At 39.8% G+C, this 72,089-nt stretch overlaps 1 protein-coding gene and 1 long non-coding RNA gene across 2 annotated transcripts; both read left to right on the forward strand.

The window, feature by feature from the left end:
- Nucleotides 1–9,041: 9,041 nt before the first annotated feature.
- LOC129298167 (uncharacterized) lies at nucleotides 9,042–16,794 on the forward strand. Its single transcript, XR_008590314.1, has 5 exons — nucleotides 9,042–9,485; nucleotides 9,791–9,966; nucleotides 11,236–11,330; nucleotides 13,723–13,826; nucleotides 16,742–16,794. It is a non-coding gene; the product is annotated as an uncharacterized LOC129298167 (long non-coding RNA).
- A 2,158-nt stretch (nucleotides 16,795–18,952) lies between these two features.
- On the forward strand, nucleotides 18,953–49,374 carry LOC129302709 (uncharacterized). The gene is made up of 5 exons (XM_054941604.1): nucleotides 18,953–18,986; nucleotides 19,043–19,378; nucleotides 42,229–42,340; nucleotides 42,625–42,692; nucleotides 48,180–49,374. The coding sequence occupies exons 1-4, from the start codon at nucleotides 18,953–18,955 to the stop codon at nucleotides 42,647–42,649; spliced, it is 507 nt and encodes a 168-aa protein (XP_054797579.1). The 3' UTR covers nucleotides 42,650–42,692; nucleotides 48,180–49,374.
- The last annotated feature ends 22,715 nt before the right edge of the window (nucleotides 49,375–72,089 follow it).

A 72,089-nucleotide genomic window follows, 5' to 3' on the forward strand; every position in this document is an offset into this window, starting at 1 on the left:
CTAGAGAAAAAATGAAAAGACTCAAAAAATATGCAAAACCTTTTTCAAACATATGTAAAGGATAATATTGTTCAATAAAATCTATTCCTAATATTACATCACAAGAATTATCATTATATTGATTTAATTTCTTTATTCTTAATTCATATTCTCCTATTTGTATCATAATTTCTCTTGCTTCTAATTCAATACAATTAATTTCTTGTCCTACTCCTTGCATTCTTAATATTTTATTTTTCTTTTTCCATAATTCATCTGGTGATATATTTGCTTTTACTACTGAAATATTTGCTCCTGTATCAACTAAAGCATGATATTTTCTAGATCTATATTTTTGATAATTAAATTTTACCAATATGTAATATAATTTTGTCATATCAATTTTATTTTGTCAATAACCATTATTTGATGATTAATATTTATCATAATCCTATCTTGTTGTATTCTCCATGGTTTTACTTGTTCTAAGAAATCTATTCCTAGAATTATTTTACACTGTTTATTATTATCTTTTATTACCCAAAATTTTACAGTTAATACATCTCTTCGATTTATTCTTATTATAGATATTGTTCTATCTCCTTCCTCTGTTATTTCAAGATTATTATTTGTTAATCCTAATTATATTGTACTTTTTTGCTCACTTAGGTCTACTAATGCCATTACATCTATCCAATTAGCATCTTGTTTTATTTGTATAGCTATAAAGTTATTGTTTTGTATTGGTGTTATAGGTCTTATTGATTCTAAATTTGAATTTATAGGTGTTTCAGTTCTAGATCTTAATAATAATCTCTATTGTCTAGATATTCCTTTACTTGTACTGGGTCTTGGTTCTTCAAAACTAAAACTTCTTCTTATATTAGGTTGATTTATATTAATATTTAAAGTTGGTGTACTTATTCTTAATGTCCTTTGTCCTATGTTGTCATTTGTTATCAATCTTCTTGGATTATTTTCATTTTCATAATATCCTATTGTATTATCTAATTCTAGTCTTAATTGTTCAGGTATTGTTATTCTGGTTGGATCTAATTCTATTTCTTATAATACAGGCATAAAATGTTTATCAATTGTTGGTTTTCCTTTATTTCTTTTATATATTTCATGCTCATTTGTAAATACTAAACCTATCATGGCAGTTATACTTATTGTTCTAGATCCTGGTAATAGTTTTATTCCTCCTAATTTATGATATATTAATAAGGTTTTATTCATATTTTCATCAGCTCTTGAAATACAAAAATTAGTATTTACTGTAAATTTTAATTTTTGATATATTAAGTTTCCAGTTAATATTCCTAAAATGCTATCTTCAACACTACTAATTATTCTTCCATCAGTTATTAATAATTCTATAGGTGAATTTCTTCCTTCTTGAAAATAAGCTTTTACTAATAATTATACTCCAGCAATATATATTTCTGTTACTTCATCTTTAAATGATAATTTATTAATTTCAGTATCTATTAAAGCTTTACTTATTAATGGTATTCTCAATACTCCTTCTGTTAATGTTGATTCTATAGGGTGCTTCTTTTCTAATACTACACATGCATATTTTTCTTGTTTTTTAGATTTTACAAGTTTTCCTACTTTATTTATAAAATTTTCATCTTTTAATTCTTCAGATTTTAAATTTAATTTTGAATCTCTTATTTTTTCGTATTATTTTTGATTAAAAGTCATTCTTTTTTGAACTATTCCTTCTTCTGCACTTACAACTTCTTCATATTCATCATATTCATTTTTATTACTACTCTCAGGTTCATCTTTTAATTCATTCATCATATACATATATCCTATTTTTTCTTCAGATTCATTACTTTCAGATTCACTAATCATTTTTAATTTATAAATTTCTATTTCTGAATTATTTAATTCATCTTCATCATATCCTATTGGTTCTAAATTTTCTTTATATGTTTCTTCCATTATTTTTATAATTTTTTTTATCTTTTTTACTTAGGCAGTTAGGTGTTATATGACCTAATTCTCCACAATTATAACATTTACATTTTTTAGGTTTTTTGTTATAATTTATATTTTTTCTTTTTCTTTTCCTAAAGAATTTTCTCGGTTTATATTTACTATATTTTTTATAATATTTTTCTTTAGGATATTTTCTGAATTTTATTTTCAATTTCCTTTTCTTCTTTTTTCTTCCATATTTTTCTGGTTTACATCCCCATTTATGTCCTTTCATTATTTCTCCACATCTTAATATTGTTTTATTTGTTTTATAATATTTCATATTTCTCCAAGCAGTTCTACATTTATCAGCTATATATTTTCTTAAAAATAATTCTCTTTTTCCCATAGTATCTATTTTATTTAACACATTTATTGGACCTTGTGTTGTATCATCTATTATTTCATCTCCTTCTAAAGTTACTTTGTAAGTATCATAATAATCTTCTAATATTGTATTTGATATTAATTTTGTTAATTTTCTATAGAATAAATCCAAATAAAATCTTTCTTCTTTTAAATCTTCTAATCCAGCTTCATAATAATATTTTTTATATTTGCATATAAAAACATTTAAATATTCTGGTTCTAATGAATATAATTCTATTTCATGTAATATTTTTATTGCTTCTTTTTGTTTACTTATCTCATGTATATCTCTACTTATTCCTCCAAATTCATTTAATAATAATTTTATATATTTTTCTATTAACATAGCAAAATATTCTCTTTTACTATTATAACTTTTATCTAATTTTCTGAATCTTTCTCTATGTTCATGAGGTTTTTTATACCACCAGTTCTTTACATTTCCTAAAAATGTTGCTTCTATTAACATATTTGCAGTATTTACATCTACATTTTTTCCTATTAATGCTATTAATGTTGCTTTTCCCCATTCTTCTATTACTTGAATATTATTTAAATTACAGTCTAGATTTAACCATACTCCTAAATTTGATATTTGTTTACTTTCATAGTGTGCTAATGGTGTGGGTGTAAATTCATTATTTTTTGGTATGTTAAATGTAGCAATAAAGGGTATATTATTACATTCTTTCTTATTTTGATTTATAAATCTGTTTCATAATATTGTTCTCTTTCATCTGGTTCCATCATTCTTTCATCTCTATTTTCTTCAGATATTCTACTTGATTCTACATTTCTATTATTATAGGATGGATCATCTAAATTTGGTGCTACAAAATTTTGAGGTATTCCATATGATTGTTAATCATGAATTACTAGTTGTGAATTTTGCATATTTATAAATCCTTCTTCAAAATTATTATTTATGAGATGTTTATATTATTGTAAAATTATGTTCTAATAAAAGGTACTAAAATTTTATATATATTTTCAATATATATATATATATATATATCAATATATGTATATATATATATATCAAATAAATATATATATATATACACACACGATATATGTATATGATATATAAAATTAAATAGATAATATAATATATATATATATATATTTTCAAAATATATATGTATATATATTCGTGTATATATATATAATATGTATATATAATATATAATATATTATATTATCTTATGTTAGTTTTAAATTTAATTTTATATGATAGATTAAATTTAATAACTAACATGATAAGAGAGAATATCATGTCAGTTTTATAATTTAAATTTATAAGATAAATTCAAATTAGATATGATATTATGGATTAAATTTATGAGATTAATTTAATTAAATTTTTGTAAGCTTTTAAGTGAAAGATAAAAACCCTTATCTATATACTATATATAGATAGGGACATCCTTATGCAGGTAGAGAGAGAGTTAGAAAAGTTTTGATGGCAAAAACACTTTGAGAGCCATGAAATACCCTATAGAAAGGAAAATTAGCATTCAAAAAAGAACGGACACTGAAAGTGCTAATATACTGTTTGAGTTAAAGAGTTATTTGTGTGGATACCAGTAGAGGGAACAAATCTACGTTGTTAGCTCCTAAGGTCCAAACGTGCGCCAACTTCAAAGAATTAAAAAGATAACTCTTGTATCCACTTTGATTTAAACGAGTTCGTTCGGTCTATATCAGAATAGGGACTTTAAAATTTTAATCTTCCACTAATCCTCCTTATCCAACAACCAATAACATCATAATTCAAGATTATGGTCTTAAAATGTTAAATAGATGGAGAAAGACTAAGAGAAATGAAAAATGTTACACAAATTGAAGATCAAAATAGTTCATCAAGTCTTCATCCTCCTCTAGGCACCAAGGGAACATTTTAGCCTTCAAGCTCTATTGAAGTCTTCCTCAAGTTCTTCCTTTGACCAAAATGCTCTATGACTTCAAGTAGAGATTGAGACTTTGGACGGAAGATCAAATGATAGGAATGTATAGAGGATGATGAGAGGAGAAGAATGATGGTGGTTTTGTGAAGATCTAATGGTTAGATGTGGAGATGGAGTGGGAGAATTCTAGAGAGAAGGAGGAGAAAAATGAAGAACCCTAAGAACTAGAGAGAGAAAAAAAGATGAAATGAAGAAGATGAATGCAGTGAGTGTTGAATCTCATTTTTTTTAGTGTATGGGGGAAGTGCATATTGGTTTCCCATCAGATTTGACTCATAAAATAATTCAAAATGAAATTCAAAAGCCTAAAAGAGTTTCATACTTAGCATACATGCCCTTAGATGGCACTTTCTCATTGGTTGGGTGATAATTTTTTATATTAATATGAATATTCTCATGCTTTACACTTAAAAAATCTAATCTACCCCATCCTTTAGCCATTTAGCATACCAATCTTGCCCAAAATGCCTTTCTTGCACTTCCTTGACCAATTGATGTAAGTTTAAGTACACACGTGTCCCCTATGTCACATAATGAACAAAATTAATCAAATAAATGCATGTGACATAATAATTCATATTTAAGAATATGAAATTAATTATTTAGATGGGATATAATAATAAAATTCAATCTAAGGGCTGCCCCACGTGAAACCATGCATTTGCACACATGCATAAAGCCCTAATTTGATCAATAATGTTAACAATCCTAAATTATAATTTTTTATTAATATCTTCCAAACCACATTGAGTATTTAAAATCTAACTTCATATTCATTCTCTTGGGCATAAAACACATTTTGACTAATTTTCGTGTACATTTTGACTTATTACACAGAATTAAAACAATTAAGAGAACATATAGATTTCTTTAAATAGTTGGAAACATATACATATGATAAAAAACAATAGAAATTATGTCCAGATTTTATAAAATAAAAAGGGTAGGAATAGAAAAATAAGTTAGTTTAGTAAGATAGTAAGATTTGAGTCTAAAATGATAGAGAGATTGAGCTTTAAAAGCTTGAGTTTGCAGTCAAATAAAAATAGTGAACCCAATGAAGAGATAGAAGAACTTCAAAATGGTCAAATTTTTGGAGAATCAAAAATTACTGCATAATCTTTTAAGAGTTATTGATCAACTGGTCAATGTCCACCTTTAAAGAAAAAGAGATTTTTTTTTGACCAAAAAAGAAAAAGAGATTTACAAAACTACTAGTTTTGATTTCCCTTATGATGCCTAAACAATAGAAAAGAAATAGGAATTAACAAAGAAAGACTATGTATATGATGAGGAAATCATTATAAAGTTTGGAGATAAATATAATTGGATACATATAGGCATGATATAGGTTGCAATTAAACCTAATTTTAGGTCAGGTTTGGATGAACCTATATTCATATGCCTTAGAGATGGAAGACAAGAAAAAGATTTTCAAAAATCTATAGTAGGAATAACACAATTAAATTTGTTTGAAAGACCAATCTTTTTTGATAGTTTTCCAAACTATGTTACAAGACTTAAAGATGATAATTGTAAAGAAGATTTAGTTATGGAAATAGGCAATAAAGGAAACTGAAAAAAGGGAACAACTTATATGGTTATACAGTACAAAATTATGTTTAAATCAAGAAATTCTTTGCTGTATAGTTTCATGAGCTACAGTGCTAAATTTATGATTCTAAGTTTAACAAGCTTAATTTATAACAAATGACAAAATAAAATTAAATTAATTATCTAACGTTTAGATTTATTGAGGAAATCATTGGCAAAAATATGGGAGCGCCCACATGAATCAGTCATTTATTTTTGGGATCAATCGAACATTTAACCAAAAACTCCTTTCAGCCCAAAAAAAGATAAAATCAATTAGTCAATTGATCTAATTAATAATGATACTACTAGTAAATTAAATTTAGAACAAACTGCCAATAATACATCATGAACTGAATTAACTAATGTTAATGACTATTTTATTTGAAATCTATAATACTTTGTATCATTAAAAAAATTTTAATATTAAAAAGATAAATTATAAATCATTAATAAATCAATTTTTGTTTATTATTAAAAAAAGTTCATATTCATTCAAACGTCTTTTCATTATTTTCCTTAAATTTAAGGACTACTTTCTCCACTAAAATATGTAAGGTATTTTTTGATAGTTAGATGTTTAAAAATATAAAATATTTTTAGTTTTTAGAGATGTAATTATTGCTTTTTTTTTTTCAAAAGTGTTCCTATTAAATTAATCACTTTACATTTATTTTATGATAAAACACATTATTAAATAGAGATAAATATAAAAAAATAGGGTTAGTTTGAAGATAAGTAATTACTTTATTGGAAGAGGAAGTATGTTGAATTGAATATTGAAATAAAAATAATAATATAGTACAATATTTATATATGATTATCATAAAAATGTAATAAATATTATACATTTCATTCTAGTAATTTTTCCATTGTTCTTGTTTTATTTATTTTTTAATAAACAAACTTTATTTTTTTATATTCATATTTTTTCTCACTGTCCATGCCACTACCATTCTTGTAATTTTTTCATTGTTTTTGTTTTATTTATTTTTTAAATGAACAAAATTTATTTTTTTTATATTCATATTTTTTTCTCACTGCCGATACCACCACCATTCTAGTAATTTTTCCATTATTCTTGTTTTATTTATTTTTTAAATAAACAAACTTTGTTTTCTTTATATTCATATTTTTTCTCACTACCAATACCATAGATTAAAATTTTTATTACACATTATAAAATATTTAAACTATCTAAAAATAACTTCTTTTGTAAACTTAAACAAATGGGACCAAAATCTCTAAGCCATCTAAAAATTATTTATTTTTTAATTTTAAATAAATGGGAACTTAATTGTTGATTTTAAAAACTATATAAATTAAAATGTTATCTTAATCTTATAAAATTTTAAAAAAAATTAAAATAAAGTTAAATTTTTTGAAAATAGGATGAATTAATACATCGCTCACATATAGATATCATAAAATGCCTCATGGATCCTAGCCAAAAAAGAAATACCTTATGGATCATGGTTCTACGGTGACCATTGATTATTTCAAATTCTTAAAAAAAAAGTCTAAATTCAAATTTTGGTATTAATCATTATCACTAACGTGTTAAATTTGTTAATGTGTATATAATTCTATTTAATTTTATTGATGCATTGATAAAACTATGATAAGTTAAATGAGTACAATGGTTACTAATCTTTTTGCTCATATGCCCTAACTGTGCATTTTCTTCCTTATGAAATTTTACGTATTGATTAAGGATTTTCATTTAATGTCTTGCTTTTTTTATTTTCTATTTTTTTTATACAACTCATCATAATTTTAATAAATTAATATAAAAAATAACAAAATTTATACACATGTTAGTTATTGTTAGATCTTTATAATTATATTTAAAATTATGAAAACTAACATTACAAATAGATGAAATTTAAGAGATTTGAAATAACAAAATAAAAGTATAGAGACTATTACCAAAATATGTTAAAAATAAAAGGGTTAAAAGTTATATTTTTTTTATTTTTTAATTAAAGTTATATGCTCCCTCACTCTTCTATATGTTTTGTTATTTCATTTCTTATTTTTTTCTCATACTTCTCCAGTACACGCTACAGTTGGGGGAAAATATAATTTCATAAATTAAAATTTGAAATTCCTTATAGAGGGAGAAAACAAATCATTTCATTATAATTTGTAACTTTTATTGACAAATTATTAACATGGGTAAAAAGTAAATATGAATTTTAAAATATTAATTGTTTTTAATTAGTCCATGTAGTTATATTTATATGATAAGTTAAACTAATCCATCCATTAAGATCAAGAAAATAAGTTTGACTCCAATTAAAATATTTAAAATTTATATGCCCAATATAAAAAATTAATCATTTAATCCTTATAGGTTTAATCTAATTATATCTCAATCCCTAAAATTTTAACTTGGTTGTAAATCAGTTTCTGAATTTTATTTATTGTAATTTAGTTTTTGAAATTTTAATCTCTTAAATATTGATCTCCATGTTTTAAAAAATAAAATTATAAAAATTAAAAAATATTTTAAAATTTACTACTCATATCTTAAATTATTAAACTTTTTTAATATTTATAATATTTATAAATATTAAAAGTTTAATATGTTTTTAATATTTATAATTTTATTTTTTTAAAATGTAGGGTGATATATTTCAGAGGTTAAAATTTTAAAGACTAAATTGTAAATAATAAAATTCAGGGACTGATTTATAACTCAGTTAAAAAAACTTTAAAGATTGATTTATAATTAAAAATTGAGTCATAATTAAATTATAATTTTAAAAATTAAATGATTAATTTTCCTTGCTCAACACTAATATTAATTGTATTGCCTTACGCATAAAAAAATTAGTAATCCCGTACTTGGGCAAAACAGAGAAAACTTGCTGAAAAAGAAGGGTCACTTTTATCCAAAAGAAAAAAAAAGGGAGCTAAAAACAAAACGGAGCTAAAAACAAAATGAAGGTCTCGAGGAATTTTTGAAAACGACGCTTCAGGAACGCTTTGTCCTTTTTCGCTCAAAAAAAAAAAAAAAGTTGCTCTACTGGAGCGCCTCTGGAAAAAGCGTTGGGTGGAAAGAACAAAGTTCCCAAACCCATATATGTTCGGGAGTCACGATTGCTCTCCCATTCTCCTCATGTACCCTAAAGCTTTTTTTCCTCTCTCTCTCAAAACTTCAGCCGCCGAACCCATTCCATCCAATGCTGTCGTCCATCTTCATACTTTAATTTTGCGCTGTTACAGTTCGTCCGTCACGTTATCGTAGAGTTACCGTCCTCCCGTCGTCGTCTGCGTCGATTTTAAGTCTCCCGATGTTTGCTCGTCGAGTCTATTGCTGTTGAACGTGTCTTGTTCGGAAATTGACACCATTGGACGCGATTTCCTCCATTTAGCGCTAGATCTGCTCGATTTCTCACCAAATTTGTTTGGTTCACTACTCCAGTCTGCGATTTGTGCCAGATCTGCTCTAGTTCGAAGCCGAAGCTGAGGCCGACGCCATTTTTTAACAAGTGCCGCCATGTGCGTTCAACTTCGTTGCTGTGTTGCATTGGTCTAACCTCTTCCAACCCCAACACCATTGGATTTTGTGTCTTCGAGGTATGTTTTGACAAACTCAGCCCATCACCCTAGGCGATTATATCATTTCTCGTATCCTTCGTTTTCATCACCAAATTAATGATTCAAAACGATGGTATGGCCCTTCGTATGTTGACGTGTTTCCATAGAGTGTTGTTATTTTTGGAGACTCTTCATGAAGCCTAACCCACATTAGTTTCTGTTGTTTCAAGTATCATATCTATTATTCAAAATTAACAGTAACTGCACTATTAGGTCCAATTAACAGTAACTGTGTCAACATAATTTTGTTTTCATTTACGAACTTTGATTTTTTTTTATTGCAGGGAAGAATTCCTTTATGTGGTTTGGTCCCAATCCAGTGGTGACTATCTCTGTATTTGAAAAACTTGACATTCCACTTGCTAAGCTTTTTAATAACTGGAGTAGTGGACTATAATGGTGAAACATTGATGATACACACAGTAATTATCAACCCTGTCTTTCATTTGGAGAAGTTAAGGTAGATTTTCTTCCTTTTCCCATGTGTTAATTCTCTTAGGAGTGATTTACATTTATTTAGAATTTTTGAAAATTGTGTTTATGTATGTGATTCATAGGTGAAGTTTGTGGCATATTTTCATAGTTTATTACATCAAATTTGTATTAGTTTCTGTTGTATCATATTTCATGTCTTAGGTTCTACTTGGCAGCGAGGACAATGAACGAAATATAAAAAGAATGAAATAATTGAATCAATAGAATTGAAAATTGATAGTATGATCTATATATTTTATAAATAACCAACGCATTATATATATATATATATATATAAGTTGCTGTCATGCAAGAGAAAAGAGAAGTCACGGGTTTATTGATTCATCCATAAATTTTATATATAATCAAAATATAAATTCACACATTAATTTTAGAAAAAAGAACAAGAAACAAAGTGACAATATATTTGTTTCCTTCTTACACCCACACATATACCTTCCCCACTTACCAGTCACTTCAATACACCTGGATGCATGCACATGCATGGTTTTGCTTTATCTATTTATATAAACATACATACGCTTGCATTATAGATATATATTAGAGTACTTTTAGTAGTAATTTTTTTTCTTTCACTAAAACAAAATTCACTATATAGGTACGTGTACCTAACTACTGAATTAGCGAACAAATAGGAAAAAAAATTTGTCTATGGGTTGTTGATAGATGTGCCCATCTCTAGCGACATCCTTTTATTAATATTTATATATAACTAATGTGTCATGAGACGCTTGGCTACATACTATATAGGCTGTATATTGGGTTGATCAATGTTTATTAGGAAGGACTTTTGCTGGTCATGACTAATGTAATACTCAGAAAATACTCCAATTCTGATCAACTAATCCGTACATAATTTAATATTGTTGGACAATATAGTGATAAGTGATACTCTTTAGTCTGTTTGTTGTTTCATGGTCGTGTGGCTTTCCGCTCAGAAAGTTCTGATTCTATTAGGTTGATGGTTCTGTTTGTTATTAAGCCTTGATGGATTAAATTGAATCACATTAAAACATTCACTTGTTTAGAATTTCGTACAAAGAACTTTCTCTGTCATAGACCAAAACAATAGTTAATTTAATTAGGCTACTTTAGCTGATATGTTTTTTTTTTTTTGGTGACCTGAATTTATACATGCACGCGCGCTCTTATATGAGTACATGATTGTGGTATTCATATTATTTACAACACTTTGGAATATTTGTTTTGGTGGATTCGTTGATGGATTTGGTAGGCGTTGGCATACTTGACTATGAAGCGTTTGATGATTCATTGGGGCCTTTGTGGTATTGTATAGCTTCCTGCTTTCTGATGCGATGATTGATCCAGGTTTGTTCCTTAAGATGTAGCTAGACAAACATACAACTTCAAAAAACAATAGCTATAGAATTTATGTTTATTGCCAACCTGTTGTTTTTGCTATGTGTTATATCAATTTTAGCTTAGGAGCACTCACATTTATGTGCCTGTTGCTAGCGTTGAGACTTCAACTTGCTATCCACTTTAATAGGATGGTTGTGTGGAATTTCACTCTCTTGAATAAATTCTGTTTTTGATTGGACCCATTTTCTTTTATTTGGTTCTCTAACTTCATGTTTCTATGCTATATTCCCCATTTTTTATGTTATTGATGTATGTTAAAGTTATAGGGATGCTTTATAGAGTATTTTGACTAGGACAAGACTTAAACATATATATTCAGAAGAGTTAGGTGCTGGAATTGTTATCTCTTGTGCTTTATATAGAATGATGGATCGGGTAGAATATTTTTCTACATTAAACTATGTTTTCTAGCTCTAATATGCTTTTAGGAAAAATATGGTTTATAAAAGGAAATTTTTATTTTTTTTTAAATATACATATAGGAGCACTTTTGTTAAAAAGCGGTCCTATAGGGCAGCCTACTGTGACACAAAAGCGCTCTCGTAGACTTCTTCAGGAGCGCTTTCAAATAAAAGCGCTCTTGTAGACTACCCTTATAGGAGCACGTCCTTCAAAAGCACTCCCTTAGGGACCCCTATGGGAGCACTTTTGAAACGCTTACAGGAGCGCTAGCTACAGGAGCACTTTTAGAAGTGCTCCTGTAGGCTAAAATTAAGCGCTCCTGTGGATTTTTTTTGTAGTAGTGAGTATAATTTAATTGAGCAATTGGTATCTCCAGTTCTCCGCCCTGCCGCAATCTCCCTCCTTCAAATTCTTGGGATTCCAAATCCACCATTCTCTTTGTTTGGAGCTCTGAACTCTGAAGTGGCGAAGTCTTCATCGTCATCTCTCCCCCCCAAGGTCGTATTCTGTGTTTGTCTCTCACTCTTCTCTCCCAAGTCTCCCCTACTCCTTCATCACGTCTCTGTGATTACCTCCTCCCATCTCTGATCTGCTCATTGTCAACTGTCTCCTATCTATGGACATCGTCGAACAAGATATGCTCATCCTGGGTCCCTCCTCTAGATTGCTTTGGTAAGGGTTTCAAGTTTCTCACATGGGTTTCTTTTGATTTGGTTGAAATCTTTTTAAATATTAAACAAGATCCACAATCTTTTTTAGAACAGAGCATGGGTTAATTGTCAAGCTCATGCTCCTCAAATTCCTTGATGAGATGACCAATAATCACTAAGTATGGAGGGTTTCCTTTTTTAAATCTGGCTCACATCATTGAGGCGATGCTTGGATCATTTCAGTTTTTGTAATCTTACACATTGGGGTTTTCATAGCCACCATTCTCGTCAATGAGAATTTATTTTCTTGTTTGCTCAGCTCGGGTCTCTCCTTCACATTGCTTTGGTAAGGGTTTCAAATTTCTCATAGGGGTTTCTTTTCCTTTGGGTAAAATCTTTTTAAATATTAAACAAACTCCACAATTTGTTCTATGAAGTATATATATTTTATATTATTGATGATGATGATGATGTTTCCCAACAGATGAGGATGTTTTCATATGATATACAATTGAGATTCTAATTTATCAACCTGCATTCCTTGTGTCTGTATCATCCCAAATGACGTCCGAACTCTTTGTGAAGGAGAGAAATCTGATCCTTCCAATTTTAATTTTTCAGTTGCGATATCGATGGTTTGAATTAATTTTCTAAATAATGGTCTGAACCCTGAAGTTTAATATTTTTATTTTTTTCAGAGATATTTTTAAGATAGATGCAAACTTAAAAATCTATATAGAGAAAATGAAAGAAGAAGATCTTTTAAGTAAATTTTGCTGAATCAGAAACCGTGAGCAACTTCCTTTAGTAGCTGCTAATTTAATTTTTCAAATGTGGAAGAATGAGAATGATGTTGAATCATGTAGTGGGAAACCGGATTAATAAGAATAAAGCAAAGAGGCTGTGTGTCGACTTGAAAAGGCTGCCTTGATTAAAATCTCTAGCTTCTTGATCTGGTCTGTGAATTATTGGTCCTTTATTTGAAATCAATCGTATCAATTACAGATTGATCATGCATATATATTTTTAATAAAATTAAAATCCTATCAAATCCATATATTGTTGATCAATGAAATGAATGAATTTATATGCCATCATCATCCTAATTCAATTTTTTAGCATTTTAATAATTCATAAATAACGTGACTTCAACAGCATTTGAAAATTATTTGTTCTAACAGCATTTGAAAATTATTTGTTCTAAAATTGACACGGCATGAATCTTGAATCTCTCTTGCTGTAGTCATACTCGAAGTTTTGTTTTGTTTTGTTTTGTTTTTTAACAGATCTGTTAAAGGATTATTGTTGCCGAGCATATTTTGAAGGATTGCATATTTGGCTGTTTGAGATCACACCTTCAACTGCAAGTGCTTGAAGCATTTTAAATTAGGTTGTATCCTCTCCTTCACTTTTACTTATCCTATTGCTAGTTGATTTCTGTGATTGGGAATTGTCTAAGGGTGGGGTAGGTATCTAGTAGGAAATGGTAAAAAAATCATCCATTGCATTTAGGTTTTGACATTTTGAAGATTTCTTTCCCTTAGGTGTTGCATTCATTTAGGTTGATAAGTTTGTTTGCATTGGGGGCTGTAACATTTAAGTGTTTTTTTTTTTTTTTTGGGGGGAGTGTGTTTCAAGTCCCTTTGCATGGTTTTTGGCCACAATTTTTTTTGGCTCTGTTTCTGAAAAAGCTTTAGAAAATTAAATAAAAAGTTTTGTTTTGATTCAAGAGTGCTTGGTTTGATGAGATTGCCAATGAGATTTGAAGTGTTAGACTTGGATGTTTCAATTGTAGCTAGGATAGGATGGAATGTTCTACTTGGTTTGCTTGAGCTGGGGCATACCATAGCCTTGATGGAAGGATATCTTGAGCCTATATTGGTTTCTTTCTAGTGTGCTTTATCCACTTATTCCTTTTCATTCTTCAGAACTTGTTCTTATTCTTTATCAAAGCCACTTTTGCATATGTATTGTGAAGATGATAAAGGCATTCATATAAAATAGCTAGCCTACCCAAATGGCCAACCCAACATGATTATATCCTTTGCTAGCCACTTTGGGCCTATTGGTTATTTTATTTCATTCCATTCATTATTTACACCCTTGTGCTTTCCTAGAATGCAAGTTATGCTATTGGGATCCATTTGCATATCTAGTATTCAAGTTATGGATATTCTGAGTTGTATTGAATATTTGATATGAATTCTAAATGGATTGAAGGTGAAAGCTGAAATGAATGTTTTGCAGCTGCTAGGAAAAAAGAAAAGGAAAGAAAACAAGGAGAAAAAGCCAAGAAAAGATTGTCAAAAAACAGAAAGAAAGAAAGAAAGAAAGGAGAAAAAGTCAAGAAAAGATCGTCAAAAAGGAAAAAAAAAGGGCAATAGGCAATGTGAAAAAATGTGGGGGAAAAATAGAAAGAAAGAAACCAAACAAAAGAAGAAAGCAGAAAAAGAAATAAGAGTTATTGCTTGCTTAGTTATGAATGACCTTCCTCTTAATTGCTAGTATTGTTGTATGTTTTCCATGTCTTGAACCTAGCTTATGCTTATGGATCCCAAGTCATTGGTTTGCTTGGCTAATGTGATGTATCCTTTTCCTCTCCACTTGCATTCCTACATCCACTTTCCACCCTTTACATTACAACCAAATGAAAGACCTTTTGATTCATGTATGCATTTTGATAATAAGTGGTGGAGGTTTAGAATATTTACAAGCCTATGGTAGAATGATTAGATAAGTGGATTTGAGTGAAAATTTACCCCTAAACACTAGTGAGATGAGAGTAAACACTTTTCCCTGTGCGGTTATTTGCCTAATCAAGTTTACTAGGTTTGCTTTCTGAATATTCTAGTTGCTTGAGAATCATTTGAAGTTGAGCATGGAGAATTAAATTGGCATAATTATCATTCTGAGCATGATGAACTCATTTATGTTTTCTATTTCTTACCTACTTTTCACCCTCATTTTTCTTGATTTTTATCACTTAATCATTACAAAAATAAGTTTTTTAAACACTTTTTTGGATCATCTGAGCTTTGATTTTGGGATTTTAAAGGTTAAAGGTTTTGGCCAAGATTGTAATCTCCAAAGATAAGTTCCAAAAATTCCCAATTTTTATTGGTTGGAAGTATTCGAGTCGTGCATTCCTAGGATGAGTTTAGTTTGAGTTATTCTTCCTAGTTAAGGAATAAATCACACATTACTTTATTGGGTTTGGAACTAATTTCAGGAATAATTGAAGTTTGATGTTATGAAATTTTATTATTTAAATTAACTAATATTTATAACAATTAATTTTTCTTGCCATTCTACTTTTGTTGCATGTCTCCTTTCTCTTGTTATGGATTTTTTAAAAGAGCTTGAGTCTCATTGGTGAACGAGCTAACTTGAGCCAATGTAAGTATAGATTGGCATCATTGAAGGGTAAGCTGAGTTAGATGCTCAATTTATTTTTTTTTTGTTTTTAAATGGATAGGGAGTTTTGTTCATTTTTTAATGTTAGGAGTTAATTTATTTCATTTTCACAAGGAAATTTTTTCTTCTCTGTTCTTGAGGTGTTTTTTTTTTTGCCACTTTAAACTTGACTTGTAATTGATGTTTATAATAATTGGTAATTATTTTCGTTTCCTCCTGCTTTTGTTGCATCTTCTCCTGCTGCTGTTGCTTTTTTCTAACTAATTTTCTTTCAATTGCAAACTCTTCTCTTTGTAATTTATTTGTAATTCATTTGAAATCTTCACTATTGTTATAAAGTCTTAACCTTATAATGTCAGCTTCTTGAAGCTCATGCATGATATTGAACTTTATTGCTTACGCAACTTTTTTTCATTGAAAATAATATATGTACCGAGCATATGATATTCTCTTGTATATGGTATGATCAATTTTGCGCTTGCTATTTTCTAAGAGAAGAGGTCAATGGAAGGCAGCCACGCAATCCCAAAAATTATATACATTTGATATTTCAATTTGAAGGAGTTGGACATTTGTGGACTGCTGATGCTGTCTTGTGTCATGCATCAAATGTGTGTGCTTAGATTTAACTTAAAGATCAAGCATATGGATAGAGGTTGCTTTCAATAATGTCTTTCTATTTTGTTCTCATCGGAAACTTAAATTATAAACTAATTCAAGAGTATGTAGTGCTGCTTTATTTGTTGAAAATATTCCATTTGTTCCTTACTCTGCTGACAGAACTTGTCATGTAGTATAGTTGTTTTTTGGCAAGAGTTTCAATAAGCAATAACAAGATTTTCAACTTGTACTAATGACTCTATCGGAATTGTCTTTGGCTGTGATTCTTAGGGTTGTATACGTAGACATTCTCTTTGTGGAAAGATTGACACTATTCCATCGGCAGGTCAACTATTAAAAGCTTGCTATCAGCATTTATCTAAAAAAGCTGATCACAGGTCCAATTATTTATATTTTTGCCAATTATTGTGTTATTTCTTCTATTTTTTATTTATCTATTTTATAGTTCTTAAATCATGAGTTATGCTTGACATTATTATATATGGTAATTATATATGCTTGACATGATTAAGAGCGGGGAAATGCGATTAATTAGTGTGTGGTATTTGAATTAAGTGTTATTTGGAAAAGTATGTGTTATTTTTAATTTGAAAAATATGTTATTTGTAAGTATTATTAATTAAACTAATCTTAGGATCAGTGTTAAATGCTTGACATTATTATATAAGTAGATTGTAATATTGGTGACCATGATGAAGAGCGGTGTATGTTGTGTGATTAATTTATAGTCGATCGATTTATTTTTCTTTTATTTCTTAATTACTCTCTTCTTCGGTAATCACTTCATGATAATGTGAAAAAGGTTTGGGGAGTTAATTATATTTTCATCTTATGTATGTAATTACTGTTTCTTATATATATATATATATATATATATTTCCTTATAATCTTTTTTTTACCTTTCCAACTCCTTCAATGTCTTATAAAGATCGACTTATACTCTTTTATTTCTTGTACGTCTCTTCATTTTATATTTCGATGTGAAAATGATTGGGGAGATTTTATGTTTTTATGTATGTAATTATTTTTTGCACTGTTTATTCTTTAAGCTTGTTCAGTCTTAAACGAGTAATTGTCTTGTTCGGTTTATTAAGTAATTGTCTTGTTCGGTTTATTTAGTCACAAAGGCAACCAAATAGCCCATCTAATGGTAATGCAGTCCTCATTACCATTGCATAGGTGCAATGGAATTGAGCTTTTTTTCCCTCTCTCTCAAAACTTCAACCGTCCATCCCATCCAATGCTGTTGTCCATCTTCATACTTTCACGTTATCTTTTTTTTTTTTGGGTTAGTTGACCAATTTTTTATTTTCTTTTTCTTGATCACTTTTTTTTTCATCTATCTCTTGGTCTTATTCACATAATTATTAATTATATATTTTGTTTGGATGGATTTGATGTCGTTCTTTTTCTTATTTTTTATACTTATTGCTGGATTAATTTTGATTTATAATGTTGCAGGAAGGGACTGTTTTTTTTGTCTTTCCTATTTTGTATGATTATTGCTTGATTATAAAGAAATAAAATTACTGACGTAGATATAAATATAAATGAACAATACAAAAATCAATAAAAATCAATAATTACACCAACGAAATTTAAAAAGAAGGTGTAGTAGTGCAGGAGTAGATGTGTAGCTCCTAGACTTGGTCAAGCCTTGCTCTGGTCAAGCTTTTTTTACAATCATACCCAAATGGATATATTTGTAATCTTTCTGGATTAATTAGATTTCTCAGAAATCAAGTCAATCATCTCTCCATCGGCATCTCCGATTTTGAGAGAAACACTACGCTTAACTACAATTCCTCTTAGGAGTAGATTCTGACATTTCAGATATGAGCAAGATAATCTAGTTGGGCAATTTGCTAATCTAGATGGAATCTTCTAACATTGAAGAAGCCAAGTATGAGTGTCCTAGACACATGATCCATGAAATCCTGTTTGTTTAGATGGGTACCCTGTTCTCAAATTGAGATAATAGTAATCAAATAGTAATTGCTCAATTTATCATTAGGTTAATAATATAATTTAACAATGATTATCCACTTCCATTATCCAAATAAATAGCTTGTTCACGAAGCGATGAAAAGAAGGCGGCCCGCCGCAAATGGGAATGACTAACCATTATCATATCTATTAAAATTAACAGTAACTGCACTAGGTCTTGGTGACTATCTCTGTATTTAGTTATACCAAACGTGATTTTGGGAGCATCTAATCAGAAACAGAAGCCTACTGCAACTAACAGAAGACAGAAAATCGCCCTTTGGACTTGGATGTAGAGGAGCATGCTAATTTACACAATCATTATTTCTTGTTTAATTTATAGGCTTGAAGTATGCATGCATGTATGCATATATCCACTTGTTAAATAAACTTTCACTTGAGACGAGGCGCCTTAAGAATAGCAAGTATATGAGAATGCATCGAGGCTAGACTGAATAATTAAAATACAAGTGTGTGTGTGTGTGTGTGTCCTATATGACGTTGACGAATGACTTCCAACCATCAACAAGTACTTCAAAGAAGTGCTACATACACTCATGTCCCTGAATTGTAGCAAGATATAAGCGAATGTTAATGCGACAATACTATTGTTGTCCTCGAGCCAATGGAATCAGTACTCTGTCCCTCTCACTCGGTGCCTCATCCGGATAGTCGCTTCCTCTCACTCGGTGCCTCATCCGGATAGTCGCTCAACTTCTCTGTTCTCGGCTTCTCGCTATCGCTCGTTGCTTGCTTCCTTCTCGCATCTCGTTTGCTCGGTGTTGCTTCCCTTTATCAGATTGATTATAATCGTCCGACAAAGCTCTGCTCGCGATTCTCCTGTAGCTGTCGTTGGTTTTCTGAACTCGTGGGCCAGGTTGGTTTATCTGTTGCTCACCGTCTTGCTCGTGCAATGCTCAGGTTCGTCCCCTCATCTTGTTCCTTGCTCTCTGATTTGATTAATTGGATTTTTGTTTTGGGATTTGCAAATGATTGAATACCTCCTCGACCTCCTCGAGAGACGCAAATGATTGAATACCTCCGCGAGAGACTCTTAATCCCACACATATATGGAATAGTCAGGAACCACGCTACTTCACATTAGAAAACAACACCTATACGTTGCATTTGTATTATTTAACTTTGTGAATTGGAAGGGGATGTCTCATTTATTATTATTATTATTTTTTAATCAGTTAATTATTTTTTCCTTTTTCTCTGCGCTAAAGTATGGTGTTTATTTATTGTTATTCTTGGTTGCTTTGGCTATGAGATATAACCAGGGTCTCTGTGACTTTGTATCATTCCAACCACTCCAAGTATCTCCCTAGTGACCTTTTAAAAATGATCAGAGAGAGGGGCATCATGTGTTTGCTAAAGGGAGAGAGGTGCTGTGGGAGTGGGAGGTGGGGAACCTTAGTGGAAACACTTCATTGATTAGCTTTCTTTGACATCGTGTGATCCATTTGATTATGCAGGAAAGTGACTGCTAAATTCCAGCTTTCATTACAAATCCATTTCATTTATTACTATACAACTATTAGTCTGGCCATGTAAGGATGGCTTCTGCTAGTACTACAAATAGTCAAGCTAATGTGGAAAAGCCAGCACCTACTGACTCTTATACTTCAAGTAAGAAAGCTACATGCAATGTTGTGGAAAACCATTTGTTATTGGTGGCATAACCCGTAACCTGCTTATGTGGGTTATGCCAACCCGCAACCCGCCCCACATAACCCGCGGGTTTATGCGGGTTATGCCAGCCCGTCCCACATACTTGCAACCTGCTTATCAGCTCTACCTTGAGTGAAGGTGATTTGCAAAGAGGAGGAATAGGGTTTGGGATAGGCCTTTGAAAAATTAACGACATGTTTCTTTGATGTTCACAACACAAAGGGAATCGAAGGTAGCGAGGGCTGAATGATCAGCATAGAGGGACAATCGTCAACAAAAAACAAAACAGTGCATTTAAGCAAATGATCAATTTAGAAGTGGGAAAAAAAGACAAATTAATTTAGTCAAATAACTATTATAAGTAGAAATAGAGTTAATACATATCAAGCAAATTCGCATTGATTATAACATGCAAATTAATTAATAAAACAATTACATAAACAAAATAAATAGAACGCATAAGAGCTATATAATGAAGAAATAATATGGGTAATTAAGCAAATAATCAACAATGTTACATAGACAATTGATTACAACCACATCATTAAAAAAATAAAAGTACAGCAAAAGAATATAACCAGATGAAGGGGCAACTAAAGAAACAAAAGAAGGAGAAAAAGAAAAGAAAGAAATTTAGATCATTTATTTGTTTTATTATTTTTTGTCATTGCTTTCTATCTGGCCACTCAATTGAATTAGATTATGCTTGCATATTAAGGAATATATCTTGACTTTAGCATTATTTTGATGCTAATTTTATTTTTTTTTCCATACATGTATTTCTTAGACATCCTTTCATTACTCATATTATAATCTAATAAAGTTCACTTGATTCATTACAAGTGCTAGTGATGGAGATGTAGAAGGGTAACAAATTCTAGGGTTTATCTTAAGGAATTTTGAGTGAAATTTACTAGAAAGGCTTAATTCTTGGTAAGGGTTTATTTGTGATGTGCATAATTATTTTCTAATTATTGTCACATTGATTGATAATTTGTAGAAGTTCATGAGCTTTGAACATTATTTTTCTCTTGTTTCTTTGTCTTATAGTTTCTTTTGGAATCTTTTTCACTTGATTTTGCCCAGAGTGCAAAAGATAAGTGTGGGTGAATTAATAGAACACATTTGTTATCCACTTTTATTTATCAATTAGGACCCTTTTATTACCTTTAAGTGCACATTGCATTAGATTTGAAATTTTGCCTAAGTTTTCTAGGTTCAGTGCACTAGGGGCATTTTGGTCTAAAAAATGAACTTTTGAGAAAATGTACAATAAAAATTAAATTGAATTTTATGTCCAGTTGATGAGTGGTGAAATCTAGGGTTTAATCATCTTAGCTTGTAAATTCTAATTTGAATTTGATGTTGATGTGAGGAGGGGGGATTGTTTCATTTAATTTCTTCCTTGGACAGCCACGACTGAATTTTGTCACTCTCTGTTTGGCACATAATCTTGTATTTTTCAATTAGTGAATTACTTGTGTTAATATTGTATAATCTTGTAGTTAATGCTTGTGTTGTTGAGTAGCTTGACATAATCATTATTGTTTTGACCGTGGGTGTTGAGATGAGATTGAATCACTTGGCTAATTTTTACACCAATTGGTTAATTGAAATAGGGACTTTAATTTAAGACCTAGGGAGGTTAGTTAGTTAGGTTAATTTAGTCATAACATCTTTAGTCAAGAGGAAGCTAAACTTAGCCTAATCATGAGAAGATAATGAGTTTAAAATCAATTAATCTCTAAGGTTCCATTATTATAAAAAAGGAAGTTCATTTCACTCATTTTCACTAGCATTTTAATTACTTGCACATTAGGTAAATTAGTTTAGATAATTAGCTAGGTAACTAAATTTCTACAAACTTTGATTGATTTATTTTACTAGATAACTTTCAATTAAACTTAAAATCATTATTCCTTGGGAGATAACTTAGGTTTGACCTTATATTGCATTAGAGTTGCCTTTAGTTTAATTTTGAGCATAAGTGACTAAATTCCTATCAGCGGGCTCATGGCAAGTGTTGGAAAGGTACAAACAAGCCTTGACAACGCAAGGAAAGCTTGAGGAAAGCATTCGCAACATCACGCAAGATTGTGATAAGTGTTGGAAAGGATTATGGAAGTGTTGTCAGTGTCGTGCATGCTTAATACAAGTATTATTAACATAGGGCGGGCTCATGGCAAGTGTTGTCAAGGTATGAATAGGCCTTGGCAATGCATGGCAAGCTTGTGGCAGCCGTTTGCAACCTCACGCAATATTCTAGCAACTACTAGCAAGGCCTATGGAAGCGTTGATAGTCTCATGCATGCTTGTGGCAAGGGTTGGCAACCTAGGGCGGATTCGTGGCAAGTGATGGCAAGGTACGAACAGGTGTTGGCAAGGCAAGGCAAGGCAAGCTTGTGGAAGCCATTTCCATCCTCACACAAAATTGTGCCAAGTGTTGGCAAGGGCTACAAATGCATTGACAACCTCGTGCATGCTTGTGGCAAGTGTTGGCAACCTAGGGCTGGCTTATGGCAAGTGTTGGCAAGGTACGAACAGGCATTAGCAGCCCAAGTCAAGCTTGTGGCAAGCAGTTCCAAACTCACACAAGGCAAGTGTTGGCAAAGCTCACGGATGCATTGGCATTCTCGTGCATGCTTTTGGTAAGTGTTGGCAACATAAGTTGGGTTTGTGGCAAGTGTTGGCAAGGTAAGAACTGGCATTGGCAACGTAAGGCAAGCTTGTAGCAGGCATTTGCAACCTCGCGCAAGATTGTGGCAAGTGTTAATAAGGCTCATGGAAGAGTTGGCAACCTCGTGCATGTTGGTGGCAAGTGTTGGTAACCTCGGACAAGCTCATGGCAAGTGTTGGCAAGGTACAAACAGGCCTTGGCAACTCAAGGCTAGCTTGTGGCAATCGTTTGCAACCTCACGCAACATTATGGCAAGTGTTGGCAAGGCCTATGGAAGTATGGGCAGCCTCATGCATCCTTATGCCAAGTGTTGGCAACTTAAGGCAGGCTCGTGGCAAGGCAAGGTAAGCACAAGCTTTGGGAACATAAGGCCAGCTTGTGGCAGGCATTTCAAACTTGACGCAAGATTGTGGTAAATGTTGGCATGGCCCACGGAAGCATTGGCTGCCTCTTGCATGCTTGTGGTAAGGGTTGGCAACCTAGGGTGGGCTCATGACAAGTGATGGCAAGGTACGAACAAATGTTGGCAACACAAGGCAAGCATGTGGCAAGTGTTTCCATCCTCATGCAAAACTGTGGCAAGTATTGGTAAGCGATGCGTTGGCAACCTCTTGCATGCTTGTAGCAAGCATTGGCCACCTAGGGCAGGCTCGTGGCAAGTGTTGGCAAAGTATGAACAGGCGTTGGCAACGAAGGTCAAGCTTGGGCTAGGTGGTTCCAACCTCACGCAAGATTGTGGCAAGTGTTAGCAAGGCCTATGGAACTGTTGGCAGCCTCGTGCATGCTATTAATAGGTGTTGGCAAATTAGGGTGGGCTTGTGGCAAGTTTTAGTAAGGTTAGAACAGGCGTTGGCAACGTATGGCAAGCTTGTGGTAGGTGCTTGCAACCTCACGCAAGATTGTGTCAAGTGTTGGCAAGACCCATAGAAGAGGTGGCAGCCTCATGCATGCTGGTGGCAAGTGTTGGAAACTGAGGGTGGGCTCGTGGCAAGTGTTGGCAAGGTATGAACAGGCCTTGGCAACTCAAGGCAAGGTTGTGGTAATTGTTTGCAACTTCACACAAGTTTGTGGCAAGTGTTGGCAAGTCCCATGGAAGTGGGTGCGGCAAGTAGAAAAGGCTGTCACCATCATGCGTGGGGTTGGAAAAGGCTGTCACAAGCTTGCCTTGTATTGCCACAGCCTGTTCTTACCTTGCCAACACCTCCCACAAGCCCGCCTTAAGTTGCCTTAAGTTGCCAACACTGCTACAAGCATGCACAAGGCTGCCAATGATTTCGAGGGCCTTGCCAACACATGCCACCATCATGCATGAGGTTGCAAAAGCCTGCCACAAGCTTACCTTATGTTGCCAAAACCTGTTCTTACTTAGTCAACACCTCTCACAAGCATTGCTAACACTTGGCATAAGCATGCACGAGACTGCCAACTATTCCATGGGCCTTGTCAACACTCACCGCATTCATGCGTGTGGTTGCAAACACCCGCTACAAGCTTGCCTTGCGTTGCCAAAGCCATTTCTTACCTCACTAATACTTGCCACGAGCCCGCTGCCAACACTTGCGACAAGCATGCACAAGGCTGTCAATGCTTCCGTGGGCCTTGCCAACACTTGCTGCATTCATGCGTGAGGTTGCAAACACCCATCAAGCTTGCCTTACGTTGTCAAAGCCTGTTCTTACCTCACCAAAACTTACCACAAGCCCACGTTAGGTTGCCAACACTTGCGACAAGCATGCATGAGGCTGCCAACGCTTTCGTGTGGGCCTTGCCAACACTCGCCGCATGCGTGAGGTTGAAAATGCCAATCACAAGCTTGCTTTACATTACCAGAGCCTGTACTTACCTTGCCAATAGTTGCCATGAGCCTGCCTTAGGTTGCCAACACTTGCGACAAGCATGCACGGGGCTGCCAATACTTCCGTGGGCTTACTGACAATTGTCGTATTCATCGTGAGGTTGGAAATACCCGTCACAAGCTTGCCTTTAGTTGCCAAAGCCTGTTATTACCTTGCCAATACCTGCCTTAGGTTGCCAACACTTGCGACAAGCATGCACGGGGCTGCCAACACTTCCGTGGGTTTGCTGACAATTACTACATTCATGCGTGAGGTTGCAAATGCCCGTCACAAGCTTGCCTTACGTTGCCAAAGCCCGTTCTTACCTCGCCAATACTTGCCACGAGCCTACCTTAGGTTGCCAACTCTTGTAACAAAAGCATGCATGAGGCTACCAACACTTCCGTAGGCCTTGCCAACACTTGCCGTATTCATGTGTGAAGTTGCAAACACCTGTCACAAGCTTGCCTTGCGTTGCCAAAGCTTATTCATACCTTGCCAATACTTGCCAGAGCCCGCCTTAGGTTGCCAACAATTGCGAGAAGCATGCACGAGGCTACTAATGCTTCCGTGGCCTTGCCAACACTTGTCGCATTCATGCGTGTGAATGCAAACACCCGTCACAAGCTTGCCTTATGTTGTATAAGCCCATTTTTACCTTGTGAATACTAGCCACGAGCTCGCCTTAGGTTGCCAATACTTATGACAAGCATGCACAAGGCTGCTATAACACTTTCATAGGCCTTGCCAAGACTTGCCGCATTCACGTGTGAGGTTGCTAACAACTGTTACGAGCTTGCCTTCTATTGCCAAAGCCTTTTCTTATCTTGCTAACACTTGCCACGAGCCCGCCCTCGGTTCCCAACACTTGGAACAAGCATGGACGATGCTGCCAACACTTTCGTGGGCCCTGCCAACACTTGCTGCATTCCTTTGTGAGGTTGCAAACGCCTGTCACAATCTTGCCTTGTGTTGCCAAAGCTTGTTCTTACCTTGCCAATACTTACCACGAGCCCGCCTTAGGTTGCCAACACTTGCGACAAGCATGCTCGAGGCTGCCAACCCTTCTGTGGGCCTTGGCAACCCTCGCCGCATTCATTATGAGGTTGCAAACGCCCTTTACAAGCTTGTCTTGCATTGTCAAAGCCTGTATTTACCTTGCCAAACCTTGCCACGAGCCTGCCTTAGGTTGCCAATACTTTGCACAAGCATGCACGAGGGTGCCAACGCCTGCATGGGCATGTAACACTCACCGCATTCATGCGTGAGGTTACAAACGCCTGTCACAAGCTTGCCTTGTGTTGCCAAATCCTGTTCTTACATTGCCAAAACTTGTTATGAGCGGTTGCCAATACTTCGCACAAGCATGCACGAGGGTGCCAACGTCTGTGTGGGCATGCTAACAATTGTTGCAATCATACGTGAGGTCGCAAATGCTAGTCACAAGCTTGCCTTGCATTGCCAAAGCCTGTTCTTACCTTGCTAACACTTGCTACGAGCCCGCCTTAAGTTCCAACACTTGTGACAAGCATGCACGGGGCTACTAACACTTCTATGGGCTTGCTGACAATTGCTGCATTCATTGTGAGGTTGGAAATACCCGTCACAAGCTTGCCTTTAGTTGCCAAAGCCTGTTCTTACCTTGCCAATACTTGCCACAAGCTTGCCCTAGATTGCCAACATTTGCCACAAGCAGGCACGAGGCTCCAACTCTTCCGAGGGCCTTGCCAATACTAGCTGCATGTTGCAAACGCCGGTCACAAACTTGCCTTGCATTGCCAAAACCTGTTCTTACCTTGCCAATACTTGCGACGAGCCCACCTTAGGTTGTCAAAACATAGCACAAGCATGCACAAGGTTGTGAATGCTTCCATAGGCCTTGCCAACACTTGCCGTATTAATGCGTGAAGTTGCTAACGGCTGTCACAAGCTTGGCTTGCTTTGCCAAAGCCTGTTCTTACCTTTCCAACACTTGCCACGAGCCTGACATAGGTTACTAACACTTGGCACAAGCATGCATGATGCTGCCAATGCTTCCATGGGTCTTGCCAACAGTTGCCGCATTCAGGTGTGAGGCTGCAAACGCCTGTCACAAGCTTGCCTTGTGTTGCTAAATCTTGTCCTTACCTTGCCAACATTTGCTATGAGCCCGCTTTAGGTTGCCAACATGTGCGACAGGCATGCGCGAGGCTGCGAACCCTTCCATGGGCCTTGCCAACACTTGCCGCATTCATGCATGAGCTTGCAAACGCCAGTCCCAAGCTTACATTGCATTTCTAAGGCCTATTCTTACCTTGCATACACTTTCCACAAGCCCATCCTAGGTTGCCAACACTTGGTACAAGCATGCACAATTCTGCTAATGCTTCAGTGGGCCCTGCAAGCAGTTGCTGCATTCATGCATGAGCTTGCAAATGCCTATCACAAGCTTGCGTTCTGTTGCCAAAACCTGTTCTTACCTTACCAACACTTTCCACAAGCCCGCCCTAGGTTGCGAACACTTGGCATAAGCATGCACGATGCTACGAATGCTTTTGTGGGCCTGCCAACACTTGCCGCATACATGCGTGAGGTTGCAAATGCTTGTCACAAGCTTGCCTTGCATTGTTAAAGCCTGTTCTTACCTTGCCAATACTTGCAACGAGCTCGCCCTAGGTTACGAATACTTGGCACAATCATGCTTGCTAGCAACCCTTCAGTGGGCCTTTCCAACACTTGTCACATTCAAGCGTGAGTTTGCAAATGCATGTCAAAAGCCTGCATTGTGTTGCCAAAGCCTGTTCTTATTTGCCATGTTGCCAACACCTGCTATAAGCATGCATGGGGCTTCCAACGCTTCTGTTGACCTTGCAAATACTTGCCACAATCTTGCCTGAGGTTGGAAAGGCCTGCCACTAGCTTGCCTTGTGTTGCTAACGCCTGTGTTACCTTGCCAACACTTGCCACGAGCCCGCCCTAGGTTGCCAACACTTGGCACAAGCATGCTCGAGGCTGCCAACGCTTCCATGGGCATTGCCAATACTTGCCCGAATCTTGCACGAGGTTGGAAACACCTGCCATAAGATTGCTTTTCGTTGCCGATGCCTATTCTTAACTTGCCAATACTTGCCATGTACCCACCCTAGGATGCCAACACATGCCACAAGCATGCAGGAGGCTTCCAACACTTCCATTAGCCTTACGGACACTTGCCACAATCTTGTGTGAGGTTGGAAATGCCTGCCACTAGCTTGCCTTGTGTTGCCAATGCCTATTCTTTCCTTGCCAACACTTGCCTTAAGCTAGGCCTAGGTTGGCAACACTTGGCACAAGCATGGTCGAGGTTGCCAATGCTTTTGTTGGCCATGCCCACACTTGCCACAATCTTACGAGAGGTTGGAAATGCTTGCCACAAGCCTGCCTTTTGTTGCCAATGCCGGTGTTACCTTGCCAACACTTGCCACGAGCCCGCCCTAGGTTGCCAACACTTGGCACAAGCATGCCCGAGGCTGCAAACGCTTCCATGGGCCTTGCCAGTACTTGCCCGAATCTTGCACGAGGTTGGAAACACCTGCCATAAGATTGCTTTTCGTTGCCAATGCCTATTCTTAACTTGCCAACACTTGCCATGTACCCGCCCTAGGATGCCAACACCTGCCACAAGCATGTAGGAGGCTTCCAACACTTCCATTTGCCTTGCAGACACTTGCCACAATCTTGTGTGAGGTTGGAAATGCCTGCCACCAGCTTGCCTTGTGTTGCCAATGCCTATTGTTTCCTTGCCAACACTTGCCTTGAGCTTGGCCTAGGTTGGCAACACTTGGCACAAGCATGGTCGAGGTTGCCAATGCTTTTGTTGGCCATGCCCACACTTGCCACAATCTTACGAGAGGTTGGAAACGCTTGCCATAAGCCTACCTTTCGTTGCCAATGCCTGTTCTTAGCTTGCTAACACTTGCCACGTGCCCGTCCTAGGTTTCCAACACTTGCCACAAGCATGCACGACGCTGCCAACGCTTCCGTGGGCCTTGACAACGCTTGCCACAATCTTACGCGAGGTTGGAAATGCCTACCACAAGCTTGCCTTTCGTTGCCAATGCCTGTTCTTAACTTGCCAACACTTGCCACGTGCCTACCCTAGGTTGCCAACATCTGCCATAAGTGTGCACGAGGACTCCAACGGGTTGGCCTTACAGACACTTTCCACAATCTTGCGTGAGGTTAGAAATGCCTACCCCAAGCTTGCCTTGCGTTGCCAAAGCCTGTTCTTACCTTGCAAACACTTGCCACGAGCTTACCCTAGGTTGCCAACACTTGCCACAAGCATGCACGAGTCTGCCAACACTTCTGTTGGCCTTCTCGACACTTGCCACCATCTTGTGTGAGGCTAGAAACACCTGCCAAGAGCTTGGCTTCCATTGCCATAGCCTGTTCTTACCTTTCCTACCCTTGCCGCGAGCCCGCCTTAGGTTGCGAACACTTGCCACAAGTATGCACGAGATTGCCCATGCTTCCATTAGCCTTTCCGACACGTGCCACAATCTTGCGTGGGGTTTGAAACGCCAGCCACTAGCTTGCCTTGTGTTGCTAACGCCTGCCTTACCTTGCAAACACTTGCCATGAGTCCACCCTCCGTTGGCAACACTTGGCAAAAGCACCCACGAGGCTGCCAACGCTTTTGTGGGCCTTGCCAACACTTGCCACAATCTTGCACGAGGTTGGAAATGCCTGCCACCAGCTTGCCTTGTGTTGCCAATACCTGTTCCTACCTTGTCAACACTTGTCACGAGGTTACCCTTGGTTGGAAACACCTACCTGAAGCATGGACAAGGCTTCCAATGGTCCCGTTGGCCTTGCAAACACTTGCCATAATCTTGCATGAGGTTGGAAATGCCTACCAGCAGCTTGCCTTGTGTTGCCAACGCCTGTGTTACCTTGCCAACACTTGCCACGAGCTCGCCCTAGATTGCCAACACTTTGCACAAGCATGCCCGAGGCTGCCAATGCTTCTGTGGGCCTTGCTAATACTTGCCCCAATCTTGCGTGAGGTTGAAAACACCTGCCATAAGATTGCTTTTCATTTCCAATGTCTATTCTTAACTTGCCAACACTTGCCACGTACGGCAACACCTTCCACAAGCATGTAGGAGGCTTCCAATGCTTTCGTTGGCCTTACAGACACTTGCCACAATTTTGCATGAGGTTGGAAACGCCTACCAGCAGCTTGCCTTATATTGCCAACGCGATTCTTACCTTGCCAAAACTTACCATGAGCTCGCCTTAGGTTCCGAACACTTGGCACAAGCATGCACGAGGATGCCAATGCTTCTGTCGGCCTTACCAACACTTGCCACAATCTTGCGTGAGGTTGGAAATGCCTACCACTAGCTTGCCTTGTGTTGCCATAGCCTGTTCTTACCTTGCCAACACTTGCCATGTGCTCGCCCTAGGTTGCCAACACCTACCACAAGCATGCAAGAGGCTTCCATCACTTCCGTTGGCCTTGCAGACACTTGCCACAATCTTGCGTGAGGTTGGAAATGCCTCCTACCAGCTGGGCTTGTGTTGTCAATGCTTGTTCTTACTTTGCCAACACTTGTCACAAGTTCGCCCTAGGTTGCCAACACTTGCTATAAGCATGCACGAGTCTGCTAACGCTTTCGTTGGCCTTGCTGACACTTGCCACAATCTTTTGTGAGGTTGGAAATGCCAGCCACCAGCTTGCCTTGTGATGTCAATGCCTATTCTTACCTTGCCAACACTTGTCACGAGTTTGCCCTAGGTTGCCAACACCTGCCACAAGCATGCATGAGGCTTCCAACACTTTCGTAGGCCTTGTTGACATTTTCCACAATCTTGTGTGAGGTTGGAAATGCCTGACACTGGTTGGCTTTGTGTTGCCAATGCTTGTTCTTACCTTACCAACACTTGTCACATGCCCGCCTTAGGTTGTCAGCACCTGCCATAAGCATGATGGAGGCTTCCAATGCTTCCGTTGGCCTTGTAGACACTTGCCAAAATCTTGCGTGAGGTTGGAAACGCCTGCTCCCAACTTGCCTTGTGTTGCCAATGCTTGTTCTTACCTTGCCAACATTGACACGAGCCCACCCTAGGTTGCCAACACTTGGCACACGCATGGACGAGGTTGCCAATGCTTCCGTGGGACTTGCCAACACTTGCCACGAGCCTGCCCTAAGTTGCCAACACAAGCCATAAGCATGCACGAGTCTTCGAATGCTTCCGTTGTCCTTGCCGACACTTGCCACAACCTTCCTTGAGGTTGGAAACGCCTCCCACCAGCTTGCCTTGTGTTGCCAACACCTGTTCTTACCTTGCTAACACTTGGCACGAGTTCACCCTAGGTTGCCAACACCTGGCACAAGTATGCATGAGGCTTCCAACAGTTTTTTGGGCCTTGCCAAAACTTTCCACAATCTTACGTGAGGTTGGAAACGCCTACCACCAGCTGGTTTTGTGTTGCCAATGCCTGTTCTTACCATGCCAACACTTGTCACGAGCTCGCCTTAGGTTGCCAACACCTGCCATAAGCATGCACGAGTTTGCCAACACTTCTGTTGGCCTTGTCGACACTTGCCACAATCTTCTGTGAGGTTGGAAATGCTTGCCACCAGCTTGCCTTGTGATGTCAATGCCTGTTCTTTCCTTGCCAACACTTGTCACGAGTCTGCCTTAGGTTACTAACACCAGGCATAAGCATGCACGAGCCCTCTAACGCTTCCGTGGGCCTTGTAGACACTTGCCACAATCTTGCCTGAGGTTGGAAACGCCAGGTTGCCTTGTGTTGCCAACGCCTGTTCTTACCTTGTGAACACTTGTCACAAGCCCCTAGAGGTTACCAACACCTGCCATAAGCATGCACGGGTGCTCCAAAACGCCCTAGGTTGCCAACACTTGGCAAGAGCATGCACGATGCTGCCAACGCTTCTGTGGACCTTGCCAACACCTATCACAATCTTGCGTGAGGTTGCAAATGTCGATCACACGCTTACTTGACGTTGCCAAAGCTTGTTCTTACCTTGCCAAGACTTGCCACGAGCATGCCCTAGGTTACCAACACTTGGCATGAGCTTGCACGATGTTGCCAACGCTTCTGTGGGCCTTGCCAATACTTGCCACAATCTTGCGTCTGGTTGGAAATGCCTATCACAATCATACCTTGCATTGCCAGAGCCTAGTGTTACCTTGCCAACACTTGCCACGAGCACGCCCTAGGTTGCCAACACTTGGCATGAGCATGCACGATGTTGCCAACACCTCTATGGGCCCTGCCAACACTTGGCACAATCTTATGTGAGGCTGCAAACGCCTGCCACAACCTTGGCTTGCGTTGCTAGAGCCTGTTCTTACCTTATCAACACTTGCCATGTACACGCCTTAGGTTGCCAACACTTGGCAAGAACATGCACGATGCTGCCAACATTTTCGTGGACCTTCTCAACACTTGCCACAATCTTGCGTAAGGTTGCAAACGCCGATCACACGCTTGCCTCACGTTGCCAAAGCTTGTTCTTACCTTGCCAAGACTTGCCACGAATAGGTTGCCAACACATGGCATGAGCTTGCATGATGTTGCCAATGCTTCCGTGGGCCTTGCCAACACTTGCTACAATCTCGCATGAGGTTGGAAGCGCCTATCACACGCTTGCCTTGTGTGGCCAGAGCCTATTCTTACCTTGCCAACACTTGTCACAAGCCCGCCCTAGGTTTCCAATACTTGGCAAGAGCATGCACGATGCTGCCAATGCTTCCGTGGGCCTTGCCAACACTTGCTACAATCTTGCATGATGTTATAAAGGCCTGTCACACGCTTGCCTTGCATGGTCAGAGCCTATTCTTACCTTGCCAACACTTGCCACGAGCACGCCCTAGGTTGCCAACACTTGGTAAGAGCATGCACGATGTTGCCAACGCTTCCGTGGGCCTTGCCAACAATTGCCACTATCTTGTGTGAGGTTTGAAACGGCTGTCACACGCTTACCATTCATTGCCACAGCCTGTTCTTACCTTGCCAACACTTGCAACGAGCCCGATGTAGGTTGGCAATACTTGGCAACAGCATGCACGATGCCTCCAACGCTTCTGTCGGCCTTGCCACCACTTGCCACAATCTTCTGTGAGGTTGGAAACGCTTATCACACACTTGCCTTGCGTTGCCAGAGCCTATTCTTACCTTACCAACACTTAGTACAAGCCCGCCCAATGGTTCCAAGATATGGCACCAGCATGCACAAGGCTGCCAATGCTTCCGTCGGCCATGCAATCACTTGCCACAATGATGCGTGAGGTTGGAAACACCTGCCACTAGCTTGCATTGCATTGCCAGCACCTGTTCTTTCCTTGCGAACACTTGCCACAAGCACGCCCTAAGTTGCCAACACTAGGTAAGAGCAAGCACGATGCTGCCAACGCTTCTGTGGGCTTTGCCAACAGTTGCCACTGTTTTATATGAGGTTTGAAACACTTGTCACACGCTTGCCTTGCGTTGCCAAAGCTTATTCTTACCTTGCCAACACTTGCCAGAAGCCCCACTAAGGTTGCCAATACTTGGCAAGTGCATGCACGATGCTGCTAATGCTTCCGTGGGCCTTGGCAACACTTGCCACAATCTTGCGTGAGGTTAAAAATGCCTATCACAAGCTTACCTTGCATTGCCAGAGCCTGTTCTTACCTTGCCAACACTTGCCACAAGCCTGCCCTAGGTTGCCAACACTTGGCATGAGCATGCATGATGCTGCCAATGCTTTCTTGGGCCTTACAATCACTTGCCACAATCTTGCCTAAGGTTGGAAGTGCCTGTCACACACTTGCCTTGCGTTGCCGAAGCCTATTCTTACCTTGCCAACACTTGCCACGAGCCTGCCCTAAGGCTCTAAGACCCAGCACTAGCATGCACAAGGCTGCCAACGCTTTCGTGGGCCTTGCAATCACTTGCCACAGTCTTGTGTGAGGTTGAAAACGCCTGTGACACGCTTGCCTTGTGTTTCTAGAGCCTGTTCTTACCTTGCCAACACATGGCACGAGCCCGCCCTAAGTTGCTAAGACTCGGCACCAACATGCACGAGGTCGCCAATGCTTTCATGGACCTTGAAATCACTTGCCACAATCTTGCATGAGGTTTGAAGTGCCAGTTACACTTTTGCCTTGCGTTGCCAGAGCTTGTTCTTACCTTGCCAACACTTGCCACGAGCATGCACGATGCTGCCAACGCTTCCGTGGGCCTTGCCAACACTTGCCACAATCTTGCGTGAGGTTGGAAATGCTTGTTACATGCTTTCCTTGCATTGTCGGAGCCTGTTCTTACCTCGCCAATGCTTGCCACGTGCCCACCCTAAGTCGCCAACACTTGGCAAGAGCATCCAGGATGCTGCCAACACTTCCGTGGGCCTTGCAATCACTTAGCACAATCTTGTGTGAGGTTGGAAACACTTGTCACACGCTTGTCTTTCATTTCCAGAGCCTGTTCTTACCTTGCCAACACTGGCCATAAGGTCGCCCTAGGTTTCCAACACTTGGCAAGAGCATGCACGATGCTGCCAATACTTCCGTGGGCCTTGCCAACACACAATCTTGCTTGAGGTTGGAAATGCCTGTCACTCGCTTACCTTGTGTTGTCTGGGCCTTTTCTTACATTGCCAAGACTTGCCATGAGCCTGCCCAAGGTTGCCAACTCATGGCAAGAGCACGCACGATGCTACCAATGCTTCCGAGGGCCATGCCAACACTTGCCATAATCTTGCGTGAGGTTGGGAATGTCTGTCACACGCTTGCCTTGCATTGCCATAGTTTGTTCTTACCTTGCCAACACTTGGCACAAGCCCGCCCTAGGTTGCCAACACTTGGCAAGAGCATGCATGATGCTGCCAACGCTTCCGTGGGCCTTGCCACCATTTGCCACTATCTTGCGTGAGGTTGGAAACGCCAGTCACATACTTTCCTTGCGTTGCCAGAGCCTATTCTTACCTTGCCAACACTTGCTACGAGCCCGCCCTAGTTTGCCAACACTTGGCAAGAGCATGCACAATGCTGCCAATGCTTCCGTGGGCCTTCCCACCACTTGCCACAATCTTGTGTGAGATTGGAAACACCTGTCACAGGCTTGCCTGGCGTTGCCAGAGCCAGTTCCTACCTTTTGAACACTTGCCACGATCTTGCCCTAGGTTGCCAACACTTGGCAAGAGCATGCACGATACTGCCAACGCTTCCGTGGGCCTTTCCAACACTTGCGACAATCATGCGTGTGGTTGGGAATGCCTGTCACATGCTTGCCTTGTGTTGCCAAAGCCTGTTCTTATATTGCCAACACTTACCACGAGCCCACCCAAGGTTGCCAACACTTGGCAAGAGCATGGACGATGCTGCCAACACTTCTAAGGGCCTTGCCAACACTTTCCACAATCTTCTGTGAGGTTGGAAACGCCTATCAGATGCTTGCCTTGCATTGCCAAAGCCTGTTCTTACCTTGTGAACACTTGTCACAATCCCGCGCTAGATTGCCAAAACTTGGCAAGAGCATGCACGATGTTGCCAACGCTTCCATGGGCTTTTCCAACACTTGCCACAATCTTGCGTGAGGTTGGAAACACTTGTCACACGTTTGCCTTGTATTGCTAGAGCCTATTCTTACATTGACAACACTTGCCATGTGCCCAGCCTAGGTTGCCAACACTTGGCAAGAGCATCCACGATGCTGCTAGCGCTTCCATGGGCCTTGTCAACACACAATCTTGCATGAGATTGGAAATGCCTGTCACACGCTTGCCTTGCATTCCCAGAGCCTGTTCGTACGTTGTCAACACTTGCCACGAGCCCGCCCTAAGTTTCGAACACTTGGCAAGAGCATACACAATGCTGCCAACGCTTCCGTGGGCCTTGCTAACACTTGCCACAATCTTGCGTAAGGTTGGAAACTCCTGTCACACATTTGCCTTGTGTTGCCAGAGCCTGTTCTTACCTTGACAACACTTGCCACATGCCCGACCTAGGTTGCCAAAACTTGGCAAGAGCATGCACGATGTTGCCAACGCTTCTGTGGGCCTTGCCAACACTTGCCACAATCATGCTTGTGGTTGGGAACGCCTGTCACATGCTTGTCTTGCGTTGCCAGAGCCTGTTCTTACATTACCAACACTTACCACGAGCCCACCCAAGGTTGCCAACACTTGGCAAGAGCATGCTTGATGCTGTCAACGCTTCTATGGGCCTTGCCAACACTTTTCACAATCTTTTGTGAGGTTGGAAATGCCTATCAGACGCTTGTCTTACATTGCCAGAGCCTGTTCTTACCTTGTGAACACTTGCCATGATCCCACGCTAGATTGCCAAAACTTGGCAAGAGCATGCACGATGCTGTCAATGCTTCTGTGGGCCTTGCCAACACTTGCCACAATCTTGCATGAGGTTGAAAATGCCTATCACACATTTACCTTGGGTTGCCAGAGCTTGTTCTTACCTTGACAACACTTGCCACGTGCCCGGCCTAGGTTGCCAACACTTGGCAATAGATTGGAAACGCCTGTCACACGCCTGCCTTGCATTCCTAGAGCGTGTTCGTATGTTGCCAACACTTGCCATGAGCCTCCCTTAGGTTTCGATTACTTCTTGAATGCATGATGCTGCCAAGGCTTCCTTGGGCCTTGCTAACACTTGCCACAATCTTGCGTAATGTTGGAAATGCCTGTGACACGCTTGCCTTGTGTTGCCAGAGCCTATTCTTACCTTGCCAATGCTTGCCACGCGCCCGCCCTAAGTCGCCAACACTTGGTAAGAGCATCCATGATGCTATCAATGCTTCCGTGGGCCTTGCAATCACTTGGCACAATCTTGCCTGAGGTTGGAAGTGCCCGTCACACGCTTGCCTTGCATTGTCGGAGCCTGTTCTTACCTTGCCAACACTTGCCACAAGGCTGCCCTAGGTTGCCAACACTTGGCAAGAGCATGCACGATGCTGCCACCACTTCCGTGGGCCTTGCCAACACACAATCTTGCTTGAGGTTGGAAATGCCTGTCACACACTTGCCTTGCATTGCCAGAGCCTTTTCTTACATTGCCAAGATTTGCCACGAGCCCGCCCAAGGTTGCCAACACTTGGCAAGAGCATGCATGATGCTGCCAATGCTTCAGAGGGCCTTGCCAATACTTGCCACAATCTTGCATGAGGCTGAAAATGCCTGTCACACGCTTGCCTTACGTTGCCATAGCCTGTTCTTACCTTGCCAACACTTGGCACGAGCCTGCCCTAAGTTGCCAAGACTCGGCACCAGTATGCATGAGGCCACCAATGCTTTTGTGGGCCTTGAAATCACTTGCCACAATCTTGCATGAGGTTAGAGGAGCTTGTCACACTTTTGCCTTGCGTTGCCAGAACCTATTCTTACCTTGCCAACACCTGCCATGAGCTCGCCCTAGGTTTCCAACACTTGGAAAGAGCATGAACGATGTTGCCAATGCTTCCGTGGGCTTTGCCAAGACTTGCCACAATCTTGCATGAGGTTGGAAATGCTTGTCACATGCTTGCCTTGCGTTGTTAGAGCCTGTTCTTACCTTGCCAACACTTGCCACGAGGCCGCCCTAGGTTTCCAAACTTTGCAAGAGCATGCACGATGCTGCCAATGCTTCCGTAGGCCTTGCCAACACTTGCCACAATCTTACATGAGGTTGGAAATGCCTGTCACACGCTTGCCTTGCATTCCCAGAGCCTGTTCTTACATTGCCAACACTTGCCACGAGCTCACCCTAGGTTACCAACTGTTGGTAAGAGCATGCACGATGCTGCCAACACTTGGATGATTCAACCTTGATGTGATTCAACCTCCTCAAGAGAGGCCAAGTCTTCCTCATGTTCCTTATGTCATGCCTCCTATTACTAATCTTAGGAATATATCTAAACCCAAGTGTTTTTGGATGATGATGATTCCTTGCCTAGTTCTACATGTTCATTTACCCATGATTTTACTTGTGTGAATTGCAAAGATGTTGCTTCAAATCTGTCTAGTTGAGAAAAGCATGATAGTTTGCATTCACATGAGCATGAAAACATGATTGATATGCATGATTTATCCTCCTATATCACTCCATTTGAAGCATATGTTATGTCTACTTCTTCCTATGAACATACTTTTGCTTTTTTGAGTAATTTACTTGTTTTAGATGAATCTAGCAAATTGAGAATTGATTTTGGAATTTCTTATGCATCATTGATTGAGTCAAGTGATGGTTGTATGTTGGTACATTATTATGGCTCTAGTTCATCTCTTTCATGTGACATGCCTCCACATGACTTGACTTCTGATAATTTAATTAATTCTGGAATTGTTGATACATTTTGTTCAAGTGTGCCTAACCCTTCTCCATCCTTGGAGAAGAGTTCTTCTTTTATAGTTTCAGGTGTTGAAGAGCCAAAGAAAGAAGAAGAACATAGTATAGTGACTTTTGCAACACCATTGGATGAAGACCATACGCCATTAGGCATCACACTTGATGATGATGAGTTTAAGTCTTTGTTGGATTTTGATTTTTCCCTTGGTTGTGGCATTGATGAGTTTAATGGACGGTTGGGATTGATTCGATCTAACGGTGTACATTCTATGTCTAGATAATTCTATAGAAATATCTACAAGGAATATCTTGATATTTACAAGGAGACTACTAGAATGTACAAGAGCAAGATATCCCTAGAATGATTTAGATGCTTCAAGTGCTTTCTACATTACTCTAGAGATATCTAGGTCTTTCGAGGTCATACCGGCGTATTCCAGAAGACTCCGGGGCCTTCTTGATTATCCTGAATCGTTCCGGAAACTTCTAGAATATCTTAACCTCATGAAAATTCTATCTTTGTCACATTCTCCCCCACCTATTTTAGTGACGTCCTCGTCACGGCATCATCTTTATAAGATCGAAGTAGTTCTTCAAATTGCCAAAGATTTCTTTGAGATTCCCATGTTGCTTCACTCTCTGGCAATCCCTTCCACTTGATCAAGTATTGTGTGTCTAGTGGCACACCTCTTTTCCACACAACTCGGTGACTAAGTATCTCTTCAACTCCTCGATCATATGCCTTAGTGATGGTCGGTGGGGCACGTGATGATGTTCCTCGCGTCGGGTCATCCTGATCTTCATGATAAGGTTTCAACATGCTAACATGGAAGACAGGATGAATCTTTAAATTAGTAGGGAGATCCAACTTATATGAGACTTTCCCTACCTTCTTGATTACCTTATAAGGACCTTCATATTTACGAATGAAGCCTTTATGCACTGATCTGAAGGCTTTGAATTGTTGTGGGAGAAGTTTCACCATTACTATGTCCCTAACTTGGAATTCTATTGCACGCCTTCGTTTGTCAGCAAACTTCTTCATCTTCTTAGCAGCTTTTACAAGGAATGATCTTGTTTCATCCGCCCATTCTTGCCAGGACTTAGCCATGTTAAAAGCTCCAGGCTACACTTGTGCATTGGTTGTAGGGAAAGTGATTATGGCCATCATTAAAGTGCCCAAGGCCTTTTAGCTAACCTTTGATTACTTGATTATCCCTTGTTTAGCCAAAGAGAGCCTTTCTTTGTTTTGGCATTTTTAAATACTTGGCTCTATTTTGGATATATTGCATGTATTCTCATTTAGTATGTTTCAATGTGCATTGACTATTTTTAATTAAACTAGTAGATAACATCTAGTGGGATCCATTTCATTCATTCATATTAGCCATACCATTTCATTTTTATGATTGAAACATTTTTTGAGTTGTATCCAAGTATTGGAAGCTATGCCTTGAGAAGGAAAAAAAAAAAGAAAAAAAATAACATAAAAAAATAGAATAGCAAGGTTTAGGCAGGAGAAAAAGAAAGAAAGAAGTGACAGAAAAGATGAAAAAATATTGTAGAAAGAAAAAAATATGTTTGAGAAAAAGAAATCCAAAGTAGATCAAAGAAAAGTAAAAGAAAGAGTTTGAATAAGCAACCTTCCTTAGGCTTGTTATTGGAATCACTTGTTCCTACCTATAGATTCACATGTCATCTCTATTATCTCTATCATTTCATCCCATTCTTGGCCAATTATTCATTTCATCCATGATTCCTATTATGTTATCTATTTAATTTAATTTTGAGTAGTCTTATAAATTGAGCATACCTACATTGTGGTCAAGACAAGTTTCTTGAGCCAAGCCCTACCCTTTCACATGCAAATCTAAGTTTACCTTTCATTGAGCACATTACATCCTTGTGAAAGTCCATATGATTCTTAAGAACTATTGCATCTCAATAGTGGAGAGATAGAGGGATTATAAGCCTATGGTAGGATGACTTGTCAAGGAACTTGAGTGATATTTTGTACCCTTATATACCGAGTGCTTGAGTGAAACATTAATCCAGTAAGATATCTCTTTAAGATTACATTCTTGCAAATGGTTTACTTGTGATGTATTAAGGTTTTCTCTAAAGATTGCAACATTGATTTTAGTTCTTATTTGAGTGCATTCACTTTGAAATTTGGATTTACTCTTGAAAGCTTGCATCTTTGTGTGTTTTTTTTTTCTTTTCTAGGTTTTTAAAGAGTTTTGCCTAGAGAGCAAAATTCAAGTGTGGGGGAATTGATCTATCTCATATTTTACATGTTAAAACACTTGGTTTTTAACATCAAATTGTGCATAATAGGGTTTAATTCCTGGTTTTGAGTTATCATTTCTATATTGACTTTATGAACCCTAATAATTCTATTTGATGATTGTTTTGACACTTTCATATCCTAATTTGAGATCTTAGGCATTAATTCTCTTCTCTTCCTTTTTATTTCTTTTTGTTTAGAATTTAAATAGTCTTGTGTTTTTATTTTCAAATTTTGTGAGGGCAATTTTGGAATCAAGGATCAAGGGCTAGTCAACATGCTTGGAGAAATTCAAGAGATAGAAAATAAATAAAGATGAAGAATTTAGGGGCTGTTGGGCACAAATTCCAGAATTATTTGAGGGATGATGTAGGACCATTATTCAAATTTAATTAGGAAGAATTAATTAAATAAAAAAATTAAAGGAGCATGGGAAGCATTAAGGGACACACCATCAAGTGAAGAAGAGGCATGGGAGGTGTGACATGATCAGATCTAATGGGAGGACATGTGACAGCTGATTGGGAGCCTAAGGAGGAGTCACATTTTCCATACATGTTCACATGTCCATTGCCACATTTTTCACCTTATTTTTATTTTCATTTTAGCTTATTTTCGTCTATTTTTCCAGCTCATTTCAGATCTGGACCTTCCTTGTTTTTATTTATCACCATCGACTTTGGTTTTATCACCACTCATATTTTCCACACATACATAAGCTGAATTTTCAGATGGGAGCCTCATAATTCAGATCCCACTCTCTCACTTCAGCCATATTCTCTCTCAATTTTCGTTCATATTTACTCTCCAATTTTTCAGATTCAGTTCTCTCATCTTCTTGTCCAGATCACGCCATCTTCTCATCCTCTCACTATCCAGATCATTTCTTCTCCTTTTTCCTTCATTCACGTTGAATTCTTCCTTCATTCTCCTCCAAATTTTCATCCATTTTCTTCTTCTCCTCTAGATTTCGTCCAGTACACATTTATCTCTAGGTTTCATCTTCATCTTCATACATTTATGGAGGCTTCTCAAGGTCTAGTTTAAGTGAAGAGGAAGAGCATGAGAGGCTAATCATTTAGAGCTCCAAGAAAGATGACTTGACATTATGAGATTTCCAATTTTTGTAATTGTTGTTTATTTTCTTGATTTCATTCATGTTCTTATTTTGATTCTTTGAGGATTCAATTCTGAACCTATATTTAGTTAAAGGAATTTGTGATTCTAATTCAGATTTGATGAGAATATGAATGTTGAATTTAGATTTTTATGTTATTTTTAGTTCTGGAATTTATGATTTACCTTGATGTTCTAGGGTTATTTCATAAGTTCTTGTGTAGACTTGAGTTAGATCTATATTGGTTATATGAATTTGACTTAAGCTATTTTTCTTCCACTAGTTTTGATCTGAAACTTGTGTAGAACAAGGCTGAATATAGTGTTAATTTTTAAGTTCACTTGACCTAGATTCATTAGTGTCCACTGAGTCTAATGGTGCACCACACTTAGAGGTTTCTAAGTGTCTATTTTAGGTTAATCAAGAAGGTTTATGATGTTATAATTCTGGAAATCAATGATTAATGTTAGGAAATCTGAAGTGGGCTCACCATAATCATCATTCATTTCATTACAACTAAAACAAAATTTTACAAACATTTATTGTTGCATTATAGAGTTGGTTTAGTCACTTGAAAATTTAGATTAATTTGTGGCATTTGAACAATGATTTGTATGCTTTGCTCTCTAGGAAAATGACCTAGAATACTCACTTCTACATTCTAGTAAAATTTAATAACCTAAGGCGACTAAAGGGTTCATCAATTGGTGCCGTTGCTGGGGAGGAATTAGCCATACTAATTGTGGTTTCAGTGCTTTTTTAATTTGCTTTGCATTTTGGCTTAATTCTGGAATTTGTATTGTGGTGGCTAACTTGTGTTTTCTAAGCATTTGATCACTTGTTTGGTCTGTTTGCTACTGGATATAGTCACCATAATATTGATTCTAGACGTGAGTTCCAAAACTGACAAGTATAGCTCAAGTGCTTGTAAGACAGTGAAGGTTACTCCGCCCAGCAATTTTGCACGAATTTTGGACAGGTATATTTTTTGCTAGACATATCATTTTGAGCTGATTCTTGTTTGATTGTGTTCTTGGTTACTTAGAAACATTGTTTTTATTGAACATAATGCTCATTTGGCCATTAAGTTGGTTGAATTTTTGCTTGACTGAAACAGGGTTCACTAGAATTTTCAGTGCTGAAGACCTTAATTTGAAAAAATACTAGGAAGAATTGACTATGAATATTTGCTTTAAAATTAGACTATATAACCTTCTATATGTTGAAAGGTTCAAGTAAAAATTTCAGCTCAATTTGATTCAGGATCAGAGAGTTCTGCACTGAATAAGCACATAAGGTCCACTGCTGACTCCCAGTGACACTCCAGGCAGGCAGGGCTAACTATGATCACTCTCTCCCTATTTGGAAATTTTGTCTATAAAAATTCCTGAATTTAATTTAGTGTTTTAGCTTTAAATTTTTAGTTTTGAGTTTTTGCTAATTTTATCTTTTTCACATTCGAAAAATTTTTACAAAAATATTGCCTCAGTGTATTTCAATTTTGCCAGTTTTCAAAATTTTGGCCTACTTTTGAATTTTTGATTTTTCTTTGGTCCAGGGCTATTTATGTGGTGTTTTGAGCTTTATATGTCTTGTAGGACTTGCAAAGAACTTGGTGAAAATTATATTAAATTTAGAGATCAATACTTAGAGTTCTTAGCATCTTTCTCTCTTCCAAACATCATAGTTGATAATTCTATGATTTTGGACAGTATGGCTGATAGATTGCATGGTAATGAACATGAAATACTTGCTAGGAGGAGTATTAGAGAGATGGTAGCACCCACTGACACATTTAGACCTAGTGGCTTGTTTTTGAATTTATAAGAACAAAATGAGTATGAAATCAAACCTTCATTGATTAATGCTTTGCCAAAATTCCATGGCCTTGCAGGTGAGGATCCTAATAGGCCTCTCCAAATACTTGAGAGGGTTTGTTCAACCATGAAGCCTCCCACAGCAAAGTTGGAGAATTTGATGCTCAAGGTCTTCTATTTTATTCTTGAGGACAAAGCAATCACATGGTTCAATACTCTTGCCGCAAGGACTATCAATTCTTGGGTGGAGATGCAAAATTGCTTTCTTGAGAAATATTTTCCACCAACCAAGTATTCTTAACTAAGGAAGCAAATCATGGGGATTCAATAACACCCACAAGAATCTCTTTATGAGTATTGGATGAGGTTTTTTGAATTGCTTGCAAAGTGTCCATACCTAAATGTGGGCAAAGAGTTCCTCATTGATTATTTCCATGTAGGGTTGCAAATTCATGATTAAGAGACCATAGATGCTGCTGCAAATGGCTCTCTATTAGATCTTCCATCGGATGATGCATGAACCTTGTTGAAAAAGCTTGCAAAAATAGTAACCAATAATATAGCTCAAGAGATGCAAGGGGTGTTCACCAAGTGGGCCAATCTTCTATTGCTAATTCCCAATTGGAGGATATCTACTCTCAATTGGATTTTCTCAAGATGTCTATTTCCAATCCTCCACAAGCTCATATTGCTTCTATGTCCAATGCTCTAGTGGCTCCTATTTATGGTATACGCAATTACACAATGCATATCACCTCTAATTGCATGCATGCTCAAGATGTTGGGGCTATGTATCAACAATAAAGGCCCTACAATTATCAACATAATCAAGGGGCAAGGAACAATTTTGAGGCTAACTATGAGAGCACCTATAACCCTACTTGGAGGCAGCACCCTAACTTTAGCTACAAGGGTAACCAAAAGGTTGTGCAAGCTAAGAATTCTCAAGTGATCCCTATTCAAGATGGTAGGGGTGATAAACAAATGTACTCCTACCTTGAGAGGATGGGTGATGCTATGTTTTCTATGCACCAAAAGTTTGATTCTCATATGTCTAGGGCAGAATCAAAAATGGACATGATGCTTAATAGGCTAGACAATCTTGAATCAAAGCAACAAAGTACTGATTTGGTGGTGTAACAATTTAAGAATTCAAATAGCATTAGTCAAGCTCAAGGAAGTGGAAAGCTCCCAACTCAACCTGTCATCAATCCAAAGAGCCTTAGTGCAATTGAGTTGAAAGGTGAAAGAGTTCTTGAAGCCATTCCAAGTGCCTCAAACCATGATAGCAGCAAGCATAATGAGGTTATTTCAAGAAATTCTCAAATTTGTGAAGGAAATCCACTTTCTCTTGCTGATTCACGTGATTCCACTTGCTGTGACAGCAAGCTAAATGTGCATCCAAGTGCCTCACATAGCCTCAAGAACATGCCTCCTACTTCTCTAAGTCCTCAAGTGATTAATGATGAGAATGACTCTGTTGAAGACATTGTAGTTGAGGATGCAAATGGGGCAAGATCAGCCCTGAATGCTCAAGAAAAAGAGGTGAAATTGAGCTCAAATCAAGGCCAAGTCAGTGCTAGAATAGCCACGGTTCATCCATCTTCTAAGGCCAATGAGAATGATCCAAGCAAGCCTAAGGAGAAAGAGGTGTTGGGAAGAAGAGAGCCTCCAAAAGAATATCAAATTGGGGACCCTATTCCAAGAGATATGCCATTCCCTAAGGCCTTGACTAGATTTGCTAAGAAAGGGCAAGAAGGAGATAGGCATGATGTGTTTGATATGTTGAAGAAGGTGGAAGTGAACATACTACTTCTTGAAATGAAAAAAGGCATGCCTAAGTGTGCAAAGTTTTTGAAAGAGTTGTGCACTAATAAAAGGGGATTCAAACCATTGGTTATAGTTGAAATGAGTCCTAATGTTAGTGATGTCTTCAAGCCATAACTCCCTGTTAAGTGTAGAGATCCAAGGGCATGTACCATTCCTTGTCAAATAGGGAATGTGTTTGCTCAAGAAGCCTTGATTGACCTAGGGGTAGCCATCAATGTGATGCCTACTCACATTTATTCTTCCCTTAATCTTGGTGGTCTTTAAGATTGTAGTGCCTTGATTGACCCAAGGGATTCTTGGAAGACATCTTAGTAAATGTTAAGGACTTAGTTTTTCCAGCAGATTTTTATGTGTTGTAGGAGGCCAGGGCACACTTATTCTTGGGAGACCTTTTATGATGACATCATGTGCTATATTGAACATGAAGGAAGGTAAACTTACCATGGAGTTTTTGGACAGCAAGATTGAATTTAACATATTTCATAGCTTGAAAAACTCTTATGTTGATCATAGCCTTTATTAAGTGACACTCCAAGCAAACAGGGCTAACTTTGCATTCCCAACCTCATGCAAGACTGTGGAAAGTGTTGGCAAGGCCCACGGAAGCGTTGGTAGCATCGTGCATGTTCTTGCCAAGTGTTGGCAACCTAGAGTGGGCTCATGGGAAGTGTTAGCAAGGTATGAACAGGCTCTGGAAATGCAAGGCATGCATGTGACAAGCGTTTCCAACCTCATGCAAGATTGTGGCAAGTGATTGGAACGTGCACGGAAGCATTGGCAGCCTCATGCATGCTGGTGCCGAGTCTTGGCAACTTAGGGCAGGCTTCTGCCACGTGTTGGCAAGGTAAGAACAGGCTCTAGCAATGCAAGGCAAGCGTGTGATAGGCGTTTCCAACCTCATGCAAGATTATGGCAAGTGTTGGCAAGGCCCACGGAAGCATTGGCAGCATCGTGCATGCTCTTGCCAAGTGTTGCCGGGCTCATGGAAAGTGTTGGCAAGGTAAGAACAGGCTCTGGCAACACAAGGCAAGCATGTCACAAGTGTTTCCAGTCTCATGCAAGATTGTGGCAAGTGATTGCAAGGCCCACGGAGGCATTGGCAGCATCATGCATGCTCTTGCCACGTGACGGCAACCTAAGGCGGGCTCATGGCAAGTATTGGTACGAATAGGCTCTGACAACATAAGGCAAGCATGTCACAAGTGTTTCCAACATCACGCAAGACTGTGGCAAGTGATTGCAAGGCCCACGGAAGCCTTGGCAGCCTCATGCATGCTCTTGCCAAGTGTTGGCAACTGAGGGTGGGCTCGTGGCAAGTGTTGGCAAGGTAAGAACAGGCTCTAGCAATGCAAGGCAAGCGTGTGACAGGCATTTCCAACCTCACCTAAGATTGTGGCAAGTGTTGGGAAGGCCTACTGAAGCATTGGTAGTATCGTGCATGTTCTTGCTAAGTGTTGGCAACCTAAGGCGAGCTCGTGGCAAGTGTTGGCAAGGTAAGAAAAGGCTCTGGCAACACAAGGCAAGCATGGGACAGGCGTTTCCAACCTCACGCAAGATTGTGGCAAGTGTTGTCAAGGCCCACAAAAGTATTGGCACTATCGTGCATGCTCTTCCCAAGTGTTGGTAACCAAGGGTGGGCTCGTGGCAAGTGTTGGCAAGGTAAGAATAGGCTCTAGCAATGCAAGGCAAGCATGGGATAGGCGTTTCCAACCTCACACAAGATTGTGGCAGGTCTTGGCAAGGCCCACGAAAGCGTTGGCAACCTCGTGCATGCTGGTGCTGAGTGTTAGCAACCTAGGGCGGGCTCGTGGCAAGTGTTGGCAAGGTAAGAAGAAGCTTTGGCAACGCAAGGCAAGCATGTGGCAGGCATTTCCAACCTCACACAAGATGGTGGCAAGTGTTGGCAAGCCCCACGGAAGCATTGGCAGCCTCGTGCATGCTCTTGCCAAGTGTTGGCAAGCCCTATGGAAGCGTTGGCAGCCTCGTGCATGCTCTTGCCAAGTGTTGGCAACCTAGGGCGGGCTCATGGCAAGTGTTTGCAAGGTAAGAACAGGCTTTGGAAATGCAAGGCAAGCGAGTCACAGGCATTTCCAACCTCACGCAAGATTGTGGCAAGTGTTGTCAAGGCCAACGGAAGTATTGGCACCATCGTGCATGCTCTTGGCAAGTGTTGGCAACCTAGGGCGAGCTCGTGGCAAGTGTTGGTAAGAACAGGTTCTGACAACACAAGGCAAGCATGTCAAAGGCATTTCCAATGTCACACAAGATTGTGGTAAGTATTGGCAAGGCTCATGGAAGTGTTGGCAGCATCGTGCATGCTCTTGCCAAGTGTTAGCAACCCTAGGGCGGGCTCGTGGAAAGTGTTAGCAAGGTAAGAACAAGCACTGGCAACGTAAGGCAAGCATGTGACAGGCGTTTGCAACATTATGTAAGATTGTGGCAAGTGTTGGCAAGGCTTACGAAAGCGTTGGCAGCATCGTGCATCCTCTTGCCAAGTATTGGCAACCAGGGCGGGCTCGTGGCAAGCATTGGCAAGGTAAGAGCAAGCTCTGGCCATGCTGGAAAAGCATGTGACAGTCATTTCCAACCTCACACAAGATGGTGGCAAGTGTTGGCAAGGCCCACGGAAGCGTTGGCAGCATGGTGCATGCTCTTGCCAAGTGTTGGCAACCTTGGGCGGGCTTGTGGCAAGTGTTGGCAAGGTAAAAACAGGCACTGACAATGCAAGGCAAGCGTGTGATAGGCATTTCCAACCTCACGCAAGATTGTGGCAAGTGTTGTCAAGGTAAGAACAGGCTTTGGCAACGCAAGGTAAGCGTGTGACAGGCGTTTTCAATCTCACCCAAGATTGTGACAAGTGTTGTCAAGGCCCACGGAAGCGATGGCACCATCGTGCTTGCTCTTGCAAGTGTTGGCAACTTAGGGCGGGTGATCTACTTCATATTTTACATGTTATGCACTTGGGTTTTGGCACAAAATAGTACATATTAGGGTTTGTTTCCCGATTTTTAGCTATGTTTCACACATTGACTACATAGACCCTAATAAAGCTATTTGGTGGATGGTTTGAGACTTTAAGATGTTTGATTGGATTTTTTGGTTTAAATTCTCACTTTCTTCCCTTTTAATTGTCTTTTTAAAATTTATTTAGTCTTGTGTTTTTATTTTCAGATTCATGTGAGGGCAATTTTATAATCAAGGAGCAAAGATTTGGTCAACAATTTTAGAGAAGTCAAGAGCACATGTAATCTGATCCATGGAATTCATAAGATGACATCATTATTGGAAACAAGGAAATGCATGTTGTGCGTGAAGTGGAAGCTGAACATTAGGATGACATCATGATGAGGCAAGCCAAGAGCATAATAGGCGTGAATTCACATCTGGATTCATGAGAAGTTCACGTGGCAGCTGAAGCAACATTCAAATGAAGTCACATAGTCCATGCTTAGTCACATTGTTCATGCTCTCATCTCCAGCTCATTTTGGCGCCTCATTTCCTCTAATTTTTAGAATTAATTTTCAATTTTAATTCATTATTTCCAACTGGAATAACTGATTTAGTTTTTGGCCTTGGAATCATCACCATTGGATCAGAATTAGTTACTCATACTTAAGCCAAATTTTCAGAGGGAGACTTCATTCTACACATCCATCCTCTCTCTCTAGGTCTGATTTCTCTCATTTTCAGCCTCTACAATTCACGCAATTCCTCAAGTATTGGGAGTTCCAGATCTGGTTCTCCTCCATTTCCAGCTCCAAGTTCGTTTTTCCAGCATTAATTCCCCATCCAATTTCATTTTTCTTCCATCCTTAATCCAGATTGTTCATCAAGTGTTCATTATCAATTCCATCATTCCAGATTTGTTCCTTCATTTCCTTCATCATTTTTTTTCTTCAATTTTCGTTCATGTTCTTCCTCTGTCCAGACTTGTTTCTTATCTCTCCTCTTTGATTCTTCCACCTTGTGTCATTCTCTTCCCCATTCTTTCATCAATTTCGTTTCTCATTTTTCCAATTCCAGCATTAATTTCGTCCATATTTAGTCACATATTTTCCAGATTCAAGATGTCTTCTCAAGTTCAAAGTCTGATTGGTTTGAAGATGAAGAACATGAGAGGCTGATTTTTCATTGAGATTCAAGGAAGATGAACTTGTGATTTTAGTATTTCAGAATTGCCTTCCTTATTTGTAATTTCAATTGTGCAATTTCTTCTATTTTCTTTCAAGGATTCGAAATTATTGTTCAGGTTGGATTGTGATTTTGATTCCAATTATATGTTAGATTGAAGTTGTGGATGTTGGATTGATATTTGATTTTGTATTTTAGTTCTGGAATGTGTGAATTCAATTGAGTGTTCTTGAATGTGTTCATATGTTCTTGATATTCTTGTTCAGATTTCTCCATATTTCAAGCTAGATCCATATGTGTTTATATGAATATGGTTTGAGAAGTTTTTCTACCATTTAATTTGGTCTAAATTGAATGGCTATGAACAAGGCTTATTTACATTGTCAATTTCACTCCACTTGGCTTAAATTCATAATGATCATTGGATGCAATATTTCATAACACTTTAAAGGTTTTAGAGTGTTTTTCATTAAGCTAATTGTCATTACATTTATGGTTGCAATTCTGGAATTCAAGGATATATCACAAGGGATTCTAATTTGAGCTCATCATCTCATTCATTCACATCAATACATTTAAATCAGAAAATTACAAACATTTAGTTCTTGTATTCTAGACATAGCTGAAACATATCTTCATTCCCTTAATTTGTTGACAATTGAACCATAATTTTATGCATTGCTCTCTTGGGAGATGACTTAGAATGCTCCCGACTACATTCTAATTTTCATTGATGGCCTAAAGCGACTTAAGGTTTCATCAGCGGGCCTGTGGCAAGTGTTGGCATGGTAAGAACAGGCTCTAGCAACGTAAGGCAAGCATGTGACAGGCGTTTTCAACCTCACACAAGATTGTAGCAAATGTTGTTAAGGTTCACGGAAGCAATGGCAGCATCGTGCATGCTCTTGCAAGTGTTGGCAACGTAGGGCGGGCTCGTGGTAAGTGTTGGAATGGTAAGAATAGGCTCTGGCAATGCAAGGCAAGCATGTCACAGGCATTTTTAGCCTCATGCAAGATTGTGGCAAGTATTGTTAAGGCCTACGGAAGCATTGGCACCATCGTGCATGCTCTTCCTAAATGTTGGCAACCTAGGGTGGGCTCGTGGAAAGTGTTGGCACGGTAAGAACAGGCTCTGGCAATGCAATGCAAGCGTGTCACAGGCGTTTCCAACCTCACGTTAGATTGTGGCAGGTGATTGCAAGGCCCACAGTAGCGTTGGCAGCCTCGTGCATGCTCTTCCTAAGGGTTCGCAACCAAGGGCGGGTTCGTGACAAGTGTTAGCACGGTAAGAACAGGCTCTGGCAATGCAATGCAAGCATGTCACAGGAGTTTTCAACCTCGCACAAGATTGTGGCAAGTGTTGGCAAGGCCCACAGAAGCATTGGCAGCCTCTTGCATGCTCTTGGCAAGTGTAGGCAACCTAGGGCGAGCTCGTGGCAAGTGTTGGCAACCTAAGGTGGGCTCATGGCAAGTGTTGGCCAGGTAAGAATAGGCACTGGCAATGCAAGGAAAACGTGTGACAGGCGTTTCCAACCTCACGCAAGATTATGGCAAGTGTTGGCAAGGCCCACAGAAGCATTGGCAGCATCGTGCATGCTCTTGCCAAGTGTAGGCAACCTAGGGCGAGCTCGTGGAAAGTGTTGGCAAGGTAAGAACAGGCTCTGGCAAAACGCAAGCGTGTCATAGGCGTTTCTAACCTAGCAAGCTCGTGGCAAGTGTTAGCAAGGTAAGAACAAGCTCTGGAAATGCAAGGCAAGCATGTGACTGGCATTTTCAACCTCACGCAAGATTGTGCGAAGCATTGGCAAGGCCCACGGAAGCGTTGGCAGCCTCGTGCATGCTGGTGCTGAGTGTTGGCAACCGTGGGCGAGCTCGTGGCAAGTGTTGGCAAGGTAAGAACAGGCTCTGGCAACACAAGGCAAGCATGTCACAGGCGTTTCCAACCTCATGCAAGATTGTGGCAAGTGTTGTTAAGGCCCACAGAAGCATTGGAACCATCATGTATGCTTTTCCCAAGTGTCGGCAACTAAGGGAGGGCTCGTGGCAAGTGTTGGCAAGGTAAGAATAGGCACTGGCAACGCAAGGCAAGCATGTGAGAGGCATTTCCAACTCACGCAAGATTCTGGCAAGTGTTGGCAAGGCCCACGGAAGCGTTGGCAGTATTGTGCATGCGCTTCCTAAGTGTTGGCAACTTAGTAGGGCTCGTGGCAAGTATTGGCAAGGTAAGAACAGGCTCTGGCAACACAAGGCAACCGTGTGACAAGCATTTCCAACCTCACGCAAGATTGTGGCAAGTGTTGTCAAGGTGTACTAAATCGTTGGCAACATCGTGCGTGCTCTTCCCAAATGTTGGCAACTTAGGGCGAGCTCGTGGCAAGTATTGGCATGGTAAGAACAGGCTCGGCAACGCAAGGCAAGCGTGTGACAGGCCTTTCTAACCTCACGCAAGATTGTGGCAAGTGTTGACAAGGCCCACGGAAGCGTTGGCAGCATCGTGCATGCTCTTGCCAAGTGTGGGCAACCTAGGGTAAGCTCGTGGGAAGTGTTGGCAAGGTAAGAATAGGCTCTGGCAAAAGGCAAGTGTGTCACAGGCATTTCCAACCTGGCGGGCTCGTGGCAAGTGTTGGTAAGGTAAGAACAGGCTCTGCAAACGCAAGGCAAGCATGTGACAGGCATTTTCAACCTCACGTAAGATTGTAGGAAGCATTGGCAAGGCCCACGGAAGCATTGGCAGCCTCATAAATGCTCTTCCCAAGTGTTGGCAATCTTGAGCGGGCTCGTGGCAAGTGTTGGCAAGGTAAGAACAAGCTTTGGCAACACGAGGCAAGTCCATGACAGGCTTTTCCAACCTCACGCAAGATTGTCGCAAGCGTTGGCAAGGCCCAAGGAAGCATTAGCAGCATCGTGCATGCTCTTGCCAAGTGTTGAAAACCTAGGGTGGGCTCGTGGTAAGTGTTTGCAAGGTAAGAACAGGCTCTGGCAAGGCAAGGCAAGCGTGTGACAGGCGTTTCCAACCTCACGCAAGATTGTGGCAAGTGTTGTCAAGGCCTACGGAAGCATTGGCACCATCGTGCATGCTCTTCCTAAGTGTTGGCAACCTAGGGCGGGCTCGTGGCAAGTATTGGCAAGGTAAGAATAGGCTCTGGCAAGGCAAGGCAAGCGTGTCATAGGCGTTTTTAACCTCATGCAAGATTGTGATAAGTGTTGTCAAGGCCCACGGAAGCACTGGAAACATTGTGCATACTCTTCCCAAGTGTCCGCAACCAAGGGGGGCTCGTGGCAAGTGTTGGCAAGGTAAGAACAGGCTCTGGCATGGCAAGGCAAGCATGTCACAGGTGTTTTCAACCTCACGCAAGATTGTGGCAAGTGTTGTCAAGGCCCACGGAAGCGTTGGAAACATCATGCATGCTCTTCCCAAGTGTCCGCAACTAAAGGACGGCTCGTGGCAAGTGTTGGCAAGGTAAGAAAAGGCACTGGCAACGCAAGGCAAGCGTGTGACAGGCGTTTCCAACCTCACGCATGATTGTGGCAAGTGTTGCCAAGGTAAGAACAGGCTCTGGCAATGCAAGGCAAGCATGTGATAGGTATTTCCAACCTCACACAAGGCTGTGGCAAGTGTTGTCAAGGCCCACGATAGTGTTGGCAACATCATGCATGATCTTCCCAAGTGATGGCCACCTAGGGCAGGCTCGTAGCAAGTGTTGGCAAGGTAAGAACAGGCTCTGGCAACGCAAGGCAAGTGTGTGACAGGCATTTCCAACCTTACACAAGATTGTGGCAAGTGTTGTCAAGGCCCACAAAAGCGTTGGAACCATCATGCATGGTCTTCCCAAGTGTTGGCAACCTAGGGTAGGCTCGTGGCAAGTGTTGGCAAGGTAAGAACAGGCTCTGGTAACGCAGGGGAAGCGTGTGACAGGCATTTCCAACCTGGCACAATATTGTGGCAAGTATTGGCAAGGTAAGAACAGGCTTTGGCAACGCAAGGCAAGCGTGTGACAGCCATTTTCAACCTCACGCAACATTGTGTTGAGTGTTGTCAAGGCATATGAAAGCGTTGGCAACATCATGCATGCTCTTCCCAAGTGTTGGCAACCTAGGGCGGGCTTGTGGCAAGTGTTGGCAAGGTAAGAACAGGCTCTGGCAACGTAGGGGAAGCGTGTGACAGGCATTTCCAACCTGGCGCAAGATTGTGGCAAGTGTTGGCAAGGTAAGAACAGGCTTTGGCAACGCAAGGCAAGCATGTGACAGCCATTTTCAACCTCACATAACATTGTGGTGAGTGTTGTCAAGGCATACAAAAGCGTTGGCAACATCGTGCATGCTCTTCCCAAGTATTGGCAACCTAGGGCGGGCTTGTGGCAAGTGTTGGCAAGGTAAGAACAGGCTCTGACAACGCAGGGGAAGCGTGTGACAGGCATTTCCAACCTGGCACAAGATTATGGCAAGTGTTGGCAAGGTAAGAACAGGCTCTGGCAACGCAAGGCAGGCATGTGACAACCATTTTCAACCTCACGCAACATTGTGGTGAGTGTTGTCAAGGCATACGAAAGCGTTGGCAACATCGTGCATGCTCTTCCCAAGTGTTGGCAACCTAGGCCGGGCTCATGGCAAGTGTTGGCAAGGTAAGAACAGGCTCTGGCAATGCAAGGCAAGCGTGTCATAGGTGTTTCCAACTTCACGTAAGATATTGGCAAATTTTGGCAAGGCCCACGGAAGCGTTGGCAGCCTCGTGCATGCTCATGCCAAGTGTTGGCAACTTAGGGCGGGCTCGTGGCAAGTGTTGGCAAGGTAAGAACAAGCTCTGGCAACGCAAGGCAACAGTGTGACAGGCGTTTCCAACCTCACGCAAGATTGTGGCAAGTGTTGTCAAGGCCCACAGAAGCATTGGCAGCCTCGTACATGCTCTTCCCAAGTGTTGGCAATCTTGGGCGGGCTCGTGGCAAGTGTTGGCCAGGTAAGAATAGGCTTTGGCAATGGAAGGCAAGCGTGTCATTTCCAACCTCAAGCAAGATTGTGGCAAGTATTGGCTAGGCCTACGGAAGCATTGGTAGCCTCGTGCATGCTCTTTCCAAGTGTTGGCAACCTAGGGCAAGCTCGTGGCAAGTGTTTGCAAGGTAAGAACAGGCTCTACCAATGCAAGGCAATCATGTGACAGGCATTTGCAACCTCATGCAAGATTGTGGCAAGTGTTGGCAAGGCCCACCGAAGCGTTGGTAGCCTCGCGCATGCTCTTGCCGACTGTAGGAACACTTGGGCGGCCTTGTGGCAAGTGTTGGCATGGTAAGAAGAGGCTCTGGCAACCAAGGCAAGCGTGTCAGAGGCATTTCCAACCTCACACAAGAATGTGGCAAGTGTTGGCTAGGCCCATGGAAGCGTTGGTAGCCTCGTGCATGCTCTTACCAAGTGTTGGCAACCTAGGGTGGGCTCGTGGCAAGTGTTCACAAGGTAAGAACAGGCTCTGGCAACGCAAGGCAAGCGTGTGATAGGCGTTTGCAAACTCACACAAGATTGTGGCAAGTGTTGGCAAGGCCCACAGAAGCGTTGGCAACCTCGTGCATGCTCTTGTCGACTGTAGGAACACTTGGGCGGCCTCGTGGCAAGTGTTGGAACAGTAAGAATAGGCTTTGGCAACCCAAGGCAAGCGTGTGACAGGCGTTTCCAACCTTATGTTGATTATAGCCTTCATTTTGTGGATTGCATTGATGATATACTTGATAGAATCATTGATGAGGTTTCTATGCATCCTAGCTTGGATAATGTTGCATCTTTGCCTAGTTTCACTTGTTCATGCACTCATGACTCTATTTGTGTGAATTGCAATAACATAATGTTAATTTTATCTAATTTGAAAAATGAAGATGAATTGCATTCACTTGAGCATGAGCATTTGAATGGTAGCACACTTGACATGCCAAACTCATCTACTTGCACTCCATTTGAAGCACTTGTGTTGTCTAGTTCTTCACATGACCAAACACATGCTTCCTTGAGTGATTTGCTTGTATTAGATGAGTTTGATGATTTGAGTATCAATTCTGAAAATTCTGTTGATTTAGCAATTGAATCAAGTGATGAGAGTGAAATTGCATCTAATGATGACCCTAGTTCATCTTTTACATGTCATATTTCATCACATTATTTGATTTCTTCTAGTGAATTTAATTCTAGAAATTTTGACAGCTTTGATCCTTTTATGCCTAATGAACAAAAGCATGAACAAAGTGATTTTAGGGCTGTTAATGATCTAAGGGGCGTGCAAATTGGTGCTGAAACTCCAGAATCAGATCTAGCCAAACCTGGAATTAATTCTGGAGCAAGCCAATTAGATCTGGACGTGAGGCACAAAGTTAGAACCAAGCAAGTCAATCTGGACGAAATTTTTCACACAACAGCTGTGAGAAGCTTGGACATGCCACTTAAAGAGGAAGACATGGATCTAGCAAGGCAAATTCAAGTGCAAAAGATCCCTCCAAGCATCATTGAGCCACCCAATCTAGAGTTGAAGTCACTTCCTTCACATCTTAAAGTATTCTTACTTAAGAAATGTAATCAACTTCCTATTATTGTTTCTTCTTCACTAACCCCTATGGAAGAGTCTTTGTTGTGTCATGTAGTGAGGAAGAACATTGAGGGTATCGGGTAGATACTTGGAGACATTCCTAGAATTAGCCCTCAAACTTGCACACATAGGATCATGTTGGAGGAAAATGCTAAGGCTATTAGGCAGCCACAAAGGAGGTTGAATCCTCTCATACTTGATGTGGTAAAGAAGGAGGTCACCAAACTCTTGAGTGCAGGTATAATCTATCCTATTAGTGATAGTGAATGGGTGTCTCCAGTGCAAGTTGTGCCCAAGAAGAGTAGAATTACTGTGGTAAAGAATGAACATGATGAATTGATTCCTACTAGGGTATAAAATAGTTAGAGGGTATGCATTGATTATAAGAGGTTGAATGAGGCAAACCAAGAAAGACCATTTCCCTCTCCCATTTATTGATCAAATGTTAGAAAGATTAGGGGGGAAATCTCATTATTGCTTTCTTGATGAATATAGTGGTTATTTTCAGATTTACGTTGATCCGGTTGATCAACACAAAACCACTTTCACTTGCCCATTTGGTACCTTTGCATATAGAAGAATGCCTTTTGGATTGTGTAACGCTCTAGGGACCTTCCAAAGATGCATGTTTGGTATTTTTAGTGATTTTATTGAAAATTGCATGGAAGTGTTCATGGATGATTTCACAATTCATGGGGATTCTTATTCTTCTTGCTTGAGAAATATTAATAAAGCCCTTGCTAGATGTGTGGAGAAGAACTTGATTTTGAACTTTGATAAGTGCCATTTTATGGTTGAGCAACGGATTGTATTGGGCCACTTAGTTTCAAGCCGTGGCATTGAGATGGATAGGGCCAAAATTGAAGTGATTTCATCTCTACTCTATCTAACTAATGTCAAGGACTTGAGATCTTTCCTTGGCCATGTGGGTTTTTATAGAAGATTTATTAAAGATTTTTCAAAGATTGCACATCCCTTGTCTCAATTACTTCAAAAAGATGTCAAATTTATGTTCAAGAATGCCTTTTGGATTGTATAATGCTCAAGTACCTTTTAAAGAAGGACACCAAGCCACATTTTCTTAGATGGATGCTTCTACTTCAAGAGTTTAATTTGGAGATCATTGATAAGAGTGGAGCAATAAATCATATGGCGGATCACTTGATTCGATTGCCTTATGACTCTATTATGGTGAATTCCTCTTTTGATTTCCCTTGTGATGAGTCATTATGTGCTATTTCTTCCCATGATGTTGTTTGGTATTCTGATTTGGTCAATTTGTTGGTGCATAATGTGTTTCCAAATGGAATTGCTAGACATGCTACGGAGAGGCTTGCTAGGGAAAGTAGATACTATGTTTGGGATTCACCTACTCTTTGGAGATTGTGTAGTGATGGTGTCATTAGGAGACGTGTCCCTGATGTTGAGATTGATGATGTTTTGAGGATGTGTCATACTTATGCATGTGGTGGTCATTTTAGGGTTAGGAGGACCAGGCAGAAGGTCTTAGATTGTGGTTTATATTGGCCATCTCTTTTTCAAGACGCACATCAATTTTGCAAAGCATGTCATGCATGTCAACATTTTGGGAGTTTGGGAAAGAGACATGAAATGCCACGGGTAGCCATTATATTTTGTGAGATCTTTGATGTTTAGGGTATGGATTTTATGGGTCCTTTTCCCTCTTCTAATAGTTGTTAATATATATTGCTTTGTGTTGATTTTGCTTCTACGTGGGTTAAGGCTATCCCCACTAGAACTAATGCCAAAATTATGGCAAAGTTTCTTTTGTCTCATGTGTTTTATAGGTTTGGCATCCCAAAAGCAATCATCATAAACCAAGGGACACACTTTTGCAACAAGACTATCTCTTCTTTGCTTTAGAAATATGGTGTTCTACACAAGGTAGCAACCCCATATCATCCTCAAACAAATAAGTTGGCCGAGTGTTCGAACAAGGAGATCAAATCAATCCTCCAAAAGATTGTGAGACCGAATAGGAAGGATTGGAGCTCAAGACTTGAGGAGGCTCTTTAGGCATACCGGACCGCCTTCAAGACACTTATTGCGATGTCTCCATTTAGGGTGGTCTATGGTAAGTAATGTCACCTCCCGGTGGAGATTGAGCACAAAGCCTATTAGGTTGTGAAGGCTTATGCATTTGGTAAGGAGGGTGTAGCTGCCTCAAGGAAGCTCCAACTTTAAGAATTGGAGGAGTTGATATTGGAAGCATATGAGAGCTCTAAATTGTACAAGGAAAGAGCAAAATTCATTCATGATAAATGTATTTTGAGGAAGCATTTTCAAGTGGGAGATAAAGTGCTTAAGTTCAAGACAAGGCTCAAGCTCATTGGTGGCAAACTTCAATCCAAATGGGAGGGCCCTTACATTGTGGAGGAAATTTTTGACTATGGCACTATCACCCTCAAAGATCTTCAAAGTGGCTTAACATTCAAGGCAAATGGCCTCTTGTGCAAGAAATTTCATGAGGGTGAATCTTCCACATTGCTTGCTGAAATGAGATTCAAAGATCCTCCATGAGTCTTCAAAGGTTATATCTCTCCTTCTTATTTCTTTTTGATTAATTTGAGTGATTCACAAAGCACACAAGTGGAGTACTAATTGGGATATGCTTGCTGTCACATATGTACACATGTGGTACACCATTCATTGCTTGTGTTTGTGTTTGTGAATATCATTTTGAGTTCAAGTGTGGGGGGAGATGCAACCTGATTCATTAGGTTAAAAAAAAGAAAAATGAAATTCCTTTTCCTTAGTTATGTTAGTTTTTGTCGTTTCTTTGTTTTCCTTTATTTCCTTGCTGCATAGTGGTGTTTTTTTAAAAAAAAATTTGACCTTTTTCCACACTTTTATATGCTGTACAGATTTCATTTAATTCTTGCCATTATGTGTTTTGCATGCATTAGGGAAAATGCATTGTTTTAGTGTGGGGGAAAGTGTGTTTTTGAAAAAAAAAAAAACCTTTTGTTTTATGAGCAATCTTGAGTTTTGAAGATGATCTTAGTTTTTACATTTGAAGTTTGAACTTTTGAGATGTTGCTTTCTTTAACTTAAATTAGTTTTGAAGCAAAAAACCATTTGATTGAGTGTAATTGATTAAGAAAGGCAATAATATACCATATGGAAGGGGCCTTCACCCGTTGAGAGTTCTATGTTCCTTGGTTTTGTTAATCCTCTAGAACTTGTTTTCTCTCTTACTTGAGGCTATACTTGTGCATTGGTTGTAAGGAAAGTGATTATGGCTATCATTAAAGTGCCCAAGGCCTTTTAGCTAACCCTTGGTTACTTGATTATCCCTTGCTTAGCCAAATAGAGCCTTCTTTTGTTTTGTCATTTTTAAACAAGACCTATTTTGAAAAGATTGCATGCATTCTCATTTAGTATGTTTCAATATGCATTGACTATTTTTAATTTAACTAGTAGATAACATCTATTGGGATGTATTTCATTTATTCACATTGGCTATACCATTTCATTTTTATGATTAGGAACATTTCTTGAGTTATACCCAAATGTTAGAAGCTATGCTTGAAAAAAAAAACAAGAAGAAAAAAAAATTAAGAAGAAACAACAAGAGAAAAAAATTGCAGAAAGAAAAAAAAAATATGTTTGAGAAAAAGAGATCCAAAGTGGATTAAAGAAAAGTAAAAGAAAGAGTTTGAATAAGCAAGTTTCCTTGGGTTTGCTATTTGATTTACTTGTTCCTATTTGTATATTCTCATTTCATCTCATTCTTGGCCAATTATTCATTCCATCCATGATCCCTATTATGTTATCTATTGGGTTTAGTTTTGAGTAGTCTTGTATATTGAACATACCTATATTGTGTCCAAGACAAGTTTCTTGAACCAATCCCTACGCCTTTCACATGCAAATCTAAGTATAACCTTCATTGAGCACATTACATCCTTTGAAAGTTCATATGATTCTTGAGAACCCTTTCATGTTCGTAATGGTGAGATAGAGAGATTACAAGTCTATGGTAGGATGACTTGCCAAGGAACTTGAGTGATAATTGTACCTTTATACACCGAGTGCTTGAGTGAAACACTAATCTGGTGACTCTTTAAGATTACTTGAGATTACATTTTTTCTCTAAAGATTGTAACATTGATTTGGTTCTTGTGATAGTGCATTGACTTTGAAAATTAGATTTACTCTTGAGAGCTTGTATTTTTGTGTTGTTTACTTGTCTAGGTTTTGAGAGGGTTTTGCCCAGAGAGCAAAATCCAAGTGTGGGGAAATCGATCTACTTCATATTTTACATGTTATAGTTTTTGGCACCAAATAGTGCATATTAGGGTTTGTTTCTCGATTTTTAGTTATGTATCACACATCGACTACATAGACCCTAATAATGCTATTTGGTGGATGGTTTGAGACTTTAAGATGCTTAATTGGATTTTTGAGCCTAAATTCTCATTTTCTTCCTTTTTAATTTTTCTTTTTAGAATTTATGTAGTATTGTGTTTTTATTTTCAGAATTGTGTGAGGGCAATCTTGGAATCAAGGAGCAAAGACTTAGTCAACAATTTTGGAGAGGTCAAGAGCACATGAAGGGCTGAATGGTGTCATTTCCAGATTTAATTAATGTTGAGTTGGCAAACCTAATTTCAAAAATTCATTGAGGAAATTAAATAAATAATGGGCAAGTCATGAGCACATGTGCATGAGGTATAGACCTGATCCAAGAATTCATTGCATGACATCATCATGAGAAATGGGAGTAATTCAGACATGAATTGAAGCTGGTCACATGGGAAGCAATAGATAACATTATCATAAGGCAATCAAAGAGCAATTTAGGCATGATTTAGTCTGAAATGCATGAAACTCACATGGAACTGAAGCAAGCTAAGGGGAATCACGTCTTTGTCCATGCATCAAGTCACAATTCCCATGCTCATTCATTCAGTTATGAGGCACCAAATTCAGTTTGAATTTCAGCCAATTAATTCCATTTTCCAATTAAGCAGAATTTTCAAATTGGAGCCTCATAATTTAGATCCCACTCTCTCACTTCAGCCATATTCTCTCTCAATTTTCGTTCATATTCACTCTCCAATTTTCCAGATTCAGTTCTCTCATCTTCTTGTCCAGATCACGCCATCTTCTCATCCTCTCACTGTCCAGATCATTTTTTGCTTCATTCACGTTGAATTTTGCCTTCATTCTCCTCCAAATTTTTGTCCAGCACACATTTATCTCCAGATTTCATCTTCATCTTCATACATTGATAGAGGCTTCTCAAGGTCTGATTCAAGTGAAGGGGAAGAGCATGAGAGGCTGATCATTTAAAGCTCCAAGAAAGATGACTTGACATTATGAGATTTTCAGATTTGTAATTGTTGTGTTTATTTTCTTGATTTCATGTTCTTATTTTGATTCTTTGAGGATTCAATTCTGAACCTATGTTTACTTAAGGAATTTGTGATTCTAATTCTGATTTGATGAGAATATGAATGTTGAATTTAGATTTTTATGCTATTTTCAATCTGGAATTTATAATTTACCTTGATGTTCTAGGATTATTTCATAAGTTCTTGCTGATTCTTGTTCAAGTTCTTGTGTAGACTTGAGTTAGATCCATATTGGTTATATAAATTTGACTTAAGCTATTTTTCTTCCATTAGTTTTGGTCTGAAATTCGTGTAGAACAAGGCTGAATATAGTGTTAATTTCTAAGTTCACTTGACCTAGATTCATTAGTGTCCATTGAGTCTAATGGTGCACCATACTTAGAGGTTTCTAAGTGTCTCATTTTAGGTTAATCAAGAAGGTTTATGATGTTATAATTCTGGAAATCAATGATTAATGTTAGGAAATCTAACTTGGGCTCACCATAATCATCATTCATTTCATTACAACTAAAACAGAATTTTACAAACATTTATTGTTGCATTATAGAGTTAGTTTAGTCACTTTAAAATTCAGATTAATTTGTGGCATTTGAACAATGATTTGTATGCTTTGCTCTCTAGGGAAATGACCTAGAATACTCACTGCTACATTCTAGTAAAATTTGATAATCCAAGGCGACTAAAGGGTTCATCAATTGGCGTCGTTGCCAGGAAGCAATTAGCCATACTAATTGTGGTTTCAGTGCTATTTTAATTTGCTTTGCATTTTGGCTTAATTCTAGAATTTATATTGTGGTGGCTGACTTGTGTTTTCTAAGCATTTGATCAATTGTTTAGTTTGTTTGCTACTTGATGAACCCTTTAGTCTTCTTGGGTTATCAAATTTTACTAGAACATAGAAGTGAGTATTATAAGTCATTTCTCTAGAGAACAAAGCATACAAATCATTGTTCAAATGCCACAAATTAATTTGAATTTTCAAGTGACTAAAACTAACTCTATAATGCAACAATAAATGTTTGTAAATTTTTTTTAGTTGGAATGAAATGAATGATGATTATGGTGAGCCCAAGTCATATTTCCTAACATTAATCATTGATTTCCAGAATTATAACATCATAAACCTTCTTGATTAACCTAAAATGAGATACTTAGAAACCTCTAAGTGTGGTGCACAATTAGATTCAATGGACATGAATGAATCTAGGTCAAGTGAATTTATAAATTAACGCTATATTCAGCCTTGTTCTACACAAGTTTCAGACCAAAACTAGTGGAAGAAAAACGCCTTAAGTCAAATTCATATAACTAATATAGATCTAACTCAAGTCTACATAAGAACTTGAACAAGAATCAGCAAGAACTTATGAAATAACCCTAGAACATTAAGGTAAATTATAAATTCCAGAACTAAAAATAGCATGAAAATCTAAATTCAACATTCATATTCTCATCAAATCAGAATTAGAATCACAAATTCTTCAACCAAAATAGGTTCAAAATTCAAAATTCTTAATTAATCAAGACAAGAACATGAAATCACGATGCTGCCAACGCTTTCGTGGGCCTTGCCAACACTTGCCACAATCTTGTGCGAGGTTGGAAACGCCTGTCACACGCTTGCCTTGTATTGCCAAAGCTTGTTCTTACCTTGCCAACACATCGCACGAGCCCGTCCTAAGTTGCAAAGACTCGACACCAGCATGCACAGGGCTGCCAACGCTTCTGTGGGCATTACAATCACTTGCCATAATCTTGTATGAGGTTGGAAATGCCTGTGAGACGTTTGCCCTGTGTTTCTAGAGCCTGTTCTTACCTTGCCAATACTTGCCACGAGTCCACCCTAGGTTGCCAACACTAGGAAAGAGCATGCACGATGCTGCCAATGCTTCTGTGGGCCTTGCCAACACTTGCCACAATCTTGGGTAAGGTTGGAAATGCCTATCACATGCACACCTTGCATTGCCAGAGCCTGTTCTAACCATGCCAACACTTGCCACGAGCCCGCCCTAGATTGCGAACACTTAGCAAAAGCATGCACGATACTGCCAATGCTTTTGTGGGCCTTGCCAACCCACAATCTTGCGTGAGGTTGGAAAGGCCTGTCACACGCTTGCCTTACGTTGCTAGAGCCTGTTCTTAAGTTGCCGACACATGCCACGAGCCCGCCTTAGGCTGCCAACACTTGGCAAATGCATGCATGAGGCTGCTAACGTTTCCGTGGGCCTTGCCAAAATTTGCCACAATCTTGCATGATATTGAAAATGCCTGTTACATGCTTGCCTTGCATTGCCAGAGCCTGTTCTTACCTTGCCAACACTTGCTACGTGCCCCGCCCTAAGCTGCCAACACTTGGCAAGAGCATACACGATGCTGCCAATACTTTAATAGGCCTTGCCAATACTTGCCACAATCTTTCGTGAGATTGGAAACACCTGTCACAAGCTTTCCTTGTATGGCCAGAATCGGTTGTAACCTTGCCAACACTTGCCAAGAGCCCGCCCTAGGTTGCCAACACTTGGCAAGAGCATGCATGATGCTGCCAACGCTTCTGTGGGCCTTGCCAACATTTGCCACAATCTTGCGTGACGTTGAAAATACCTATCACACACTTGTCTTGCGTCGCCAGAGCCTATTCTTACTTTGCCAACACTTGCCACGTGCCCCACCCTAGGTTGCCAACACTTGGCAAGAGCATGCATAATGCTGCCAACGCTTCCGTAGGCCTTGCCCATGCTTGCCAATATTTAGGGTGACGTTGGAAACGCCTATCACATGCTTGCCTTACATTGCCAGAGCCTGTTCTTACCTTGTTAACACTTACCACGAGCCCGCCCTAGGTTGCCATCACTTAGCAAGAGCATGCACAAGGCTGCCAACGCTTTCGTGGGCCTTGCCAATACTTGCCACAATCTTGTGTGAGCTTGGAAACACCTATGACATGCTTGCCTTGCATTTCCAGAGCCTATTCTTACCTTGCCAACACTTGCCACAAACCCGCCCTAAGTTGTCAACACTTGGCACCAGCATGCACGAGGCTGCCAGTGCTTCCGTGAGCCTTGCAATCACTTGCCACCATCTTGCATGAGATTGGAAACGCCTGTCATAGGCTTGCCCTGTGTTGCCAAAGCTTGTTCTTACCTTGCCAATACTTGCCACGACCCCGCCCTAGGTTGTCAACACTTGGCAACAGCATGCACGATGCTGCCAAAGCTTTCGTGGGCCTTGCCAACACACAATCTTGCGTGAGGTTGGAAAGGCTTGTCACACACTTGCCTTGCATGGCCAGAGCCTGTTCTTACCTTGCTAATACTTGCCACAAGCCTGCCTTAAGTTTCCAACACTTGGCAAGCGCATGCATGATGCTGCCAATGCTTCCATGAGGGCCTTGCCAACACACAATCTTGCATAAGGTTGGAAATGCCTGTCACATGCTTGCCTTGCATGGCCAGAGCCTATTCTTACATTGTCAACACTTGCCACGAGCCCGCCCTTGGTTGCTAACACTTGGCAAGAGCATGCATAATGCTACCAACACTTCCGTGGGCCTTGCCCATGCTTGCCAATATTAAGCGTGACATTGGAAACGCCTATCACATGCTTGCCTTACGTTGCTAGAGCCTGTTCTTAAGTTGCCAACACTTGCCATGACCTAGGTTCCCAACACTTAGCAAGAGCATGCACGATGCTGCCAATGCTTCCGTGGGCCTTGCCAACACTTGCCACAATCTTGCGTGAGGTTGGAAATGCCTGTCATATACTTGCCTTGTGTGGCTAGAGCCTGTTCTTACCGCGCCAACACTTGCCACGAGCCCGCTCTAGGTTGCCAACACTTGGAAAGAGCATGCACGATACTACCAACGCTTCCATGGGCCTTGGCACCACTTGTCACAATCTTGTGTGAGCTTGGAAATGCCTGTCACACGCTTGCCTTGCGTGGCCAGAGCATGTTCTTACCTTGCTAACACTTGCCACGAGCCCGTCCTAAGTTTCCAACACTTAGCAAGAGCATGCACGATGCTGCCAATGCTTCTGTAGGCCTTGCCAACACTTGCCACAATCTTGCGTGAGGTTGGAAATGCTTGCCACAAGCTTGTCTAGCATTGCCAAAGCCTGTTCGTACCTTGCCAATACTTACAACAAGCCCTCCCTAGGTTGCAAGTGTTGGCAAGGCCCAATTAATCAAGACAAGAACATGAAATCAAGAAAATAAACAACAATTACAAATCTGAAAATCTCATAATGTCAAGTCCTCTTCACTTGAATCAAACCTTGAGAAGCCTTCATTTATGAAGATGAAGATCAGATCTGGAATTGTTGTGTGCTGGATGAAATTATGGAAAAGAGAATATACGTGGACGAAAATCTAGACGTGAAATGAAGGAAGAAGGAGAAGAAATGGATCTAGAATTTTTGGAGATGGAAGGCGTGAATCTAGACTTGGGAGGATGAAGAAGATGGCATGAAGAATGAATCAACAAGATGAGAGAAAATGAGCTGAAGAGAAAGATTGAAAATTTGAAGAATGAGGCTCTAATCTGAAATCTAGACTTATGTATGTGTGAATAATGTGAATGGGTGATAATTCCAAAGCTAAATGGTGATGAAACCAAAGTTTTAAATCTGAATGTGGCTAATTATGAGCTGGAAAAATAAATTAAACTTGAGCAAATAAATCTGGAAAATCAGAGGAAGAATGATGCACAAAAATACTGATCATGAAGCAAGGAACATGTGATTAAAGTGTCAAAAGTGTTACTTCATTAAGCTTCAGCCAGCTGCCATGTGAATTCTGCATAGATTCAAATCTGAAGTCATGCATAAATGCTCTTTGTTAATCCTCATGATGATGTCACCCAATGCCTTCTTTGAATCAGCATTGAATCACGCACCAAATGCTTCCTTATGCCTTATGATGATGTCATTCTAAGCTCCTTCTTGCATCAGATTTAATTTAGGCATATATGGTTCTTACTTCACATATGATGATGTCATCTTATGATTCCTCAAGTCTGATCCTAATATCACACCCAACATGCTCCTTCAAAACTTTTATTCCTTCCTTAAATAAATTTTTGAATGGCACTAACCCAGCTCTTTAATTTCAAAATTAAAATGCCAAATAAGTCCTTTCTTGCTCTTGAATTTTTCCAATGAAGTTGACTTAGTCCTTACGCCTTAGTTCCAAATTTGCTTCTTCAAGAATCTAAAAAAAAAAAAGATACAAAACTAAATAAATCCTAAAAAGAAAATTAAAAATGAAAGAAAAGAGAATTAAGGCCCAAGATCACAATTAGGGTATGAAAGTATCAAAATAATCATCAAATAGCATTATGAGGATCTATAATATCAATATGTAAAAGACAACTAAAAACCAAGAAATAAACCCTAATATGCATGACTCGATGTCAAAAACCAAGTGTATATAATATGTAAAATATGAGATGGATCAATTTCCCCATACTTGAATTTTGTTCTCTGGGCAAAACTCTCTAAAAACCTAGACAAGAAAACAACACAAAGATGCAAGCTCTCAAGAATAAATCCAATTTTCAAAGTCAATGCACTATCACAAGAACCAAATCAATGTTTCACTCAAGCACTCGGTGTATAAGGGTACAAATATCACTCAAGTTCCTTGGCAAGTCATCCTACCAGGCTTGTAATCCCTCTATCTCTCCATTATTAAGATGCAAGGATTCTTAAGAATTATATGTACTTTCAAAGGATGTAATGTGCTCAATAAAGAGTAAACTTAGATTTGCATGTGAAAGAGTTAGGGATTGGCTCAAGAAACTTGCCTTGGCCTCAATGTAAATATGCTCAATATATAAGACTACTCAAAACTTAACCAAATATATAACATAATAGGAATCATGAATGGAATGAATAAATGACTAAAAATGAGATGAATTGCTAGAGATAATAGAGATGAGATGTGAATCTACAAGTAGGAACAAGTGAATCAAGTAATAAACCCGAGAAAGCTTGCTTATTCAAACTCTTTCTTTTGCTTTTCTTTGATCCACTTTGGATTTTTTTTTAAACATATATATTTTTTCCTACAATCTCTTTCTTTTTTTTTCTATCACTTCTTTCTTTCTTTTCTCATGCTTAAACCTTGCTGTTCTCTTTTTTATTTTATTTCATTTTTTTCAAGGCATTGCTTCCAATACTTGGATACAACTCAAGAAAGGTTCCCAATCATAAGAATGGAATGGTATGGCCAATGTGAATGAATGAAATAGACCCTAATAGATGTTATCTACTAAATTTAATAAAAAGTAGTCAATGCACATTGAAACATACTAAATGAAAATACATGCAATCTATCTAAAATAGGGTCAAGTGTTTAAAAAAATGATAAAACAAAGAAAGGCTCTCTTTGGCTAAGTAAGGGATAAAATCAAGTAATCAAGGGTTAGTTAAAAGGCCTTGGGCACTTTAATGATTGCCATAATGACTTTCCCTACAACCAATGTATAAGTGTAGCCTCAAGTAAGAGAGAAAATAAGTTCTAAAGGCTTAACAAAACCAAGGAACATAGAATTTTCAATGGTTGAAAGCCCATTCCATATGGTTTATTCTTGCCTCTCTCAATCAATTACACTTAACCAAATGGTTTATTGCTTCAAAACAGATTTAAACTAAAGAAAGTAACATTTCAAAAGTTCAAACTCAAATGCAATCACTAAGATCATCTTCAACCTCATGCAAGGTAATGCAAGGCAAGCTTGTGGCAAGCATTTACAACCTCACGTAAGATTGTGGCAAGTATTGGGTAGGCCCACAAAAATATTGGTAGCCTGGTGCATGCTGGTGTCAAGTATTGGCAACCTAGGGAGGGCTTGTTGTAAGTGTTGGCAAGGTACGAACAGGCTTTGGCAATGCTAAACAAGCTTGTGACAAGCATTTGCAACCTCACGCAATATTGTGGCAAGTGTTGGCAAGGCCCACAAAAGCATAAGCAGCCTCGTACATCTTTGTAGCAAGTGTTTGCAACATAGGGCAGGGTCGTGGCAAGTGGTTGCAAGCTCTGAATAGGCCATGCAACACAAAGCAAGCTTGTGGAAAGCATTTACAACCTCACGTAAGATTGTGGCAAGTATTGGCAAGGCCCATAGAAATGTTGGTAGCCTCATGCATGATTGTGGCAAGTGTGTGCAACCCAAGGCGGGCTCGTAGCAAGCATTGGAAAGGTATGAACAGGCATTGGAAACATAAGCAAGCTTGTGGCAGGCATTTCTAACCTCACATAAGATTATGGCAAGGCCCATAGAAGCGTTAGCAACTTCATGCATGCTGGTGGTAAGTGTTGGCAACCTAGATCGGGCTCATGGTAAGTGTTAGCAAGGTAAGAACAGGCTTTGGCAATGGAAGGCAAGCTTATGGTAGGCATTTACAACCTCATGCAAGATTGTGGCAAGTGATGGCAAGGCCCACGTAAGCCTTGGTAGCCTTGTGCATGCATGTGGAAAGTGCTGGCAACATAGAGCAGGCTCATGGCAAGTGTTGGCAAGGTATGAAGAGGCCTTGGCAATGCAAGGCAAGCTTACGACAGGCATTTCCAACCTCACAAAAGATTGTGGCAAGGATTGGCAAGGCCCACGGAAGCATTACTAGTCTTATGCATGCCAGTGGAAAGTGTTGGCAACCTAGGGCAGGCTCGTGGCAAGTGGTGGCAAGGTATGAACAAGCCTTGGCAACACAAGGCAAGCTTGTGGGAGGCATTTCCAACCTCACACAAGATTAAGGCAAGTATTGGCAAGGCCCACAGAAGCATTGGCAGCCTCGTGCATTGTCGGAGCAAGTATTAGCAACATGGGACGAGGTCGTGGCAAGTGTTGGCAAGCTCCGAACAGGCCATGGCAATACAAGGTAAGCTTATGGCAAGCATTTTTAACCTCAAGCAAGATTGTGTCAAGTGTTGGCAAGGCTCACAAAAGCGTTGGTAGCCTTAGGCATGCTGGTGGTAATTGTTGGCAACCTAGAGCAAGCTCATGGCAGGTGTTGGCAAGGTATGAAGAGGCCTTGGCAACACAAGGCAAGCTTGCGGCAGGCATTTCAAACCTCACGCAAGATTGTGTCAAGTGTTAGTAAGGCCCATAGAAGCGTTAGTAGCCTCGCGCATGCTTGTAGCAAGTGTTGGTAACCTAAGACAGGCTAGTAGTAAGTGTTGTCAAGGTAGGAGTAGACTTTGGCAATGCAAGGAAAGGTTGTGATGGGCGTTTGTAACCTCACGCAAGATTGTGGCAAGTGATGGCAAGATCCATGAAAGAATTAGTAGTCTTGTGCATGCATGTGGCAAGTGTTGGCAACTTAGTGTGAGCTCGTGGTAAATGTTGGCAAGGTACAAACAGCCTTGGCAATGCAAGGCAAGCTTGCGGTAGGCATTTCCAACCTCACATAAGATTGTGGAAAGGGTTGGCAAGGCCCACAAAAGTATTGGCAGCCTCATACATGCTTGTGAAAAGTGTTGGCTACCTAGGGTGGGCTCGTGGCAAGTGTTGGCAAAATATGAACAAGCGTTGGCAATACAAGGCAAGCTTGTAGGAGGCGTTTGCAACCTTGTGCAACATTTTAGGAAGTGTTGGCAAGGCCCATAGAAGCATTGGTATGCTCGTGCATGCCTCTGGCAAATGTTTGTAACCTACATTGGGCTCATGGAAGGTGTTAGCAAGGTACGAACAGGCCTTGGCAACACAAGGCAAGCTTGTGGCAGGCATTTGCAGCATCACATAAGATTATGGCAAGTATTAGCAAGGCCCACAAAAGTATTGGTAGCCTCGTGCATGCTTGTGACTAGTATTGGCAACCTAGGGCATACTCGTGGCAAGTGTTGGCAAGGTACAAACAATCCTTGGTAACATAAGGCAAACTTGTGGTAGGAATTTCCAACCTGACACAAGACTATAGCAAGTTTTGGTAAGGCCTATAGAAGTGATGGCAGCCTCCTGCATTCTTCTTGCAAGTATTGGCAAGGCAAGAACAGGTGTTAGCAACATAAGGTAAGTTTGTGGTAAACTTTTCCAACCCCATACAAGATTGAGGCAAGTATTGGCAAGGCCCACAGAAGCATTGGCAGTCTCTTGCATGCTTGTGGCAAGTGTTGGCATCCTAGGGCGGGCTCGTGGCAAGTGTTGGTGAGGTACGAACATGCATTGGCAACACATGGCAAACGTGTTGGAGGTGTGTGCAAGTTGGCGCAAGCTTGTGGTGCGTGTTGGCAAGGCCTATAGAAGTGTTGGCAGCCTCATGTATGCCTGTGGCAAGTGTTTGCAACCTAGGGCGGGGACATGATAAGTGTTGGAAGGGTATGAATAAGCAGTGGCAATGCAAGGCAAACTTGTGGCAGGGGTTGGCAAGGTAAGGCAAGCTTGTGGCTAGCATTTGAAACCTCATACAAGGTTGTGCTGAGTGTTGGAAAGGCCCATGGAAGTATTGGCAGTCTTGTGCATGGTTGTGGCAAGTGTTGGCAACTTAGGGCGGGCTCGTGGCAAGTGTTGGTGAGGTGCGAACATGCATTGGCAACATATGGCAAACGTGTTGCAGGTGTGTGCAAGTTGGCGCAAGCTTGTGGTGCGTGTTGGCAAGGCCCATAGAAGTATTGGCAGCCTCATGTATGCTTGTGGCAAGTGTTTGCAACCTAGGGCGGGGACATGACAAGTGTTAGAAGGGTATGAATAGGTAGTAGCAACGCAAGGCAAACTTGTGGCAGGGGTTGGCAAGGTAAGGCAAGCTTGTGGCTAGCATTTGAAACCTCATACAAGGTTGTGTTGAGTATTGGAAAGGCCCATGGAAGTATTGGCAGTCTTGTGCATGGTTGTGGCAAGAGTTGGCAACTTAGGGCGGGCTCGTGGCAAGTGTTGGCAAGGTACAAATAAGCCTTGGCAACGCAAGGAAAGCTTGTGGCAAGTATGTGCTTGTTGGCAAAAGCTTATGGCACTTAATGGCAAAGCCCACAGAAGTATTGGCAGCCCCATGCATGCTTGTGGCAAGTGTTTGCAACCTAAGGCTAACTCATGCAAGACAGGAAAGATACAAATAGGCCTTGGCAGTATAAGGCAAGCTTGTGACAAGAGTTTGCAACCTCATGCAAGATTGTGACAAGTGTTGGGAAGGCCCACGAAAGCATTGACAGCCTTGTGTATGCTTGTGGCAAGTGTTGGCAATATGGGGTGGGCTCATGGCAAGTGTTAGCAAGGTATGAACAGGCCTTGCCAATGCAAGGCAAGGTTGTGGCAGGCATTTCCAACCTCCCACAAGATTGTGTTAAGTGTTTGGCAAGGTCTACAGAAGGGTTGACAGCCTTATACATGCTTTGTGGCAAGTGTTGGCAACATAGGGTAGGGTCGTGGCAAGTGTTGGCAAGGTACGAACAAGCCTCAACAAAGTAAGGCAAGCTTGTGGCAGGTGTGTGCTAGTTGGCGCAAGCTTGTAGTGCATGTTGGCAAGTCCTACAGAAATCTTGGCAGCCTTGTGCATACTAGTGGCAAGCGTTTACAACCTAGGGCTAGCTCGTAACTAGTATTGGCAAGGTAATAACAGGCCTTGATGATGGAATGCAAGCTTGTGGCAGGCATTTCCAACCTCACGCAAGATTATGGCAAGTGTTGGCAAGGCACATGGAAGCAGTAGCAGCCTCATGCATGCTTGTGACTAGTGTTGGCAACATGGGGCGTACTCGTGGCAAGTATTAGTAAGGTATGAATTGGCCTTTGCAATGCAAGGCAAGCTTGTGGCAGGTGTTGGTAAGGCAAAGTAAGCTTGTGGCTAGTATTTGAAACCTTACGCAAGATTGTGGCAAGTGTTGGTAAAGCCCACGAAAACATTAGCAGCATCGTGCATGCTTGTGGTAAGTGTTGGCAACTTAGGGTGGGCTCATGGGAAGTGTTGGCAAGGTACGAACAAGTGTTGGCAATACATGGCAAGCAAGTTGTAGGTGTGAGCAAGTTGGCGCAAGCTTGTGTCATGTGTTGGCAAGGCACATGGAAGCATTGGCTGTTTGC

Source organism: Prosopis cineraria, unplaced genomic scaffold (genome assembly GCF_029017545.1).
Source record: "Prosopis cineraria cultivar Desert tree isolate PC_DT_omini unplaced genomic scaffold, ASM2901754v1 PC2, whole genome shotgun sequence".
Classification (NCBI taxonomy): domain Eukaryota; kingdom Viridiplantae; phylum Streptophyta; class Magnoliopsida; order Fabales; family Fabaceae; genus Prosopis; species Prosopis cineraria.

Excerpts from the sequence above, each read along its gene's own strand:
- LOC129302709 (XM_054941604.1), top strand. The coding sequence starts at position 18,953 with ATGACGTTGACGAATGACTTCCAACCATCAACAA. Across the intron at positions 18,987-19,042 it reads TGACTTCCAACCATCAACAA|CGAATGTTAATGCGACAATA; the intron begins GTACTTCAAAGA and ends GCAAGATATAAG. Across the intron at positions 42,341-42,624 it reads TTTGCACGAATTTTGGACAG|GATCAGAGAGTTCTGCACTG; the intron begins GTATATTTTTTG and ends AATTTGATTCAG.